The sequence below is a fragment of the Lampetra fluviatilis genome, chromosome 1 (genome assembly GCF_964198595.1).
Source record: "Lampetra fluviatilis chromosome 1, kcLamFluv1.1, whole genome shotgun sequence".
Lineage (NCBI taxonomy): Eukaryota > Metazoa > Chordata > Hyperoartia > Petromyzontiformes > Petromyzontidae > Lampetra > Lampetra fluviatilis.
Genome location: NC_136275.1, coordinates 2598045 through 2655523, shown reverse-complemented (window position 1 = coordinate 2655523; position 57479 = coordinate 2598045). Strand labels below are relative to the sequence as shown.

General features: G+C 45.0%; 4 protein-coding genes across 6 annotated transcripts; 2 read left to right on the top strand and 2 right to left on the bottom strand.

Annotated features, from left to right (window-relative positions):
- Positions 1-1203: 1203 nt before the first annotated feature.
- LOC144951224 (FAST kinase domain-containing protein 4-like) lies at positions 1204-12746 on the bottom strand. Its single transcript, XM_078881403.1, has 12 exons — positions 12651-12746; positions 10561-11123; positions 10140-10307; positions 9654-9842; positions 9121-9292; positions 8190-8347; positions 6624-6734; positions 5809-5953; positions 4595-4888; positions 3694-3805; positions 3479-3593; positions 1204-2578 (listed from the first exon to the last, which is right to left on the bottom strand). Exons 2-12 carry the CDS (start codon positions 11053-11055, stop codon positions 2477-2479), a joined length of 2061 nt encoding a protein of 686 aa, XP_078737529.1. The 5' UTR covers positions 11056-11123; positions 12651-12746; the 3' UTR covers positions 1204-2476.
- A 52-nt stretch (positions 12747-12798) lies between these two features.
- On the top strand, positions 12799-23287 carry LOC144950988 (nascent polypeptide-associated complex subunit alpha-like). Of its 3 annotated transcripts, XM_078881226.1 has the most exons (9): positions 12901-13070; positions 14140-14229; positions 17848-20280; positions 20783-20874; positions 21144-21221; positions 21795-21941; positions 22258-22389; positions 22691-22813; positions 23183-23287. In XM_078881226.1, the coding sequence occupies exons 1-9, from the start codon at positions 13031-13033 to the stop codon at positions 23195-23197; spliced, it is 3150 nt and encodes a 1049-aa protein (XP_078737352.1). In that variant the 5' UTR covers positions 12901-13030; the 3' UTR covers positions 23198-23287. The 3 variants fall into 3 exon arrangements, with proteins under 3 accessions (XP_078737424.1, XP_078737352.1, XP_078737395.1); XM_078881298.1 differs by lacking the exons at positions 12901-13070; positions 17848-20280 and adding an exon at positions 12799-12894; XM_078881269.1 differs by lacking the exon at positions 17848-20280.
- A 4654-nt stretch (positions 23288-27941) lies between these two features.
- Positions 27942-34597, top strand: LOC144950901 (prostaglandin E synthase 3-like). Its single transcript, XM_078881107.1, has 7 exons — positions 27942-28118; positions 31318-31431; positions 32062-32128; positions 32253-32351; positions 33185-33274; positions 33483-33510; positions 34180-34597. Exons 1-7 carry the CDS (start codon positions 28030-28032, stop codon positions 34182-34184), a joined length of 492 nt encoding a protein of 163 aa, XP_078737233.1. The 5' UTR covers positions 27942-28029; the 3' UTR covers positions 34185-34597.
- A 4354-nt stretch (positions 34598-38951) lies between these two features.
- Positions 38952-47072, bottom strand: VAT1 (vesicle amine transport 1). Its single transcript, XM_078880994.1, has 6 exons — positions 46272-47072; positions 44422-44629; positions 42279-42449; positions 42067-42156; positions 40875-41116; positions 38952-40212 (listed from the first exon to the last, which is right to left on the bottom strand). Exons 1-6 carry the CDS (start codon positions 46749-46751, stop codon positions 39928-39930), a joined length of 1476 nt encoding a protein of 491 aa, XP_078737120.1. The 5' UTR covers positions 46752-47072; the 3' UTR covers positions 38952-39927.
- Between the last annotated feature and the right edge of the window lie 10407 nt (positions 47073-57479).

The following is a 57479-nucleotide window of genomic DNA, read 5'->3' as shown; positions in this document are numbered from 1 at the left end:
TAATTATACTTTCTCTAATTTTGGAAGATTTAAAGCAAAGGGTGATGAAACTACCGCCCGAGCACCGGTTATGCAAGCGGGTGACAGGGGAGAGAGGGTGAAGTCGCAGGGGGGCATGTTGGGGGGGCACAGATTGTCAGCCGATTGCCAGAATGTCATTGAAATTGACAAATGAGAATGTAAATCATATTCTTAGGTTTTTTCGGTAAAGTCACGTAGGTAAAACATCAAAATTAATGAAAATAAAATAAAAACAAAAATCACGTTTCGGAGGCATCAAGTGATGCAGCTAATTCGGCTGTGACGGTCCCACCTGATGACGGAGACTTGTGTTGCCTCCGAAACGTCGTGATATTTGTTTTTATTTTATTTTCATTAATTTAGATGTTTTACCTACGTGACTTTACCGAAAAAACCTAAGAATATGATTCCTTGCAGTCACGAAAGCTTCAAATCTAGAAAGAATGTAAATCGCCAACACTTCCCGTCCTCAGTCACTAACATTACAAAGAATGTCACCCATGCTATTCCATGATTATATCCAGAAGACATTATTACTGGGAGGAACCTCCTGGTTACACCAGCTCACAGGGGATTATTCTGTCCGTCCGTCGTGCAGGGAGGGGCTGGGTGGGGAGGGTGAGGCTGGGTGGGGGGTAGGAGGGGTGGGGCTGGGTGGGGAGGGGCTGGCCACCCCGTGGTGCCCTGATAAAACTCAACGTTTAACCTGCTCACGCCGGCTTGTGCCCGCCCTCACAGTCGGGCATATTTGCGGAATACACCACGCCGCCGTTGACCCTGGCCATTGACCGAGCAACCCAACGTTCCTACCAGCTCCCTCTACAGGAATGTGTTTATAAGGTCGCACTCATTCCAAACAAAGTGCTTGCCACAAATTAATCACAATACATTTGCTGGTCTCGCAAAGGTGCAAACTCCGGTCATCCTCGCAGCGGCGGCTTTTGGCTGGCCATCGAACAAAGACGGTCACCACATCGCGCGCTTTCAGATGCGCTTCCCCAGCCGTCTGGAACGCTCTTCCTTCTGGTATGAGGAAGCCACTGGAGCTATGCACTTTTAAATCTTGATTGAAAACGAATTTCTTAACTTTGTGTTTTAGTTTGTTGTCCTTCCCCCGCACCTTCAATTAGCATGGTTGGCTACGTACGGTTCAAAGTTCAACATACATACATAGACAGCAATAGATAAAATAGATAGTTGAAATAACATAAGCACACCATACACAATTGACTAAAAACAAATACATGTTTATTTTATATTTCTTGATATTTTTCTTTTCCCACAGAGGTTATATGTGCACAATATTTCCTTACGGGATAAATGCAGTTGTACATATATATACTACACAGCATTCCCAAAGCAGAACTGACCAGGAGCAATGTACAATCCTCACAACCAGACCTGGCTGACATCCACAGCAGAAATTTATATCAATCACTGATTTACTTGCCATGCAAGCGTTGTGTATAATTTGCACCTGATACCCATGATCCTTAAAAAAAATGCAATGACGTAAAAATGATAAATTGAGCTCCATTAGCCATGTAAAGCCTAATTGACTGGAACATTTTAGACGTGGCAAATCAGTATCACTTTAATCGGGGAGGAGGGGAGGGGGGGCATAGAGGAGGATAACACTGAGTGAACTTGTCGTTAGGAGCGGAGAACATTTTAAACGTAATGAACAAAAGGCTAAAATTGTGCACATAAACGCGGAGATGCATTCTCAGAATTGCACCGAGACACAGGAACAGGAGCACGTGGATTCAGCAGAGGAATTGCCTCGACCGCCGAGAAGTGGCATCAGGCAAGACACACTGCTGGAGAAGACTTGCGATGGAATGGCAGCAATGAGCTCAAATTATGTTGGGAGTGAGATGAATTGTGGTTAAGGCAGAACCATGAGGTTATGGCGGCAACATGTGGTGGCCTTCATTCAGCAGTGGATAGACCTTGACCAAAGATGATGGCGATTGTGCCACACGTCTTGTTTAAATACCCGCGTTGACAAAACCAGTATACATGAACACAAATCTGAAAGGCTTTAGCCTAGTTAAGTTGGTTTCACTCATGCACAACAGCATCTTCTACCAAGGGCAACTTGTGTTATCATCGAAGCATTAGCATCCAATTCAAGGCAAAGTGCGTGCCCTTGTCTGGTTCGCTACATGACTTCTCCCAGTCGCCCTCATCGACCACTTCGCCTACCTTAGATGGAGGGGGGGGGCTGAAACTGCAAATATGCTCGGCATATTTAAGCTCTTAAAGAGGACTCTAAATTCTCCACTCCTATATCCCCGACAGGACCACTCAAGACGAGAGAATGTGGTTGGTCGTGTGCCTTTTTTCTTTACCCGATGCAAAACTAAAATAAGAACCAATAATAATTTACCCATCATCCAGCAGATCTAAAACCAAAAACAAACTCAAACTGTATTCTCAGTGCAGCACTTCTTTATTTGGCCATGTCCTCGGCAATCGCTTTGCTGATCTTATCCTTGAGATAGGAAACTTTCACCCGGTCCGAGTTGAGCTCCAACCATTCAAAGTATGGGATCTGTAACAACCACAGCACGCGTAACATCGGACATGAAAATAAGATAAGCAAGATGTGGGGTAATTTTCGGCTAGTTCAATTTTTTATACTCTATTCTGTAAAAAATCTTTCGTAAAAAATAAAATGTGCATCCCAGCAAATCACTGCTCACACCACTGCCTTTACAGAACAGCCTCCAAGGAGCTTTAGAGAGCCTCTCTACTCTAGATGGATATTTTGGCTGACACTTCAACGCTGGCAAGACGCCTTCAAAACTTGCCCATGGCTTCAACTGCCGCGCCAGGAGATCGAATCAGACCAGCATCCTCTAGATTGCAAGTTCGACGTGCTGACCATGACGGCATAGCTCCGGATCAGCGATCAGTCAGGGATGGTTCGTGAGCGTTGAGGTTGATCCAGTACGGATTATGCACTGCCCAGGGCAAAGCAGTGAATCGACCTTTTGGCCCCCTGGGGCTAAGCTTCACAAAAGGGCCAAACAACACGGGACAGATGTGGTGTCTGACAATTGCACGTTAACACCATAGGAACCTCATTTGCCAGTAAAAAATATGATAATTGTTTTTTTACCCTTCTATCTGGCATGTTTTTTTTTGCATTATGACTGCAGGTATTGTGGTCTATGCAAACAAAACATGACTCCTTGTAAAAAAGGTGTCAGTTTCGTTGCCAGATAGAAGGGTAAAAAAACAATTATCATATTTTTTACTGGCAAATGAGGTTCCAATGGTGTAAATGCTTACCCCGAGCTCTCATACTCTGATGGTGCATTTTCTCTGAGTTGTGCGCCTTTTGGCATCATCTAATCCAACCCATGTGAGACTAGGCTCCTTGTAAAAAAAGGTGTCAGTTTTGTTGCCAGATAGAAGGGTAAAAAACCAATCATCAATCGCACGTTACCTCGACCAGGAGGAAGCCAGCAGATGAAATGTGGCGTCGAGCCATTTGAAACTTCCCCAGGACGTTCTTGCTGCTCAAGAGGAAGCTGGGATACTCCAAAGCAAGGAACGCCAGCCTGCCAACGACAAGAGCATTACAAGAAGATCACATATGAATGTAAAATGCCCTTCAGGTGAACAAAGTGAAACTCCGTCTGAATGCACGTGCAGCTTTACCTGCGTGCCCCCGCTGGCAATGGTTTGGTGCCACTTGCGGCGGGAAGGTGGGGAGCTTCATATTCAATCGCTGGGAGTGATTTGCAGTCCTTGTCAATCAGTGTCTCGGCATCTGTGGACATAAACAAAACAAAGTGAAGCTCCTTGCTTGCTAATCAACATGCTTATAAGAGTAATCCTACGCAAACAGGCGGCGAACATTTCAACCGAATTATTCCCAGCAGGGCTTAATTTTCCGGGTCTGTCCGGGTCAACGAACCCAGAAATATTACTGCGCCCGGCACACGCCATCCAGTATTCCGCTCGTTGTGACTCTTTGCTACCAGTTACGTGCCACTCACTCAAATCTAAAAGCGACCTGAAAAATGTCTAATGAGAAATGAAGCCCTGTTCCTGTGTATTATTTTAATTATGTTTGTTTGCAGAGAAAAGCCTCAAGGAGTCTCAATATTCGTTTTTAGGAGGGTCGTGGTAAGTTTTTGCAACGGGGAGCGACGATTGCCATGCGTTTGCCAGCCAAGTAACTTCGAAGCAGGAGCACCAGAGCCAGAGCCAATCCCTTGGGTTTGGGCGAATCAGGGCGACTGCCCAGGGCCCCAAACTTTTGTGGGCCCTACGCTTTAACTTCCGGTTTAGTCTAAAGGCGTCGGGGAGGAGGGCCCACACAGTGTGATTTGCCCCAGGACCCGCACCCCTCTATGGACGGCCCTGACCACAGCCTACTCTTCGTCCAATGACGTCGCAGGATATCAACAGTTAACACGCCCACAGCATTACCCAGAGCGGCCTGCCGGATTTTAACCGCAAACACTAACAGGCGGGCGAACGGGCCAAGGCTGGGCCGCGTCGGCCGCGACTAGCGCGAGTGCAAAAGGACAGCAGCAGCGCTGCGTTCACGTACCCAGCGTCCAGCCATAGATCGTTTCTACGCCCACACGCATATGGCCCTGGCTCGCGTCTGCGCCAATATGCGTCGCCAGGGACCGGGCAATGTCCGATTGCATGGTGATCTCCTGCTGCTTGCTCTTGGTGGGGTGTGACACTGATGCACTGCTGACAGGTGGCACCGTCAACTTGTGGAGCAGTTCATTTGAGGGCAGGAAGGGTCCTGGGTAGTCAGGAAACTCCAGGTTGGCTGTGCTGTTAATATGCAGGAGCTTCTGGATATAGCTTTGGGAATAAACCGATGGCTGTTCTGAAAAAAGATAAAAATCACAGGCCGTTATGGCCATCAGGGTCATTATAATGTGCAATTCAGATCATCTCTCAATGCGCAATATTTGAAATACATTTCCATATACTTTGATTTTCCACTTTATGACATTTTAATAATACATTCAGTCCGAATGTATTGGTGGCACTTAAAACAAGACAGAACAAAATCAAGAGATTATAAAGATCTGACAATCATGAAATAAAAACACACAGGAACGATTTTATAAGGATATGAGACATATATACACATAGTATGGGATTAGTCAAATGCCTTTTCAACTTCATAAACCCGACTCATTTAACTCTCACCTATTTTATTTGGTCTAGTAAAATGTTATTGCCGTTGTTTTTGGATCATCGCTTTCAGAGCAGCTTTAATTACAGATTATCATCAGCTACGGTCAATCCACTGCTGGCTTTGAACCTCTCAGGGAATGCAATTTTGAACAATTGCAATCTTGTTGCTGTTGACAAAGAACCAGAGGTCGCAATCGGGTACCCGATACCCGGCTACCCGTACCCGGCTGGGTTCGGGTACCCGTTTGCGACCCTGGTGCGGCCGGGTACGGGTAGGCCGTGAGTCACTGGTGAGTAACCGTTTGTCACTCATTTTCCAACGTATTGTCTCTTCTCACAATTCAAGTTCCTAGAATCAACCCACCCGCGCCTGCAACATGGCTTCATCCCAGAGGTCGCAATCGGGTACCCGATACCCGTACCCTACCCGATACCCGGCTACCCGTACCCGGCCGGGTATCGGCTAGGGTACGGGTACCCGTTTGCGACCCTAGTGCGGCCGGGTACGGCTACGGGTAAGGAATCAAAACCCGTTTGCGACCTCTGCAAAGAACAGGCCATGGCAACAGCACCCTGGTGTTCCCTGCTGGTTTAGCGCCTCACCTGTCACTTTGGTGTAGAAGTCCTGTTGGAGGACCCGCGACAGGAGCACCGGCGTCGCTTGGCCGAGGATGCAGAGAGACCAGACCATGTCGATAAGCGCGTAAGTGTCGAGATGTTCCGCAGTCTCCGCCAGGCTTGAGTGCACCTGACAGATCGAGGTATCGCACGCAGAGCATTCAGCACGGTTGGCTACGGACCGTGCGAAAGAAATTCAACATGCGTATGTAGCGACTAACTCGGAGGCGATAAGACTTGGAGGCACTTCTTTATTAACGAGCACCATCTGGGGTCAACACTCTTAATCATAATTAGTCCGTCTATTGCCGGCGACGCTCCTCAGTCAGGGCAGTCGGTAGGCTGCCTGACTGGTGGCGCCCCGAGATGGTGAAGACGAAGACGATGACGACAAGGAGGATGGTGAAGACGACGAGAAGAACGGTGACGAAGACTTCAGCAACACGACGGGGGATCCCACTCCAACAACAGCCCCGAGGTCACCTACAGGGGCCCCTCTTATACTGTCAGCGTGGCCTCGCTCCGCCCCTGGCCACGCCCCCGGCCACGCCCCCTTTCTGGAACCTACCGGCGGGTTCCTGGTGTGCCCCTTCTGTGACCTTTCCCCTAGATCCCCCTCTGGTGTATCACGTGGCCTTCTGACGTCAGGGCTGCCATATGCCGCAGATCCCCCTTTCCTGCCAGTAGCCCGCGCTATGCTACTACACTATGCCACAATACATACATACATACCTGGCTCAAATGTGCAATGCAAAGCGGTAGTCAGGCTATTGTCATGTGCACTGAAGGCCACTTTGTACCTGCACAAAGAAAGGATCGGCTTCTGGCGCCGTGTAGTTCAGACGGGCGAACGATTGAACGATGCTGAAGAGCTGTACCGACGAGAAACTGCCAGAGTTTTTTTTGATGTTCTGCATGGAAGGTACAATAAGGAGGAACTGGTTAATGATTACTTAGCAGCTGCATCCCTCAAGTGATAAGCAGCATAATAAATCCCAGCCACTGTGCATGCGAAGCAGTTAAGTTTATGAAGGCAGGGTGCTTTTCAGCACATGTAAAAATCGCACGTTTTAGTTATTTTGTTTAACCAGGTGAGAACTCAAGAGAGCAGAATAGGTCTCATTCGCAAGACAATTACAGGAATGAATAATGAAGCAACATTACTGCACAACTCTACTGGACTCTGAAAACATTAAAAACGTCACAAAGAGTGAATAGTTTCACAAACAAACTCTTTGGTTCTTTCGGTAAAGTCACGTAGGTAGAAAAAAATAAGGAATCACGACGTGATATTTATTTTTTTATTATTAATATATCACGACATGATGTTATTTTTTTATTTTATTTTTCTACCAACGTGACTTTACCGAAAGAACCAAAGAGTATGGATTCCTGCAGCCACGAAAGCTTCAAATCAGTTTAACAAACAGTTTAACACATAGGCTTTCGCGACCAATATCACCCATACGTTTTTTTGGGTTAGATCGTGTAAATATATGTGTAAATGTTGTGGCTTGGCTCTCAAACACACCAGTGTGTTGTACTAGTGACGAATTGGCCACGTTCTGTTTACGTGACAACCCTTACTAGTTGGCTGTGTCGGGTGGTGGCGGATTTTAACGACACATTTATATATTTAAGTTTCACAAACGTTCGTGGCGTATATTTGTAATGCAACTAAAATGTAGGGACATTCTGTGAGCACAAAAGGTACATACGTCCTGGCACAAGACCTTCATGGGACTGATCCTCCTGTAACATCTGAGATTGAATCTTTTACCTTAATTAATCTATAACATTGGTGGATCTGCTTCGTTGAATTTGTTAACGAAGCAGGTCCAGCAATATATGTATAATGTCCAAGATGCGAAAGCAATACATAAGTAAAACAACACACTTAGATTATTTATCCACTTCAAAAACAAACGATCAAATGCCAGTACGGCAGCTGGTCTATCTCGCACAATTTACGTAAAATACACTGCTACGTTTCTTCTATAAAATGTTATTCTACTTGGTTCTTTCGGTAAAGTCACGTAGAAGGGAAATAATAAAATAATAAAAATAAAACATAATAAAATACAATTCTCACGACGTTTCAGCCACAAGGAAAGCAGCCATCCTCAGGTGAAGAACAGGTCTGTCGGAAAGACAGCGTCTGTCGAAACGTCGTGAGAATTGTATTTTATTGGGCTTTATTTATTTATTTTATTATTTCCCTTCTACGTGACTTTACCGAAAGAACCAAGAAGATTAATCCCTGCAGTCACGAAAGCTTTCAATCGAAATGTTATTCTAATGCAGTAACGCAAAAATGTTATTGGCAAGTAGTTGCACGGGAGGATTTGCAAAGCTCATTTTGGTACCTGTGCAAATGCCTCGAAGAGCGGTATGTGCAGCCACTTGAGGTAGCTCAAGGATTTGACGACTCTTGCTATGTCAGATGGGCTCAGCTTCGGCACGTGAGGTAGCAGGTCACCTGACAGCCGCTGTAACACCTGGGTCTGAACGAAGTTTACCTTGGCTGGAAGGACAGACGAGGTATTATTCAGAGGGATAACAAATGCACAGAAGATAACTTTGCATTTACAAAGCACTACGTTTTTTTTTGTTTCTGTGTCTCACAAGCGCCCTCATGCGGTACACATTTTCACACGTTACGTGTGATGTAACATTATGTTCTGGCCACTCAATGACTTAAAACTCCTCTTAAGAGTATCTTTTAAGCCTCAAAAATGAAGACAAAAAGAGTTGTCATTAAAAACTACTTGCCCAATGCCAATATTATATCCAATATAACATTATATGCAAGGCGCACACATTTAAGAAGAGGTGCTTGGATGGTTTGGGGAAAATATGAAAAGCACGAACAGAATAAATCTCTAGGATGCCAAACAACATGCGGTACAACCCAGGAAGACATCGGAGAGCTACACAGCAGGACCGCAAACACCTACACACGGACGGGTCTGAAGCATTCAATAGGCAATGGGAGTGAGGGGAGAAGAGGCTGCAGGAAGTGGGGGAGAAAATAACAAATGAAGTAGATGATGAAGAATCCACTGCAACATTTTTATAGTTATAATACTTACAGAAGGGAGGAACAGCGGTGCGCTGCACTATGAACCCGGTGACTTAATTTAGATTCCTGACCACAGCTAACACCAGTGGTAGGAAAAATCAAACCAGTGTGAAGTATGGTCAAACAATACTTATAACTGACACGGCATCAGGAGGAATATATCCAGCAGCAGACCAACAAGGGCTTTTAATGTTGGAGCAATAGACAAATCTTACCAAAGGCATGGATCACGTCGAGGATGACACTGCACTCGTGGTTAACTCGCCGCCGGGTGAAGTGATACGACAGCGCACGGAACAGTGACACCGAACGGCGAGACCGAGAAGCAAATGCCAAAGCCACTTTGCTCCCCTCCAAAGGAGTCATTTTCTCTGCAAACTCCAACGCCTACAACACACAGGAATATCCGGTAAAGCAAATCTGTGACACATCAATTCTCACGAAAAAAATATAAGTTCTTCCATTTTTTTTTTAAATGTCAAATTTCCAGGAACACAAACACGGGTTTGCATGGCTGTGTTGTACAGCTCTCTCGTGTTTTGGGTTGTACTGTGTTGTTCAGCATGACGTCCGACGCTTCGCCGCACGTGCTGAGGAACCGAACAGAGTTCACTTCAGTTCCCCGAAGAGCTCCCAGCACGCCGAGCGAGGCGTCGGACACCGCTGAACAACACGCTAAACATGCTGTTCAGCCTGAAAACAAATCGGATGGCTACAGTAACACAAACCATTTCAGCAAAGGCCTCACCTTCTCTTCGAGCTTTTCCATGAAAACGGGCGAAATACTGCCGATGCGTGTAACGAGCAGGGTGACCGTCCGTGCGTCGGGGATCTCGGTCCAGCGAAGCTCGATGTGCTTCACCGAATCTGTCCACAGCGCCTTCCGAGCTTCTGAATCTGCGTTCCTCGAGTATATTACTGCTGCCGTGCAAAGTTGCTGCATCCCACCAAACAGAAAAAAACATCCATTCGACATGAACAAGGATATGATTTCCTCGTGCAATTTATCGGAACTAATGCTGATTATTGTGAAGCCACTGGAGCAATGTACTTTTAAATATAGATTGAATACGAATTTCTTGAGAACCACTTTTAGTTTGTTGTCTTTCTGATTAGCACTTAGCAGTTGGCTAGGTATGGTGCGAAAGAAGTTCAACATACATACATAATGCATTGAAATACAGCAATACTTGGTGCAATATATTGCGCAAGAAAACGCCTCAGAAACTCTTACCTTAAAATTTAAACGACGCAATCGGAAGTGCAGCTCCGTCTCTAAAGAGCGGATAATCTGTTCGGTTTTGCCTTTTCTTTCGGAGCCAGTTTCCTTTTTTTCACTGTTCAAAAGAAGTTGCAGACTGCGCAGCATACCCAGCAGCAAGCTGTTCCCGACGGAGGATATCTGTCGATAAAAAATTAACATCTTAAAAAGTTGTCCAAATATAAACAAATTGTTGGAAATTATTTTCAACGAAATAACCAATGTGCAAACGAAAAATAAATTCTTGAGAAAATGTACATTCATTTTACTGACCCATGTATCAAACACAACCAGGAAGTGTATGTTTTACTTTCAAGACACAAGCCAAATTTTTCAAATTGTCTAAAGCCATACAACAAAACCTTTATGGAATGAAATGGCAAGAAAAATGTACCTGGCTTTCAGCAGCTTTAAGAAGATACTGGAGGCGAGGGTCACTAGTGACTTGCTCTTTCAGGATCCGATCTCTTCCAACAGCTAGGCCTAGCTGTGACACAGCCTCCGCCGCTTGCCATGGAATTAGGTCCTTGGTGTTGGCCAGCGCAAGAAGTTGCTCCACCGTACGAGGCGCTTGCCTCTTGCTTTCTTGACGTTTCGAAGGATCCTCCTCCTCCTCCAACTGCTCTCCAACATCATCCTGAGCCGCTTCCTTCTTCCCCAAAGAATCTTCATTCTGTGGCTCACCAATGGCAACAGTTGTGTGTGCCCATTTGTACGCTCTGATGTTCCCACAGGACGTGTTGCTTTGACCAACTGCTTCAATTCTCTTAAGGTTTCTGAGCACCGAGCTGTGATGTCGTTGGACCCGAAGGAGGGCTAAGGAGGCTCTCATGGGATTCAAACCCTGGACCGATATTCTGGCAGCTTGGTTCATTAGGCACAGAGACATTGCAGAGGCACAGGATCGATTATTTGGTATCTTATTGGTTGTGGTAAAGCCTCCTGCAATGCTCAAATCTGTTGGAGAAATGGCAAAAATAGGGTGGGAGGCACATGGCTTGCAAATCAAACGCACTCCTGTCATTATATCTCAATTTATTCCAGTGACAGGTCATTGAATTCAGTCCAGTATAAACCAGCTATAGCTATATGATTTTACATGGTTACAACAAGGCTAACAAACACAATGTTGCCATGAACTTAGAAGAAAAAAAAGATAACATTTTAAGGCTGTGCAGCATCTCACTGTCGTTTGCATTATAACATTTTTAGTACAGTAATTGAACATTACTATTACTGAGACAAACCCTTACAAATGCATCAAATTTGAGCTTAAGATTGTTTCTTTGAATAAGGTCAACAACCATACTGTATTGTGGCAATATGTTTTGGAACAGCCTGCATTTAAATTGTATTTCCAACCAGATAGTGAATTGAAACGCAGGGGAATTTCATCACTACCAAATGCAACCTGACCACAACACGAACGAATTCACAATTAGACTTAGTTCCTGTGGTGGCGTCATGTAACGTGTACTAGTTAGAAATGCGATTTGTGCCTACATCTCGCAATAAAATGGTAATATTTAGAATCATCTAGAAATATGTATGCTCTCCAGACTGAACCAAATATCGGTGCAAAGCATGTTTAGGTCACTTCGCTTCTAATGAGAGAACCTACCAATCTGGAACTACGGGGGGCAGGGGGGCAGAGGGCGCCACAACAAACCAGGGCAACTCACGCGGACACAGAGGACATCACGAGTAAGCGTGGGAGAGCCATTACGGAGCCCAGCTGAACCCATGTAAAGCCCATGTAAGCTGTCTTTTCTTGGATTTTCTGTTTGCACATAGTCACTTTAAGATGTTTTCTTGTTCATGTTTTTGTTTTTTTGTTTGTTGCGGTTGCATCCGATTCAAGAGCCGAATGGCTCACAGGGCTATACCTTAATACATGAAACTTGAAATGAAACTTGAAACAAGAGGGACATTGTTGGAGTCACGGAAAGTCGCGCGCATGACGCCGTGGGGGGGAGCCACAGCCACCCAAAGACATCAAATTGTCGACCACAAGAACCCCAGGGGAGAGGACCACGACTCTAGAGGAAGCTACGAAAAATACACGGGGAGCAACGTAGACTCGGGGCGAGTCACGATGACAACGCGGAAAGGCATAGAGACTAATACGAGAGAGGGGTGGGGGGGGAGCCGTGGGAAATAGCGACAGCATGAGGAACCCCACGTAGACAGAGAACCCCACGGCTCCCACAGTGGAGGCCTTAGGGGGGGGGGGTGGGGGGCTCCGTGCGCTGGGGTCCTCGGCACGACTCCAGGACACGTGCTGCTGCCAAGGCACCTCTCCGCGACACCGGCGGTCTCACCCACGTGCCCGCAAACCTCGGGGCTTGCGCCCGCGCTGCCGGTAGCGAGTTCCCAATTGCGGCGCCGTTAGAGAGCCGAGCGGAGCGGACGGAGCAGACAAGGCAAGGCGGGAGGGGGTTTGTGGCAAAGCGAGCCGAGTGGCGTTCTCTTTGCTCCCCGTACCTGCAAGTGACCCCTGGCGCAGACGATACACGCCGCCATGCTTGCTCCGGCGGAGGTGACGTCACGTCGCCACGCCCCGCCCCCTTCTTGCCGCGCCGCCCCGCCCCCTTCTCAACTCCCGCCCCCTTCTCAACCCCCCCCCGCCCCCTTCTCGCCCCCCCCCGCCCCCACCTCTCGTACGACCCGGAAACGGAAGTTGCGCTCTTTTCTGCCGGTGAAGGCAAGGGACTTGGTCCGCTCCGCGGTGAGTTGGCGATCCCCGCGACTTGAGACGCAATCCGTCGCCATCCGCTCCCATCGGCGCCCGTCACGGTCTCGGCGGTGGTTGTGACTTTCGGCGCGGTTCACCGAAGCGCCCCGCAGGACCGGCACGTTCGGTCATGGCGGATTCCGCGGCGGTGCTGGGGACAGTTGTGCAGGGTGGGTCGCGGCCGCCTGCGTTGGGCCTCATCGATGCTGCCTTCTTCCCTCGTGCCACTGCCCTCCCCTCCCTCCCTCGTGTTCAGCTGTCGCGGTCGCTCCCCCGTATACTTTGGCCCAGGTGGCCTGGACAATTAGAGGATGATTTGTGAGGCTGGGCTGTGTTGTGCCAATATGTTCATTGAGAAGGTGGTGGTGAAGTTGTGGTGAGTGATGGTGAATGGTCGTGGGCGTTGGAAGTTGTTGAAAGGTGGTTATGAAATCGGTGAAGGTGACGAATGTGGAGGGAGATTGGAGGAGGTTGGTGGGCAATGATGGAACGTGACGATTGCAGTGTTTGGGATGTGGTTGACACAACATGAAGACGATGGCGTGCGTGGTAGCGGAGAGGAGAGATATGGTGGGCGTTTGTGCGCTCACGGCACGGAATAATCCTCGACAGGAGCGATGAGAGAGTCCTTTTATCTTGTGTGGGACGCGTAGCTACAGTCCCATCTGGGCATGAGATACAATGTAACCTTGAGCAGCCGCGCTCCTGTAATATGCGCCTGTAATGCAACACCCCCCGCGTCTCATCGCCAAGTTGAAGGAACCGCGCGGGTTTCCCGTTAATGGGGCGTGTGGGATTACTTAATTCGGTTCACCCGCAGTTGCCGTAATTATATACGGGGACAGCGGCGAGGAAATGATGCCACCGGCACTTGATGCATTGCGCAAAGAAATTTAATGCAAACGCCGTGAAAGAAATTTGACGCGGTGCTTAAAAGTAACTCGAATACCGTTTTTATCTCTTCCCAAGAGCTACTTTCTGTTTGTTTCTTAAGTCAATGATGTGGCAGTTTTACGAATGCCTAACTTTTTTTTTGTTACATATCTTATTCACATTCCATGGCGGGGCTAAATATATCCTTGAAAACGGAGCCGGGAGAAAACGAGTTGAAACGTATTTGCATTCGACAGCTGAGACGAGGGGAAAAAAGTGCTTATCTTTGTGCAGCTGTGAGAGAGTTCTTGGGGTGTAATTAGTTGCCCAGATGAATGCTGAGTAACGTCTGTGTTTTATTTCCAGAAATGCCTGGCGAAACGACAGAAGCTGCACTTGCTGCGGAACAGCAGCCGCAGCAAACTAAGCAAATGCAAGAAGTTCAGGTTGAATCGGGTGAGTGTACGGTTAAATTGGACCACATTTGTGATTTTTCAAAATAAAAAAAAACTTTGTCTTAAATCGAATTAACTTGCAGTGCTTCAGTTGGATCGTCGTCTGTACTCGAGTTTGACGCAGATAATAAAAATTGCTTACACTCCCATGTTTTTGTTTGAATATTCCAAACTTAAGAAGCATTTAAAGTTGCTGGTGAAGAATGGTTTACCTATCATTAAACTGCCCTTCTCTGTGTGTATTCGCTTTTGGTATACAGCTACTTTAACAGTGGAAAGTTTGAATTGAAGCGTTAAAGTTAAAATGCCCATATATTTTGCATTTCAAAAGGCAATGAATGGCCTTGTACTAACCTCTTCTCTCTTTTTGTTCAAATTTGTTTTACAAACCCAATTCTCCCTGTTTTGTTGTTTATTTGCTGCATGCTGTAGCCCATACTTCTGGCTTAGAAAGGCCACTTTATAGTTTAGTTGCAGGCATGCAACCCCCTTCATCATCCAGTGCCCCTCAATCCCCCCCATCTTTCCTCGCCCTTTCTGATGCCGACCATTTTGTTCCCGTGGCCCAGCTTAGGCACAATTCAGACTCGCCCGACACTGACGCGGGCGACATTGCATGCGAATGTTCATCTGTTGAGTCTTTAGATTGGCGTGACCCTCTCACAGGTCACGCTTCTCGAGCAGCGGGTGAAATTAAATGTGTTGAATCACTTGATGGCAACTGTCCAAGTTTAACACCAACTCGCACAACTGCATCACAAAAAGTTCCATTCTACCAGGGGGGTTGTGTTCATGCAATGGGTTTAGAGGACGGTTGCGCACCTCATTTTTGCCAGGAACATCATCACATCTCATGTTGTACTGAAGAATGCCCCATGCAGCATGAAGAAATGTCAGACTTTGCCACCATGGAACGTGAAGAATACGATGTAAATGAGTCTGCATCATCAGAATCTTGTAATTCGTACTGTTTAGGCGACGAGGCTGATGTTCACAGTGCTGCATTCCAAGAGATTCCTTTTGATTATATACAGTCAGAGTTGGAAACTCCTGTGGCTTCAGATATAGAATTTCCCCAGGTAAGTGATGGAGAAAAGGATGAATTTTTCAGCATTGCTTCTTCGTTTTCCATAATGTCTGAAGACAGTGATACAGAGCAACATTCTATAGCCCTTGCAGAGATGAAGTTGGAAGTTTGTGATTTTGAAAATGAACTTTACTTCACTGCACCTTCATCGCCAATAATGTCACCAAGACCCCGATCAAAGAGGCCATTGAAGGCTATAAAGAGAGCATTTGGATCTCGACAGTTGTCCAGCTCTGAAGTTTTGTTCAATGCCGAAGATAGAAGTGGAGCGCAAACTCCAGATTCAGTTGTACGTAAAGCAAAACGTCAGTATGTGACGAGCCATCAGCCATTCGATTATGATTGTAACTGTTGTGACGTAACAACTGCTTCAAGAAGCACCCAGCTTTCATGTAAAAAAGATCCCGGAATGCCTTTGGTACAGCGTTTTGCTGTAGATCAACATGAGGGTGTTGATACTCTGCCTTGCACTTCTGTTTGTGATAAATGTGAAATTTTCAGTGGTAGTAAAATGCAGATAATTCCTTTATGTAATGCTTATTTCATGCCTGAGGCAGCTGCAATAAATACCATACATGTTCAAGCTGGTCATGTTGATGCTGCTAGTAACGCTGTATATCATTGTGTGCCATCAAGCAACACCGACTGTTCTGTTGACTCCTCTGGAGTCTTTTTGGATAGACCTTTAGTAAATCGCTCGGTCAAAACGTCTTTGGAAGACGAATCCGTCTTTACCTGCACTTTTTCCCATCTTGAAAAGCCTGCATATTCTGTGACTGTTGGAGCTGATGAAAATGACGAAATTTTGTTATCGGAAGATCATTCATTTGAAGAAAAAGAGAGTCTCGATTTTCCTTCCGACTCTGAAGCTGAAACGCAAGAATGTTGCATCTCTAGTCATTTAACCGACCATATGTATTGTTCTACAGGAGAAGACATTGCAATTGGGGAAAAATATGAGGCCAAAAATATTTTAAGTTCTGCAGACACTTGTTTGCCAGTGAGTTTGGTAGATGCTTTGGCCAGCGAAGCATCTTTAAACCAAGTTGCTCAATCAGGTGTTCTTGTGCCTGATGCAATTGAATCTGATCATCACATCTCCAACGTCTTTAGCAATGATCACACATGTTTGTATGAAGTGATTTCTCCAAAACCACGTTTGTCTTCGTCGCTTGAGGAATTGCCATTTGATGACAAAAGTATGGATGCCGAGGTTGACATATTGGATAACATAGAATATAATCAGGAAATATCAGGAAATGAAGTTCCTCTAGCCATTGAAGACAACTTTGCAGAATGTGATTTTCAGTCATGTAATGTAGCAAAAAAGGATGTATGCAACACAGATGACAGCGTCTTAGATTGCTCTGAATTTCTTGTAAAGGCTGTAGTGGATGATATTAAAAATAACAACGTGGCAGACCAAGTCAATCCAACTACAGACCCATGGCATTACTCGCCATCTGTGAACAATTTAATGACCACGCCTCCGGCAGAAATCTATGAAACTGTAACCTTTGATAAAAATCAATCATCACTTAAACATTCTGTGCTAAGGGATGCAAGATGTTCACAAGAAGAGAAAAAGAATACCAATGATGCGTGCAATATTAAAATGTTTAGCAAAAGTGAAATACTTGAATGTTCAGCTGTGCATGGACTGTCTGAAGAATTAAATAAACCTGGTTATCAATCATTTCAAACAGTGATAAGTGGGAAGGAACAACCTGAAACATGCAGTGCTGTTGATGCTAAACTTGGGCAGGTGCTTTTGAAGCTTAAGCCTGATGCACTTAGTAAAACTACTGCAGAGACTGCTACCACATCAAATAGCACTATGCAAAATGAAAGCTTTCACCAAGATAACATTTTACTTGAGCATGATACATGCCTAACTTTGTCGGATTCAGATCTTGAAATTGGCACCGTTCAGAAAAAGGATCGTGAAAATACGCATTTGGAATTTGATTGTTCATTTGGAGGCCACATTGGGATGGTGTGCCCGTTATTGCCCGAGTCCAAAATAAAGGCAGCAACCGAAGAACGAAATTCATCGCATGAGCAGGCACCAGTTGCCCTTGTCCTCTCCACCCCGTGTAGGGATCAAACACAAAGGGCCATGGAGAGCATAACTGTAGAAAGTGGATCTGCTTTTAGCTTGAGTAAAGCTGATCATGTTAAGCAAGCTTCTTTTCCTATTCTTGACCCTGTTGCCTTCCCTGAACCCACAATGCTGACCAAGCCAATTGTGGCTGAGGATACTTCTGAGACAGGATTCTCCAAATCAGTGGGAGGTTTTCCCACGCATACCTCGTCCACTCTTGAGCGTGTCTGTCCAAAGGCTAATACAGGTACATTGAGTAGTGGTAATCAAAAGTGTCAATCATTGCTAGTGAGACTTATTAGAATGTGGTCGTAATGTTTCATGTTATTTATTCTCATAAATGTTACGTATTTCTTACACATGTTGACTTCATTGTATGTTTGAAAGTACTTTTAACTCAAACACGTACCTTTTGTTTACTTTTACAGCTGCTACTCTGCCAGATCCTCTGCAGGCTTGCCCTTCCCCTTCTCAAGAATCCTTTCCTGTGTCAATCGCAGCAATTTCATCTGCTGCTGTCAATGAGCCTTCTCTTACTTCTCAGTCTTATTTAGATATGATTCAGCCTCCTGTTTCTCAATCTGCAGCTAATGTACCTAACTCAGAGGCCAGTCCTCAGTCACTTGCCCCTGATTTTACAGATAGCAAATGTAAAGGAATTGCTGCACAGCATCAGCCAATACTGGCTTCTCCAGAAGCCAACACTAAATCAGCAGCAGCGTATTCTGCCCTTGAGTCACCCATTACATCTGCTGTTTCTGTTGAGGTCAATCAGATACCTATTCCCCAGCCCAAACTAGAAACTCCCGATGCCCTATCTAAAACTGGTGATGTAAAACAGGCCCCTGAAGCTCAGGCTAAACCAGCTAAAGCATTGGTTCTGGCGAAACCAGCATCCCCCGAGGCTAAACCAGCTTCCCCTGAGGTCCAGGCTAAGCCAGCTTCCCCTGAGGTCCAGGCTAAGCCAGCTGCCCCTGAGGTCCAGGCTAAGCCAGCTGCCCCTGAGGTCCAGGCCAAACCAGCTATTCCCGAGGTCCAGGCTAAGCCAGATTCCCCCGAGGTCCAGGCTAAGCCAGCTTCCCCTGAGGTCCAGGCTAAGCCAGCTTCCCCTGAGGTCCAGGCTAAACCAGCTTCCCCTGAGGTCCAGGCTAAGCCAGCTGCCCCTGAGGTCCAGGCTAAGCCAGCTGCCCCTGAGGTCCAGGCTAAGCCAGCTGCCCCTGAGGTCCAGGCTAAGCCAGCTGCCCCTGAGGTCCAGGCTAAACCAGCTGCCCCTGAGGTCCAGGCTAAGCCAGCTTCCCCTAAGGTCCAGGCTAAGCCAGCTTCCCCCGAGGTCCAGGCCAAACCAGCTTCCCCTGAGGTCCAGGCTAAACCAGCTGCCCCTGAGACTTCGGCTAAGCCAGCTTCCCCTGAGGTCCAGGCCAAACCAGCTTCCCCTGAGGTCCAGGCTAAACCATCTGCCCCCGAGGTCCAGACTAAACCAGCTTCCCCTGAGGTCCAGGCTATGCCAGCTGCCCCTGAGGTCCAGACTAAACCAGCTTCCCCTGAGGTCCAGGCTAAGCCAGCTGCCCCCGAGGTCCAGACTAAACCAGCTTCCCCTGAGGTCCAGGCCAAACCAGCTGCCCCCGAGGTCCAGGCCAAACCAGCTTCCCCTGAGGTCCAGGCTAAACCAGCTGCCCCCGAGGTCCAGACTAAACCAGCTTCCCCTGAGGTCCAGGCTAAGCCAGCTTCCCCTGAGGTCCAGGCTAAACCAGCTTCCCCTGAGGTCCAGGCTAAGCCAGCTGCCCCTGAGGTCCAGGCCAAACCAGCTTCCCCTGAGGTCCAGGCTAAACCAGCTGCCCCCGAGGTCCAGGCTAAACCAGCTTCCCCTGAGGTCCAGACTAAACCAGCTGCCCCTGAGACTTCGGCTAAGCCAGCTTCCCCTGAGGTCCAGGCTAAACCAGCTTCCCCTGAGGTCCAGGCTAAACCAGCTTCCCCTGAGGTCCAGGCTAAGCCAGCTGCCCCTGAGGTCCAGGCTAAACCAGCTGCCCCCGAGGTCCAGGCTAAGCCAGCTTCCCCTGAGGTCCAGGCTAAGCCAGCTTCCCCTGAGGTCCAGGCCAAACCAGCTACCCCCAAGGTTCAGGCCAAACCAGCTACCCCCAAGGTTCAGGCCAAACCAGCTTCCCCCGAGGTTCAGACCAAACCAGCTACCCCCGAGGTCCAGGCCAAACCAGCTTCCCCTGAGGTCCAGGCCAAACCAGCTGATAATGAGGCTAAATCCACTCAAGAAGTGGCCGAGGCTAAACCAACTGACCCAAAAGCCAAGGTTAAATCAACTGCTCCCAAGGCCCAGGCTAAAGTAGCAGCCCCTGAGGTTCACGAAAAATCAGCTGTTCATGAGTTAACTGCCCCAGTTGCCCAGTCTATACAATCTGCACATGAACCACTTCCACCAGTTGAACCGCAACAAAAAGCAGCTGCTAAAGTCCAGTCTAAGAAAATTGACTCAGAGACTCAGTCTAAGAAAGACCAACCTAAGCCTCCTGCTCAAAATGCTAAACATAAGGCATCCGAAGCCAAGTCTAAGCCTGACCCGAGCCTGGCTACACCAGAGCTCCATGCTAAAGGCACCAAATCTAAAGCTGAGGCCAAAGTACAAGTTCCAAAGTCTCCTAAAGGAAAACCTGAAAAAGCATCAGCTACCAACCTTTCCTCTCCTGCTGCCCCTGTGGTACCTTCAACCGTTGAAGATGAACTGTCCCCCCTCATTCCAGTCAAGGACAACGGCCCAGACCATACAATATTAGAAACCCCTGTAGTTCTGGATGGTGGGCCCACCCTGAAGCCAGCTGTAGTGAAGCAACCCGTCATTATCAAAGACAAGGGTACTTGTACTACTGCTGTTTTGGTGCACTTGGCGTGTAATTGCTTGCAGAGTGCAAATTCATAACGTTTGAATGAATTTCATTACTAATGTGTGTTTTTTTATGGATTCTTTGTTAACATATTAGAACATGCCCATGTGCTTTTCAAGCCAAACATGTTCATAATACATCTATTCCTTTTTTCTTTTTCGAGCACTGTAACTGGGCTGCTGGCTGAAAGACATTGTGCATGATTTTGGTGTGGAAGGCAAATGGTTCTTTATCACCACATGGCTTGTTTTTTTGTCTACATAGCCGACATAGATGTAGCAACGTTTGCTTTCCCTCTGTTTTAGTTGCTTAGAGAGTTGATATAGATTGTTAACATGCACATCGAGTTATTAATATTTCCATTTTGTGTGGTTTTTATTCACTTGCACTAATACTTAATTCCACTGTTTGGCTTTGAGTCCATTTGGTATCCTGTCATCTTCCTAACCTCTGGTACAATGTTTCCCTAAAGGCTCTGGGACAGACTCGGACAGCGATGACTCCATTCCTGAACTGGAAGAAAGAACGGACAAAACCTTGCAGTCAGAGTCGCAGCAGGCTCAGGTTAGTGATTGTTTGCAAAGGGATACAACTTTTTTTATGTCGAGATTGTTTATTTGTAACTTATGTAAAAAAAAAAATAAGCTCTGAATTATTGCCAAGGTTGTGGATTATTGTAAAAACATGTTGATAATGTATAACTGAAGTTTTTATGACTTGTTCATCACGCAGATAATTTTCACATGAGCTACAGCTAATAGTCATGAATAGTCAAAATGAAGTAATGCGCTTTTCAACTGGAAAGGCAATAAACACTCTTTTGTGATGTGTAGCTTGCAGCTGCTGCAGAGCTCAATGAAGAGATGGTCAGCAAAGCCAAGCAGAGCCGCAGCGAGAAGAAAGCTCGCAAGGTAAGAACAGCTTTGCAGTGTAACATTGGAGACACCGATTCATAAAAAAAAAAGGCTTTCAACAAAGAAGCGTCACATTACAAAGGAACTGCAAATGACAATGGTGGATAAACACATAATAAGCACTAATAGGATTTTCCCCTTTTTTCTGGCAACAAAACTGACACCTTTTGCAAGGAATCATGTTTACATTAACCACAATACTTGCAGTCAAAGGCAAACAAAAAACAATACTCTGATAATTTATGCATTGTCCTTGAAACTGATTGGCCCACACCAGAGACAGCTTTCTTTAGAGCCTAGTCTCATATGGTGTTCGACCAGATGACGCCAAAAGGCGCACAGTTCAAAGACAACGCACTATCAGAGTAATGAGAGCTCGGGGTGAGCAGCTACATAATAATCAATTAACACTTGTAAGTATTACACTGTTGTGAGACAACCGAGGGATTGGTAAATATGATTTTTGCTTTTTGTATTGTGATTGGAATGTTTTTTTGGTCGACATTTACAAATAAATGGCAATTGTCAGTGATTGCGACGATGGTGCTGCTTTCTCTTCGATAACGGCAGGCCATGTCCAAGCTGGGTCTGCGGCAAGTAGCGGGAGTGACCCGCGTCACCATCCGGAAGTCCAAGAACATCCTTTTTGTCATCACCAAGCCCGATGTCTTCAAGAGCCCGGCTTCAGACACGTACATTGTCTTCGGAGAGGCCAAGGTGATAAAACATTTTAATCGCGTGTTTTTTTTTTTTTTACATGTAAAAATCATTATTGTGAAATAGTTAACATTCTATCATATGCATGTGTCTGCTTATTATATTTGCAGTGATTTATAAACGCGTGTTTTTTATAGAGAACATAAACTATCATTGCCTTACATGCAAATCTGCAGGCATTGTTCACCAAATAATGTTTTTTTTGTTCGCCTTGTTCTAAAATGCTAACGCCTTGTCCTCGCTGTTGGTATTTGTGCGTTTGAATAAGCTGCCACTTGCCAACACTGACCTTGAACGCTGCGCCCCCTGCGTACAGATTGAAGACTTGTCACAGCAGGCGCAGATGGCAGCTGCTGAGAAGTTCAAGGTGCCAGGGGAGGCAGCACCAGGTGTGCAGGAGAGGGTGCAGCCAGCACCAGTGCAGGAAGAGAGTGAAGAGGAAGATGAGGTATGTTTGTTCCTCAAACTACGTACACGTCTGCAATGCAAATACAAAATTTAGTTTATATTTTACACTGACGATTGCCGTAAAAGTGACATCTTCATTAAAATTCTTACATTTTTCTTGTGGCTTGGCTCTCACAACACACCGGTGTGCTGTACTAGGAACGATTGGCATGTTCTGTTTACATGACAAACTCATTCCTTACTAATTGGCTGTGTCGGGCGGTGGCTGGTTTAACGACACGTATATTTACGCGATCTAACCCTTAAAAAACCTGTATTATGGATGTTTGTGCTGGCTGCAGGTTGACGAGGGAGGGGTGGAGGCCAAGGACATTGAGCTTGTGATGTCCCAGGCCAATGTTTCTCGCTCCAAGGCTGTGCGCGCGCTCAAAAACAACAGCAACGACATAGTCAATGCCATCATGGTATGTTAATGCAGTGGCCTAAAGTGCATTGCTCCACTTTTATCGCTGTTATCGTGAAATAAAGCTCACGTTGTCCAATGTTCAGTTTGAAAATAAGACAATTAAATTACAAAGCAGTGAAGAATGTATTTTTTTATTAGGTTGAAATTTTACATTTATGTAACACCTTCAGTGGCCATGGCAATTGTCAAATTTCCCCCAGAAAGCTTTCTTAGAGTTAAACAATAACTTAGTAATTTTTATAGCCCAAATAAACAAGGTGAAGTTGATGACACAATGTTCTCAAAAATATGACTGCATTTGATAAGACACGGTTTAAAAACTTTATTTCTACATTGTTTCAATATCCAAATGTGTTTTGTTTTGCAGGAGCTGACAATGTAGTTGCTGCCAAGAAGACAACAGTAGAGTAATGCCAGGAAAGGTTTGGCGCCGTTTGCATTGAGCTGTATCTAAATAAAATTATCACATTTATTTACATTGTGCGACTCGTTTTATGTACATCACTTCTGTGTTTCAACTTGAATAAAATGGGACACCAGCTAAACAATGAAAAGTCATTTTTTGTTGACATTTTCAAGGTGTCCCATGTCATGTTTTATCCAGTTCATTTACACTATATTATAGGTGAGTGAGGGTTTTTGGAAACAATGCGATGACATGGATTGTAAATGGGAAATTGAACCAAATCTGAAAAGTTAAGAAATGTGGAGAGGTGATTGGTTTGAACGACACCAAGCAAACGCGGATCGGAGTACGTATGAAGGAGTGATTGACTTCAAATGGATCTAGCTTGGGCAGGACCACCTACAAGGCACGATTGATGGTCAAGATTGAGAAATGGACAAATTAACTATAAGATGACCACTGGTGAGATCGGCTAGATTGATCACGACACTGAGGAAATAACTGATGAGTTTACATGGGCTGCTAACAGTTTCATAATGTACACTTTTATTGCATAGAAAACCATTACAAAGGTTTACAAAGCAATTTGCAAATGTGTTGGGTTGATACACTGATGTACATTTTTACACTATTTTCATAAATTCGGTCATTACTGGCCACATGTGAAAAACTGGTAGTCGGAGTTGAGTTCCAACCTTTTCCGCAGACCAAACCTAGACATTTCTCAGCCTCGGATATATCAAAACTGCCACATTTTAATAAAGTTAATACCACGATCTCGGTACAAATCCATTTCTCGCCAAAACAAGACATGGGGACCTCCTTTGCCAGTACCAAAAAATGAGAATGTTTCCCCTTTTTTCTGGCAACGAAACAGGTGTTGAGATGTTAAACACCAAACTGAAACCTTTTACAAGGAATCATGCAGACATGAAAAAAGTAAAACCTATTCTCAACAAGACTGAATTACAAACAACGAATAGGTGGCATCCCTACCGTTGATATATTGTATTTCCATGAACTGGAATTTAGCTCTGCCAATTATCACAATTGTGCATAAATGTTGACTTAAAATTCTAAACATTTCATCTTAACACGTCGGCTTTCGCGACCAATATCCATAGAGGTTTTTGGGTTATATCGCGTAAATATATAAATGTCTCGGTAAAACCCGCTACAACCCGACACAGCCAACTAGTAAGGGTTGTCACGTAAACAGAGCATGCCAATTTGTCACGAATACAGTACACCTGTGTGTTGGAGAGCCAAGCCACAACATTTACAATCAGTACGACGTTTCGCCAGTAATTACAACTATCTTCACCAGGCGACAGCCAGATTTGTCTTCATCGTTGGATACATTCCTGTTGGGTGCACAGCTTTGCGCAATAACAACGGTAATTGCTGTATTTCAAATGCAAGGCCATTGGTGGCTAACGGAACTTGGTGGCTTTATGATTAGATATGCCTGAACGTAAATGTACGATTTAATGTGATGATAAAGTACTCGTGCTAGTATTCGTGGTGCCTGTGGTGTAATATACAGTGCCAGACCCACCACGCAGCACACTTGTTTATTTTCGTACCAGTGGCGAGTGATAGAATTACCAGCGTGGTGAAGTATGCTCGCCCCCACTCCCACCATTTCCCGCCAGCCTGGGCAGGCTTTCATCCGGTAGTGGGTTAACAAAGGGTGCTCAAGTACGCTACTATATTATTGTAAATAAAACTTAATCATGGCTCCCTGTTTTCAGATTTTAGTTGATAGTTGCTCATTCTCTGCTGTCCCTGTCGCCTGGAATCATTTCCTTCAGCCGTCCGTGCTGTCGACTCCCCACCCGAAGTTCAAGTACCTGCTACACACCCTGCATGACCGTCTCGCATATCAAACACATTCCTGCGGAGGGAGCTGGTAGGAACGTTGGGTTGCTCGGTCAATGGCCAGGGTCAACGGTGGCGTGGTGTATTCCGCAAATATGCCCGACTGTGAGGGCGGGCACAAGCCGGCGTGAGTAGGTTAAACGTTGAGTTTTATAAGGGCACCACGGGGTGACCAGCCCCTCCCCACCCAGCCCCACCCCTCCCACCCCCCACCCTCCCCACCCAGCCGCACCCCTCCCACCCAGCCCCTCCCCAACCTCCCTTCCCCACCCAGCCCCACCCAGCCCCTCCCTCCCCACCCAGCCCCTCCCTGCACGACGGACAGAATAATCCCCTGTGGGCTGGTGTAACCAGAGGTTCCTACCAGTAAAATACGTCCAATATGTATGTACAGAGTCCTGCAATTCGGTCGCATTTAGTCACTATGCATTCTATTCTTGCGTATGCTGGGCAGGAGCACTAAGTTCAGGAGCTAGATGGAAGCCAATGTCGATGTCTGCTCGCTACGACGTGACGGCTCCAGGGGATGAGTCGTGTCGTTCCCCCGTGGGAGGAAAAAAAAGAGCTTGATAGCTCATCGGATTCCTCCAGTATAAAATAAATATTCTGATTCTATTTACCACGGTCCACGACGTGGGTTGCATTTCGCGGTTTGTTCGTGGCCACTTCCCCCAAATAAAGGTTGGGTTTTTTGGGGCCCTTTTTATCCTGTGTTAAACAACCGTTATACAAGTCCATGTTAATTTTTTTTAAACTATCTATGGCTTGCAATCGTCATTTAATTATCTAATCATAATGGATACCAATATGGTGATATAGGCCAAATGGGGAATTCTGTTTGTGGCAATGTCAGTCAATGTGGCGTGCCATTGTAGGTCTGTACAACGGACAATTATAATTGTCTAAGATAAGCAGAGAGAGAGAGAGAGAAAAAACAATGTTAAAGGGTCACAAGACATCTGGAACCAACCTGTACATTCACGTACAATCCAGTACAGAGTATTGTATGTTTTGAAAAAAAATCATAATAGGTTTTACACTTGTTGGCAAAAAAACAGGTGTTATATAAACCTTTTGCAAGGAATCATGTCTGCATTACCCACACGTACTTGTGGTGAACAATTATGTAGCTGCTCGCCTTTTGGCGTTCTCTGCTCTGCCAGTGATGAGAAGAGCCTGGGCCCTCAAGAAGAAGGCTGCTGCCTCTGGTGGAGCCCGATCAGTTTCAAAGACGATGCCATATATAATGATTATTATCAGAGCACGTTTTTGTTTGCATGCACACCACACGTACGCGTGGTTAATGCAGCACTTTAATTATTGCAAGAGGTGTTTGAACATTTTAACACCCCCTGTTTTAATGGCAGAAAGATTAAGACCTATTTTAGTTTTTTTCCCCATACTTTTGATACTGGCTAAAAAAGGTCCCATTTTATTGTACGGTTATTGGCGATGATGATGTTCAAGTTAGTTTAACACGCTGGCTTTCGCAACCAATATTATCCATAATACAGGTTTTTTTGTTTGGGTTAAATCGCGTAAATATATACATGTGTCTCGATTTAAAGATTTCGTGACTGCAGGGATTCATATTCTTGGTTCTTTCGGTTATTTCCCTTCTACGTGACTTTACTGAAAGAACCAAAAATATATAAATGCGTCGTTAAACCTGCCACCACCCGACACAACCAATTGGTAAGGTTTGTCAATGGATACCCATAATATGTATATGCATTATATAATATGTATTATAAATATGCATTATATAAATATGCATGCATTACCCCCCCTACCCACTTCGCGCACAAAGAGCGCACACACATCACATCTACCCTTCTGTTTAAGGAACGAAACAGGTGGACTTCTCCACAAATCTGTCTGTCGCCTGATGAAGCTGGTTGTAATTACTAGCGAAACGTTTGCAAATGTTGTGGCTTGGCTATCCAACACACCGGTGGTGCTGTATCCAGTAAAGAATATGCACGTTCTGTTTACGTGACAAACTACTCACTAATTGTCTGTGTCGTGTGGTGGCGGGTTTAACGACACAACATTTATACATTTACCCACTTCATTATGGCTCCATTGGAACCTCATTTGCCAGTAAAAAATATGATAATTGTTTTTTTACCCTTCTATCTGGCAACAAAACTGACACCTTTTTTTACAAGGAGTCATGTTTGCATAGACCACAATACCTGCAGTCATAATGCAAACAAAAAACATAACTCTGATAATGTGCACTGTCCTTGAAGTTGATTGGTCCACACCCGAGACAGCTTTCCTTAGAGCCTAGTCTCACATAGGCTGCACCAGATGAAGGGTAAAAAAACAATTATCATATTTTTTACTGGCAAATGAGGTTCCAATGGTGTAAATGCTTAGCCCGAGCTCTCATACTGTGATGGTGCATTGTCTTTGAGTTGTGCGCCTTTTGGCGTCATCTGGTCCAACCCACGTGAGACTAGGCTCTAAGGAAAGCTGTCTCGGGTGTGGACCAATCAACTTCAAGGACAGTGCATACATTATCAGAGTTATGTTTTTTTGTTTGCATTATGACTGCAGGTATTGTGGTTTATGCAAACATGACTCCTTGTAAAAAAAAGGTGTCAGTTTTGTTGCCAGATAGAAGGATAAAAAAACAATTATTCATTATGGCTGTTAAAGTTGTTGATTTTCCAAGCCAGCAGGAGTCGCTGTCTCCCCCCTTCCCCCCCTCCCCCCCACCGATGTTGCGGCTGTCTAGCACCAGCAGGGGCCGCTCTCCATCGAAGTCTCTGGAAATTCTCTGCCCCCCCCCTTTCTCACCGCCTCTCCCCTCCAATCACCACCCCCCTCCCCAACTCTCCACCCGCACCCGCCCTTCGTCTCGAAGCCCCAAGCACAAACCGCGGCCCTCCTCGTCCACCGAACGAACACCGGCGTCAATGGCAGCAACCACCACCACCATCACGCCCGCTCGCTCGGAGGTGATCGGCGAAGCCATGGATTGCGAGGGAGACGATCGATCGGACAGGTAATGGGCGAGCAGAGACTCGGGGCGTCCTCTCGGTGGGCCCCGTTCGTCGCTGTTGTCGTGTGTTCGTGTGTTTGTTTGTGTGCTAGATCTGGCGCTGTTGGCTGGGTCATGTGGCCCGCATGGCCCAGCCACCGCGTGCATCGACAGCTTTTGTTCGGCCGGATCGAGTGGGGCTAGAGAAGAGATGGAGTGATGTGGTACAAGAGGCACGGGCTAGAGAGGAGATGGAGTGATGTGGTACAGGAGGCACGGGCTAGAGAGGAGATGGAGTGACGTGGTACAGGAGGCACGGGCTAGAGAAGATATGGAGTGATGTGGTGCAGGAGGACGTGGAGCTGAGTGGACTTGCCGATGACTGGTACCAGCGGTGTCAAGATCGGCCTCAGTGGAGGAGGCTCGTGAAGGACGCTACTGGGCAGCTGGAGGCAGTCGCCCTCCAACAACAACGGAGGGCGGAGGAGAGACACTCACAACAACGAGCGGAGCGCCGGGTGGCTAAAGCGCAGCAAGGTGGCACAGTAGGGGCCACAGGTGGTGCATCGGCCACTCGTCTCGGTCAGTCGACCCGTAGCACCTGCTGGGTCTGCCCCGTGACCTCCCTGCCAGCGGGCGTTCGACACTTCACGTGATAGCCTCAACGTGCACCTAGCCTGGCACAAGCGCCGTGGGGACGTCACCGCCGCTTAGTGACGAATGACGGCTGTTGTTGTTGTTGCTGCTGCTGTCAGGTGCTGTTAGTCCGCGTTGTGTGTTGTGTTTACTGCCAGTGCTGGGTCCGTACTGTGTGTGGTCGTGGTCGTTACCTGGCCATAACCCATTGTCCCTCGCAAACGTGAACACGCCGACTGTGTGCGCCGTCCACACTTCGCCAGGTGGCCCCGAGGTGCACCTAGCCTGGCACAGGCCGGCGTGGTGAACTGCGGCTGCTGTGTGGAAGAGGGGGAGCGGTGGCGCAGTGGTTAGCGCACCCTGCTTTGAACCCGGCCACCGAACCCGAGTTGGATTCTCGCTCGCGATCAACTTTCGATAGCGAAATCCAGTTATCTGATAACCAGTAACCTTACTCTAGGTCGACTCGACCTTCAAATTAGTACCTGGTGCGATGCGTAAATATCACTCGGGGGGAGACAAAGGCGGCCGGGCGTGGTGCTGGCCACCCACAGACTCACACGCGTACCGTGCCGGTCTTCATAGGTGCACGCGAACAGCACTTGCCCCAACAATCTGGTAAAAGGCCAAATGGGGAATTGTGTTTGTGTGGAAAAATGTAGGTCAATGTTGCAGTCGTGTCATCGTAGGGCTGTAGTGTCGATGTAGGTCAGTATTGGGTACAATTATACTTGTCCATGTGATAAGTAGAAATTCTGAGAGATGAACCAGTACTGTGTGGTGTGTAGTACTGGCTTATTGCCTTCATAATCATGTACTGTATGCAGTATTTTAACTTGCCGTAATTTATTGGCAGATATTCTACTCCATATTGTGTTGTAATTCTGCAGATTGGTAGTCATTCTGCAGTGAATAGTTTTAATAGATACAGTAGTACATGGACTGTGTGATGTACTAATGGCGGTGGCTCTGTGAATGAACTTGTATGAAACACCATAATTCTAATTGTACCAGCCATAGTATAAATGCATTTAAATATCGCATTGGCAAGTTGACACAAACATGGCTAATCGTGTTAGATTTTTTTAATTGTTGATGAACAAATCTTGCAAAAAAGAAAGCTTGAAGCAAAACGTGATATCGCCAAGATCTGGAAGTTTCTTTCTGGTAATGTATCAATGTAGCGACGATATTGCCTTTCACGATATGACAATTACTATAATTTCAGTTTCCCCTTCATATTCTACTTGTATTTCATTTCACATTTACACTCTGAGTTTGTGCTATGGTATCGTAGCTAGTAGTCGTAGTGGTGGTACTTATAATTACAAATGTGCATTGATGTAAAAACCTAATTCGACTGCAGCACGCCACTCAAAATAAACCCGCTAGCACATAAGTCCTTGGTAATCGTTACGGCTTTACAATCCACAACGCCAATCGCCAGCTTGCATGCTGTCTGAAAATGTTGACGTCGTAAAACCACCGTGCTGTCAATGTATCCAGAAAACGTTTCATTACCATGGGCCTTAAACCGTTTATCATCCCAGTAAACATGTAACGTGCCAACGTTGGGCCAACGTTGGGCTAACGATGACCCAACGGTTCCAACCACATACCAACATTGGCATGTTTACCGTAATAGTATCGCCATGTTGCGGCAACCCTCGTGGTAATGTGTAATGACAGGGTTACACCTGCTGACATGACAAAGTGACACCTGCTGGCCTGGGAAGGATTTCACGGGTACAGCCACAGAGGTAACAGCCAATCAGGGAAGGAGGCGTATCTGGGGCAAAGGTAACAGGAGGGGTTAGCCGAGATGCTCCGGGAACCTGCTGGAAGGTTCCACGAGAGGGTGTGGCCGGAGGCGGGGCTTAGCCACGCCTGGGGGGATATAAGGGGGAGCGGACTCGGGGCTCGTGTGGGTTTTGTATCCTGGCGTGTCGCTGTTCACCGACATCTCTCTCCATCGTCCGGCCACGTGGAAGATCTCCTGCGTGGATTCCATCGCCGTCCTCGTCACGCCGTCAGCCAGCGGCGGAGACGAGTGAAGGCGAGGAGACCCCGCTGAGTGATCGGTTGTGCGTGTGTAGCCAGTAGAGGTGTTATTGCCTAGAGTTATATTCAGTGAGAGGAAGAAACAGTGTTGGCCTGTGTTGTGCCCAGTGTGACGAAGAAGACGTACCCTCTTTACGACGTGTCGTGGAAGTTGCTCATTACATATGTACAGGGACTCCATTACTTAAGAACATTCGACTCACAGAATTTCACAAACCTGAACAAACCTGTTCATGTCTGTGAATGTATGTCCACTTGGCTGTTTGGACCGAGTCGTAAGTTCAACCGCCGCGCGATAGATGGCGGTGGTAGCATCTACATCTGCGGAACATGAAGAACCAGTGGAATCTACAGGAGATTATACAACTTTTAAAGCCATTCCCCGTGTTTAGTGTACATGCCGTACACGCTTGGAATAGACAGGAGTAAGCTTGGACTTACAAACAGACCTCTGGTACCTAATTCGTTCGTAAGTAGAGGAGTCCCTGTACGTGGTGTATATATATAACCTGGGTGTGTGCTGCAGCATCCCCATACAGACCAAGTGGTACGATCGACGTGACTGTGTGGTGCTGGAGTTCTGTGTGGCTGACAGCAACCGCGTGAATATCAACTACGAAGAGGACAAAATCACATTCAGGTACGCGGTGAGAAGCCAGGCTCCCGCTCTTGCATTACAGCGCAGCCCACCATCTAGAATGAATCACTTTACAGATCATTTCATGTTTTCGTCTGGTAAAACCTAATTTTTACACATTTGATACGTGGGGAATTTGACCACGTAGGGAACTTTGGATGCACCGAATTCCCTTTAATGAGTGGAGTGGTGGCAAAGTGCAGTGCACTGTGAATTTGGAGATCAGATTTTGATTAACAGGCATTGGGTAACAATGAGTGGTATCAAACAAAGAACTTTAATAACATTTGCCTATGTATGCATCTTGATTTACAGATGTGAAAATGTGTATTCTATTACTGCCAGAGGACCAGGCACTGGCAGTGTTGCAAAAGAAGTGTTAATTATTAAAGTGCATTTATATATATTATTCATTCAATAAATACATTTCAAATATATACAGAGTTGCCCACATAGTTTTTGTAAATAAAAATACGGTGCAGTTTGTATTGGCCCTATGTTGGATATACCTTACTGTAAAATATAAATAGCATGAAGGTAATATAGTAATTGACAAAATACATTTGTTATTGACTTAATAGTATGGAGGCAGGAAGTGAATATACTCATGTTTTAACTGCTGATATTTTCCAGCTGTCTTGGGAGCGATTGCAGAAGTTTCCTGAATGTAATTGAGCTGTACGACAAAATTACGATTTCGGTAAGTGTAAACATCGGATGACTGCGACCTAGTATTTTCTTGATTAATTGTATGAATTTATTGGGCTAAACACCCAAGAATGGTGTCCAATCTGCTGAAATGTCTCATTGTGCCATTGCGACAGAAATCGAGTCACAAAAGAACTGATCGGACAGTGGTATGCATCCTTACAAAAAAGAGTTCTGGAAAGTCCTGGCCAAGACTGACCAAAGATAAGGCTAAGGTATGGTTCCGCATGTGAGAATGCACACGAGCAGGGGAATGTAAACAACACTAAGGTTTTGTTTATCCTACAAGTAGGCATGACAGTCTGACGGTCTTGTCATGCCTGCAGTATAATAATCTGCCTAATACTTGCTGCGCGAATGGATTATTTCTGCGGTACGTTTATTTTAAGATAAGATAAACACACAGGTCATAACAAGGTTTACTTAAACTTCTACACATGCAGGTTTATCTTACCAAAAGCCACGTGGAAATGCGTTCTCACTTTTTACACACTGGTTCACGACCTCTAATGGATATAAGCACCACCTTACGTTTTATTGAGTGAATAGGCGCTTGTGTATGTCATCAAAATACTGCCAATGAAGTACAAAGTAAAACAAAGTGAAAAGGGTGTTACCGCAAATGGTGAAAGACACGTAGGTGGTTACACTTGGTAGATTTCTGCTTTGAAAATGTATTTAACGATGTATTTTTAAATCCTTTATATTAAGTTCACTTGCTTGCTTGCTTAGATCCGTGCTAATCTTTCGTTTTTTAACCCACTTCCCGTGATCCAATCGAGCTGACATTTTCCACACAGACTCGTGCGTGACAATTAATGTTTGTGAAAAAATTTTTCAAAAATTTTACACTTTTTAGGACAAAAATATTAGATTTAATTACCAATTGCTTAATGCTGCCATGCAATCATCTGACCCATAGGTGGCAGCCATCTCAAGCCAGAGGACGAGAGGACTCTAGCCGCCACGCATATAAAGGATTTATAGTGAAAAACTTTGTTTTTACGGGTTTACTTGTTACTTTCTGTATGTCCTTGTGGATGTCCAGTTGAGTTGGCTGAGCGTGGACTTTGGCAACTGGAAAGACTGGGAGGATGACTCGGGAGATGACCTGGCAAAATTCAATGACATGTCTGATGTAATTTCTGCACCAACACTTCACTCATCCTCGCCTCAAATGTGCACACCATCTTAGAATCATTGCTCTTCTGTGCAGCTACACATCTTATCGTAAGAATTCTCAGAAAATGGCAAAGTATACAAAAAATATCGATTTCAAAACACGTTATTATTCTCACTGGTATATGAAATATGTGTTAATTCGATCTGTCACCTCTGTTTTCTAGGGGGAGTTTCCCGACAGTGATGACGAAGGCAAGTGATTTTAGAATTTTCACAAGAGTTGCATTTTGCTATGTTGTTACTTATAAAGCATTGTACACATACATAACCGTGACTGGAGCTTTAATGATAATAATAATGGCAATGTAGCACTTTTATTTTAAATATATCATTGGTAAACAGGATAAAACAACAAACGGCCTCAAATGAAAAGTGGGGTAATGTAGTGTTTAGCTCCGAGGAGATGGAGTACATAACGGTGGCATAGTTGATGATTACAACACCCTGTGGTACAAATATAGTGTGTGTTTGAATAGTTAATTTACAAACTTTTAAATATAGATTAAAACTAATAATGGCAGAAAAAATTAGTTGATGTAATTGGCATGCTAAAGGTCATGTTGCTGGGTTGTTAATTTATCAACCGATGAACTAAAATTCCAGAATACACAAAACATGGTCCTAAAAGTTTTGCCATTGCAGTATTTACCAATGTCTGGTTTTCTAACAGGTGTATAATACATTTCATGGTCGTTATTTTTCCTGTTTGATGTTCTCTTACTTTCATAAAAAACGAGCCTTTTGCCCATCATTATATCTGCTAAATATTTGTCAAATGCTTATCAGGGTCAATGTCTACACAGTCAGCAGAAATACTTGCAAGCATGCTCTGAAGTTTGAAATGTCCTGTTTTCTCTTCAGATTGAAAACTTTGAGAATACTGCATGCTTCCTGCAGCGACTCGTCTGTGCTTCGAGGGTTCACGTTCACGAAAGATTTCATACAAATACCCTTCCCATAGTACCTATTATTCAGAATCAAAGAAAAACATTGTAGACACTTAAACAATGTACACTATTTGATATAAGCCACTATTAATTCACAGCATATTCTATGCTGTTTATAATCGCACATATTTCAGTAAAAGACTCTACGCTTCAACCAAGTATAACAAATAACCCTGCAAAACTATATCGAGCGCCATCAATTTAAACCGAAAACAATAGTGTAGTCCTTTAAGAGGCCACCAATTAAAATAGTTCATATTCTTAGGTTTTTTCGGTAAAGTCACGTAGGTAAAACATCAAAATTAATGAAAATAAAATAAAACAAAAAATCACGACGTTTCGGAGGCAACACAAGTCTCCGTCATCAGGTGGGACCGTCACAGCCGAATTAGCCTTGATGCAGCTAATTCGGCTGTGACGGTCCCACCTGATGACGGAGACTTGTGTTGCCTCCGAAACGTCGTGATTTTTTTATTTTATTTTCATTAATTTTGATGTTTTACCTACGTGACTTTACCGAAAAAACCTAAGAATATGATTCCTTGCAGTCACGAAAGCTTCAAATCTGGAATAAAATAGTTCATTGAGGAAACTTGCAGTACTACCGGATGCTTAGATAACTTGAATATGCGCTGCAATCAACAGAGATGATCAAGGTGCAAAAGAAGTTCAACATACGTATTCACTGCTTTAGGGGCAACATATACACCTCTTCCGCCCTAAGGTAGCAACAGGTGGGAAAAAAAGAGGGTAAACACTGGCCAGTATTGTTGAAAAGAGGATATGGGTATACATTTTTTTAGTGCACTGGTTGAGCACTCTTCCCAGAAGCTACTTGGAGCCATCACCAGGGTCACAAATTGATCATTATTTTTCTTAACACGCTACACAGTTGAATGCAATCAGCTGGATTTCCGACTACATTCCTAAAAGCCAGTGTTTTTAGAATTGGCTGCGGTTATACATACACACACATATGCAAAATGTTTGCAGGATGTTGCGGGTTATAAAACTTTACGTTCACTTTTTGAGCTTCCAGTCCATTACAAAATAATCCGTCGGTCGGTCTAACGTCTCAAGCAAATGCGGCAACCTTTCCGACATTGTGCTCATCATTCTCAGAGGGGTACCACCTCCTGGACCAGGTGCACATCTCTACACCTCGCCCATTATCCATCAGTCATTCTTGAAGGGCATCATGAGTAAAATTGCAGTCTGCGGTGGCTTTTCAGTCCAAGGCAACCTGGCAAATCCCGAGACGCCACATTAGGCATCCTTTGCATTCGATATGCATTTCCTCGGTTTTTATAGACATGAGTCATCGGTCAAACGTCAATACCCACGCTCAAGAGAAGTATTAAAGGGCTGACCAGTTAGGCAGTTACAGGTGTCTGGCCTGCCAGCTGGTCTGCCAGTTAAAACATGCATGGGTATTGATGTATTTCCCAACCATTTACATTCTATAGTGTACAGTACTGTTGTAATTATTCATGTTACTGTTAATGTTGTACACCCTCAGAATTCAGTTTACTCAAGACCTTAGTTTTACCATTGTTAAAGTATAGTTTGAGTTCTCACCAGATTACACTAACACAATCTTTGTGCCTGGGTAGTGTTATTTTTGAACGGTTTTATTCAATGGTTTTATTTAACTCGAATCCTGTTTGTCGTGGTCATATCTTGTCATCAAAATTTAGTCTACTCCCTGTTCAATCAATTCGAAATTTTGCACACGTACTCAGGTCCGGTGACAACGCATGCCCGTATCAAAATCAGCATTAATTTGTAATGGCTCGAATTATGGGGCACACAACTTATTGGGAGGCAACACACTTTATTGTTAACTTAACGTAACACTTCACATAGGGTGGTGACCACCGACCTATTCTCGCTAACACACACCATCACTCGCTAACACTGATTCTCGCATACAACTCGCGTGACCAAGCCAGGAGGGCTACTTGCTGGTCACGCTGACTTGAGGCTTGACTCTTCTTCACGAGGAGTCTTCTTTCTTGACACGAGCAGCCTCGAACACTGTGAGGAGGCCCCTTATATGCGCCTCGGTGGGTCCGAGCCACACCCTGGCCACGCCCACCTTCGAGAACTCTCGAGAAGCTCCTCGGCTGTCCACGTGGCCCCCAAGGTGGCCCCTGGCCCCCACCTTGATCCGGTCACGTGTTCAGCCAGGTTCACTTCGAGTGCCACGCCCTCAACCCAGTGGCCCTCACCCACGGCCTGCAGATCCCCTGAACCGGCCCTGACGTCATTCCCGCCCCCAGACGGGATGACGTCATGTGTGTAGACCGGCGTGGTAGTGACGCTAACCCGCATAGTGACGTCACGTGTGTGTACACTGACGCTAAAAGTCACTACAAATTCATCAATTGGCTTCTTTCAAGCAATTACAATGTTAGTATGGACGGCTTATTAATTATATATTTTTGTGTAGGTCACGGTCCCTAAACTGTGGAATCGGCTCGCACAAAGCAGGCGTCGTGTGTCTCAGGTGCCATTGATGTACTTCTCGACCGCGAGTTAAACGAAATTGTTAATAAAACCGTTTAAAAAAACTTTTTTTTTAAAAGGAGTTTATTTTAATTGCTTATGCCTAAAAAGTATAGAAAATGGCCATTCCCCACAAACTTTGCTTTTGTGACAAGGACTCTGAGAGAGGAATGACACATGCACACATTCTCATTGAAAATAGGTAAATTTCTAAATATCACTGTCCTGGTCACAAAAGCAAAGTTTGTGGGAAATAGCCATTTTCTATACTTTTGAGGCATAAGCAATTAGGAAAAACACTACCCAGGGACAAAAAAAAATTGTTACACGGTGTTATCTAGGCCTGTATCACCAAGCTGTTTAGCGACAATGTTTAATGTTGCATTTTTGAATAAAAGGAAAACTGAAGTCCTGTGGTTACTTTCTTAGAGTGGAAATACCCATTTTAGCAGTGTAAGGTAATGATAAACTGTTTCCATCCTCTCTACCTTCCTGCTGGCTGGGTATCGTACTGGATGAATGCCTCTAGAAATGGTACTGCACAGCCTGAACTACCAAAATGAAACAAATCTTACACCATTGGAACCTCATTTGGCAGTAAAAAATATGATAATTGGTTTTTTACCCTTTTATCTGGCAACAAAACCGACACCTTTTTTACAAGGAGTCATGTTTGCATTGACCACAATACCTGCAGTCATAATGCAAACAAAAAGCATAACTCTGATAATGTATGCACTTTCCTTGAAGTTCAAACAACTTCAAGGATATCAGTTATGGTTTTTGTTTGGCAAATTGCCCTTTGTCGCAAGAATGAGCCACCAAAAAAGATTTCCAATACCCATAATGAACTTCCAATACCTAAAGGGTTTATTTAAAAAAAAACACTTAACAGGGAGCACTATTTTCTCACTCCCTTGAGTTAATAACACTTATTCACTAGAGGTTGTTTGGGTTAGATCGTGGAAGTGCCGTTAAAACCCGCTACCACCCGACAGCCAACTAGTAAGGGTTGTCACAACAGAACGTGCCAATTCGTCACGAGCACAGCACACCGGTGTGTTGGAGAGCCAAGCCACAACATTTACAATCCGTGACGAATTGGCATGTGACAAACCTTAGTTGGCCGTCTGGTTTTAAAACACATTTACGTGATCAAACCCAACAAACTATTATGGACATTGGTCAAAAGCCTACGTGTTAAAACAGACTTATTCACTATAGTATTCCTCCAATACTTCCCCATTGGCCGTCCGAAATTATGCAACTTACATGACTAGACATTGCATATAAACACGATACTGTAGCCATTGCACTTTTGGAATGGCAAACACGATGCAATGTTATACGCTGGTTGTAGTCCAAAGCTTCTTACGACATTAAATGCTTAACATGAAGCATCTTAAAACCATGGCGCAACACGAGACAAAGTGGAGCAGCAATAAGGGCCAAGCCCAGCTTGTTCAATGCTGTGGTTTTGCCACATTTTAGTCCTTGCATTCAGGCACCTGTTAAGGTGCGACTGGAACCTTCAGCGTGGCTTGACAACGTATGCCCACCTCTTCATATATGGGCAATGCAGTTTGTACACGAAGTATTTTAGCAACTCGATTCAAGTTCATTTATTAGGTATAGCCCTGTGAGCCATTCGGCTCTTGAATCATTCCCGTCACTTACATAAGCACCATTGGATGTACATTACAATTTGCATTAGTCCAAACCAGAATGCAGGCTTTAGTTTTTAAGATTGAAAAAAAGGTACTGTTTACCCAAGTTACTGGGTTGGCAAAGTGCATTTGGCATTGTCAAAGTCTGCTTGAGGCTAAGCAGTGTTAGATATGCAAGGCAAAAAAAAACGCATTTAAAATGGGAAAGCCAAGCTAGTTTCTCATCCATATGTATTGAAGTCCCATTTTATATTCGAGGGTTAGAAATTGCATTCTCACATGCCAGTTTGAGCAGATACGGTTCAAGTTTATGGGCATCTTGCCATTGCGTTAACCTCGCCCACCATGCAGAGCTATTGTATCGACAGCTTTAAAAGGACGCCTTATTTTCAACGCATATTGGATTAGTCTAGTGCTCTGGGTCATGGAGCCACCTTAAGGGGGCTATACCATTTCACGAATGTGCTGGCTGAAGTTACCCGCGAGAATTACACCACAAGCAGCTTAATTTCATGAAACTTTATTTGTAACCACAATAACGAATTATTGGGAATGCACATGGTCACGTCAGATACCAAAAACCACGGGAAACATCACTATGCAAACACACAAGGCAATTTATTAAGTGCAACACAAAGACTAAGGCAATTAAATGCACATCACTGGTCCTGGTCAGTAAGGCAAAGATGTATTAGATGTAAGATTGCAATACTGGTCTAGAATATCCAATTCCTCGTTTGGCACATGCATAGACCCCCCCACCCCTCTCCAAAAAATAAGCACAATTTAGGTAGGAATGCTCAGGCTCTTTTTTACATTAAAGATGTCACATTTTCACCACGACTTCATTTAGATCCTTTACGCGGGATATGTTAAGAGAGTACAAAATCCAAGGCAATCCAAATGTTAAGAAAAGCCAGTTTTTGCACCATTACTGGCAAAGGCTACCTGGGCGACAAACGTGTCTCTACGGGGCAGCAGAGAAATGCACCACCAGGCAAAAAGGTGGGGGGGGGGGGGTTTCCTCTACCTCCAAGTCTCAGCACCAAGGGAATTTCACATTGTTAGATTGGTGCACTTTAAGGTCGTGGGCTGCTAATGCCACATTTGAGATGAAGTGCATCATAAAGCTTCAATACAATATTTTGGTTGAAATTGATATTTTTAGAAACAGGTTCAGGATTACAAGTGCAATGTATTATATAAAACATGTCTGCATCTTGGGGGGTTAAACACATCCTATAAACATGAAATGCATCAACAACAACTAGTCTTACATCTACAGGTCAAGGAGAAAGCAAGCCATTGAGCAAATACTGTAAACAATCCCAAACACTACTCCTATGCCTTTTTCACAAACACTGGTAGTCTGACAACCTGCATTTTTCACAGAGGCATAAATTTGGTCCACATCAGGGACAAATGAAGGGGGGCATGGGGGAGTGCGAGAGGAAAAAACCAACCCACTCTGCACATGATGCAGCGCCTTATTTATCCTCAAGCTCTTCTTCCTTCTTAGATTCAGCCTCCTTTGCATCATCTTTCTTGGCCCCTTCCTTTTTGGTATCATTCTTCTTGGATCCATCTTTCTTAGAATCATCTTTCTTGGACCCTTCCTTCTTGGACCCATCCTTCTTGGACCCTTCTTTCTTGGAGCCATCTTTCTTGGGCTCTTCCTTCTCAGGCTCCTCCTCTGGTTCATCCTTCTCTGGCACCAAAATAACTTTCCCAATGTTCTTGCGCTCATGCATTTGCCTCATCGCATCACCCACCTGCAGGGAAGCAGTTGCATGCAGGGTTATGCATAAAGTAGGTTTCAAAAGGGAAACTGAAGGTTGTTACGGTGCCAACTAACCCACTAGTTGAATAAATTTGGAGTTTAACTCGAGTACCGTCAAAATGCATGGAATAAAACTCACATTTTAAAAGGTTTCAGAAAATAAAAGAAATCCCCAGCAAAAGGATTTTTGGTCAATTACTTGGGCACTTTAAAAAAATTGCAGTTACCTCTACAATGGCTGGAATGACAAAGCACTATCCTTTACCTACAATCAGTAAGCCACGTTAGATAAAAGGCGGTTCAACTATTAGCTATTGAAACATTGAGGGGTCAGATATCAAGCTGCTTCACAATTGGACACGTTTCCTGTTGGCTAAGAATTGTTTCAAGCAAGATTCGATGTCAATTACCTTGCAGCCACAAGATAAGTTGGAGACTTTAGGTGTCGGACATTCCCACGCAAAGTTATACAAAAATGGCATCATAGCAGCCATGTTGCATTCGGATTGTTTTTCTGGTAGCCAATTGGAATGTAACGATTCATGACCTAGCAAACTGATATGCCCCTCATTGTTTTTTTGCCCAAATACAAGCCACGTTTTTTGCACCATGTAGCCGTACGCAACTGCGTAGCGGATCCAAAATAAATCTGACCTTCTCAAAAGCCCAAGTAGAGTCGATGCGTGGTTTGATGTGACCCTGGCGGTAAAGGTCAAGAAGACTGTTCACCACCGAGCGCACCAATTCCACTTCCTCATCCAGGTAGCCCAGGTGGTAACCGCTCACTGCACGGTTTGAGCGCAGTAATTGCATCGCGCTGACGTTGAAGGAGCGTAGCCAGTTCTTGGCCAGAGAAAAGACGCTTGTCTTTTCGCCAGTAGAAAAATTTGCTGCACCTGGGGATTGGGTGGTTAAGGGAATGTTAAGCATCTTTAAAACAGTTGCGAAATTAAAGTTGTAACAAGCCTGCACAGCTGCAATAAGCTTTGCATGCACACCAATAAAGTGTTTCAAGTTGAACAATGACAAAAGCACATTGCAACAACCCACGTAAAATTGGGAAGGTGGACAAAACAGCAGGAACATTACCACTGGGTGCAAGTCTTACTTTGGAAAGTGTGTGTTGTTTCCGGTATAGGCAAGCAAATACCACAGGACTAGGAAGCCACTTGACAAGTTGGAAAAGGCCAAAAACGAATATACCAATTTTCAAACTGATTAAATAGTGGTATAAACACTTAAGAATATTTTAGCTAGCTACTAGAAGTGTAACTAGTTTATTATCCTGCAAGCAAAGCTATAAAATTGGGTTTAATAAAAACGCACGTCAGTAAAAGCAAAGTTGGTGAGTAAATATTGCAATAAAAATGTATTCAGGTTAAATAGGTTATCAAATAGCATGTCACTTGCTACATTCCAACGTTACAATATCAAAACTGGGATGTTTTTAATCCGTTGGGGGTGACCGAATTGTAAATTATTATTGCTTAACCAAACCAGTTTGAAAACAAGTGGTGGAATAATTTCAGGAAGGCCATTAAATAACCCAAACATAAAAACTTTGCTCCATGAGCCAGAGGAGGAAGCAAGGCCGGAATTGCCGGGGTGGCATCCAGACCAAAAAAAGTTGGAGCGGCCATTTGGCAAGCTTGTCAGTTCAACCTCACGCTTCCTGTTTGTGCATGGTCTGGGCCCCATAGGAAGGCAACGAGTGGAACGTTTGTTGAATGGTTATTCAACTCACAGCCAATGCATTTTAGGCAAGCCAAAGTTCTGCTAAAGGCAGCACTCAATGGTTAACTTCAAAAACACTACCAAGCCACACATTCCAGTGAGGATTCCTTACCATAAATCACCATCTTGCCCATAGGCTTCAGCAGGTTATAATTCTTGGCATTGTCACTTCCTCCCAGCGGATCCAGTACAATATCAACGCCTTTAAAAAAGGATGTCAAAATTAGGCGTCATGAACATGCTCAAGTTGTCAACACCGATAAAAAATAAACTGCACTGGCGCACAAGGCAAATTTGGGAAGGACCATGATGAAGTTAGCTTACCTTTTGGTGAAATTTTGCGAACTTCAACAACATAGTCGAGGGAGCGATAATCAATCGGGTGCGTGACACCCTGCTCTCTGATAATGTCGTGCTTGCAAGCTGAAGCGGTTCCAAAGAGTGTCACGTTGGGAACAGTCTTGCAAAGCTGGGTGGCTGCAATGCCAACACCACCTACCATGGAGATAAAAGGCAGAGGTTGAGATGAAGTGCCATTTCAAAAAGGAAAACCTTACATGCAAGGGAGTTATAGCAATATATTCTACATCTAAAAATAATCTCAAGTGTTGCAATTGGATGCACCAGTTTCAAAGGTTAGGCTTTGAACTTGTGCATACTTTGCTTAAACACAAAGGCCATTAGAAGTTAAATATAATGCAGACTAATGAGAACTGGACTTTTAATGCATTCTTTAAATTAAAATACCAATGTTATAAAATGGCAAACGCTTGTTAACTAGCTTTGGTCCACCAGGAAAAAAAAAACTCAAGATGTAAAGGAGTTCCTAGCCTCTCATGTTGAAGAGTAAACAACCTTCATGACCAAAACAGCATGGGGAAGTTTTCATAAAGCAGTTTGTTTTATTATAAAAGCTGTGTAAAGGACCCATTTCGAAAAGCAAGAAATATTGATAAGTCAAATTGCAATCTTAATTTTAGAACTTTCGTGACTGCAGGAATTATTATTTGTTTCTTTCGGTTAAGTCACGTCTAAAGATAACCTCCTCCAACCCTCCTCCCTCTCTCTGCCTCCGCCCCCCCCTCTGTCTATTTAAGGCCACCACACAGAGACGATCACCCCTCTGTTACCTGTGTTGCTCTCGCTATGTATCTTGGTGATATCTGTCTGCTAATATGTCTGTCTATAGTTTTCTGGTTAGATTTTATGTCGCTATTTCATTATACCTGATGATGATTGCTTGTGTTGCAATCGAAACGTCGTATTCTATTATTTAATTTAATATTTTATCTTTAGACGTGACTTAACCGAAAGAAACAAATAATAAGTCAAATTGCACCACAGGGCTTTAAACTCAAAACTGCACAGGTCACCGAATTAATATTAAGGCAAGGAAGCCAATAATTTCAGAAATGCTTAAAATTATGGTCCCATATCAGGGCCATTACTTGTAGCCACAAATTAGGGCCAACCTAAACGATAAAAACACTTGTTACATCAATGCAGCTCATTAAGTCACCACTTGAAACATTTGGCTTCAGTAAAAAACCGCAGCTCAAATATGCCAACTGGATTTCGTTTCAGTTAATCCATGTAACAATGAAAGGATTGAAAGATTAGGATCTTCACACCACAGGTAGAGATTAGCATTAGATACATAATTTATAAACCTGACGGCATATGTAAATCAGTGTTATACTTTAGGGCAATGAAGTACAAATTTGGGAATAGACTACAAATGAATAAATTTCGATTTAAAGCTTTCGTGACTGCAGGGATTCATCTTTTTGGTTCTTTCGGTAAAGTCACGTAGAAGGGAAGTAATAAAATAATAAAAATAAGAAGAGCGCCTATTAAGGCGCTCTTCCACCTCCAACCCAGCTTATATATAAACTCCTAGCTTGGTAGTGTCGCATTCTTCACCTGAAGACGGCCGCTTGCGTTGTAGCCGAAACGTCGTGAGAATTATTTTATTATGTTTTATTTTTATTATTTTATTACTTCCCTTCACCGAAAGAACCAAGAAAACAAATGAATAATTTTAAAAGAATCATGGGGAAGCCAGCATCCATTACATGCGCACTTACCATTTAAAATGCATCCAAATGGATGTCCATTATCCAGTACTAAATGCTATTTTCCACGTTTGTTTGACCACAACAGCAATTGTCAGGCTCTATACACTTAAATGCAACGTTGCTTTTTGTAAGATGTGCAATTAGACCAGCAGAGATGTAAAGGTGAAAACGCATATGGCTTTTATCTACTATGCGTTTTATGGGAACAGTAACCACCGTGCTAAAGGCACGCTCCACTGGCCCAACAGCACTTCAAAAACCCCACAACCTCAGCCAAGATAATCCAAAATTGCATCTGCATTTGAAGCCTTTGCACCATGGAGTCAATCGTTCAGTTTAGCACACGACCAGTCCATTCAAAAAAGCAGTTCACCACTATTGTACAATACCTGCAGCCATGTGGAGGAGTACACTCTTGCCCTCTCTCAAGTTGGCAAAATCAAAGAGCATCATGTATGCTGTTATGTAGTTGACAGGAATTGCTGCTCCCTCTTCAAAGCTCATTTCATCTGGCATGATAAAGGTCTTGGTAGCTGCCACACAAACAAGGCTCTGCCATAGCCCACCACGGTTCACCACCAACACACGGTCTCCCACCTGTAAAAAAACAGGTTAAAAGTGGCACGTGAAAATTTAACAAAACTGCACATAATCACCTTTAACAAATAAGTACACCTAGCCTAAAATGGCAACCGCAATAAGGCATTGCACCCAGCTGTACACAATGCACACCGCATGGATGTATTTTCTGGACTCGCATCTTGGCAATGTTCAACATTGCATGTCGATTTATAAAAAAAAAGGGCCCTTTAAAAAAAAGTGACGTTGAGGGAACTTTGCGTTTCAATCCCCCCCCCTAATAGGGTTGCTGCAAGCTTGCAAATATTAGCATCAAGTTCCTGATAAAAACAAATTCACCACCAATTACACAGCATTAAACATCACCGTTTAAAAAAAATAAAATTCTAAAACAATCTAGTCACGACATTAAAACGGTAATAGAATAGTAACCCCATCCCCCCCTAAATAAACCTAGGGTTGGATGTATGGCACTTTAAAAATATGAAGCATGGACAATATTATCAAAGCACCACCACACGGCAGACAATGGGAGAAGAGGCCGTGCTGCAACAGAGCACATGAGCAGCCCACACCCCCCAGCGTGCCACGCCCGAGTAGCCCCCCTCCCCCCCATCACGCATTCTCTGCACGACGCATACATTTTTTTTTTAAACCCATTTTTTGTAACGGTCATTTTTTTTCAAATGCATATTGGGTCAATGTTGTTGCGAATACAAAGATACGTGTGCTAAATTAACTGAAAATGTTACGGCTAAAAAAAAGCATTTAGATTTTTCGACAATTTTTTATTAACTGGGGGTTTTCGGCAGACGAGCCAGAGACATTCTGCAGCCACGCCATGCCTTTAAGCGGGCCTCAGACGTGAGGACATGGATTTAAAATAAAAAGTCCTGGATTAAAATAGGTATATTTAAAATATGGTCGTGCAAAGGCACGCGTACATTGTGCGATGCTATTAAAACACGCAATTCCGAAGCTCAATCTTCAAATGCAATTATGAAATGCATTGCAATAGGCCGCTTAATTTCTGAAAGCCTCGATAAAAAATTAAGTCTAGCCGACCGTTAGGAATGATTCCCTGGCAAAAAAAAGCCCTTACCTGGTGATAAAGGCCTGGGTGCTGTAACAAAAATGGACTGACCACCCCATTTAAAATGCAACTGGTGGCGGTGTAGGACAGTCTCAGGGGTTACATCTCGATTGGTATACAGTATAGCTTCGTTTCGGCAATTGAAGGCATTATGGAACGGCTGGTGGTCACGTTTAGCCAGACTTGCTAGTTCGTATGCAAAATGCAAGGGCAAATTAGGTAGACATGCCACAATGAAAACGATGGATATCTATCTAATTACGCAGAGACACCCATTATACCGCCAGTAAAATCGCATCCATTTCCTCGGCCCTGACCATACGGACAAAGTTGACCAATTACCAGCATCAAGCCATGGCCCTCCACCAAGGTTCACCCTGCCCCTAATCTTAAAAAAAAACACATACAAGAGGCCTCCCCCTGCGTTGCACGTCCCACTGCGGTACGCAAAAAAAAAAATCGGTCCAATAAATCCGCCACACCTTTACCCACAACGACAATCCCACCACGAAGCTACTACAGGGCCCACATCCACACCACAAAAACCACCACACAAACACAACTCACGTTTCGGTCTTCGACCCCTTCGCCCACGGCGTCGATCTCCCCAGCGCACTCCATGCCAAGCACGACTGGCGGCTTCTTGGGAAGGCAGTCGTAGAGGCCCTGGCGAGCCATGAGCTCGGCGAAGTTGAGGCCACACGCGTGGACCCGAATTCTCACCTCCCCGGCCGCGGGCACCATGGCCCCCGTGCGCCGCTCCACCCTCAGCTTGTCGTAGCCGCCGAAACCCGTCAGCACCACGGCTTTGTACTGCTCCCCGGGCTGCGCATCTTCCTTGGTGGGAGTCGGCTCTTCCTTGCTGGGGGGCTGCTGCTGCTCGTCTTCTTTGCCGGGAGTCTCTTCTTGTTGAGTTTCGACCTTTTGCTCCGAAGCTTCTGGCTGTGGCTGCTGCTGTGGCTGCTGCCCCCCCGCCTCGGATTGATCACCACCAGGGGCCGTCGCCTCTTCGGCCACGGCGGGCTGATCGCCGCCTTCTGCGCTCATTATCACCGCTGCTGCTGCTGCCGCTGCCCGAAGAGAGGAATATAATCTGGGTGATTGCACAGGAGAAGCCCGCGAGTATAAAGACGTCTCCCTCCAAATGGAAGCGTGGGTTTTGGTTGTCGTTCAAAAAGTCTGGAGAGGTCCCTCGACAGTAACCGTCTGTCTGCGTGGGTTCTCTGGAGCAGCCGGAAGATTCCTCGGCGAGGAAGAAGGGAGAGCGAGCCGCGGAGAGAAACCTGAACGATCCCAGTCAGAAGCTGAGTCGAGTCGCTCTTTGCCGGTGGGCGGAGCCGCTTTTATCCGCGGGGGAAGCGGCTTGGCCCCGCCCCCATCCGGCTTGCACGCCCCGCCCCCCGCCACCCTCCCCCCCACCACCCTCCCTCCCCCCACGGCCGTAAATTACAATTCGCCTTTGGCCGGTTGACGATCACAATTACACTTCGCAATCGCCCCTCGCCGTAATGCACGTGGCCACGCACAACTTGTTACGCAATACACCGGTGACGATGATTGTCGAGGGGAGGGGGGAGGGGGGTGGGGGGGGGGGTGGAGACCGCGCCCTCGACGCCCACTCCCATTGGCTGCTGCGGCCTCGGCGCTAATTGAGCTGCGCGGTCGCCGTGGCAACGCGCGCTGCAGCATCAGCAGCAAGCTAATTAGCCGCAGCAGCAGCAATGCAAGTGGAAGGAACGAGATGAAGAGGGAGGAAGATGTGATGCGATGGGAAAGAGAGATGGTGCAAGTGCAGGGGCAGCGTGGGAGAAGAAGGTTGCCAAGGGCTGAGTGCGACAAACCGCGTGGAAGCAGCAGCAGTAGCATATAATTAGCGCAGAGACGGGCGGGGTGGGTCTTGTCAGCTGATTAGCAAGGGCGGTGGGGAGGGGGGGCAGGTGTCGGCCTAAGGTGTGTGGGGTGAAAAAATAATAATAAAATAATAATAATAATTCAGGTATTTCCATTTATTATTATTTTATTTTTATAATTTTTTTACCCACGTGACTTTACCGAAAAAATCTTAAGAGTATGAATGCTTGCAGTCACGAAAGCTTCAAATCTTGAAAAAAAAAGTGTGCGTGGTGATTAGTAACGCGGAATGGGGCACCATTGTTAGCAAGCAACGCCACTCAATTATCCCCCACCCCACCCCACCCCCTGCGATTACAATCGATGTCACGCATCCATAACGAATCGATTACGGATCCCGATTACGTGCGTCTCGTTCGTATTGCCAGTTTGTACGGTATTCTGTGTATGTTGGACTTATATTCTTGGTTCTTTCGGTAAAGTCACGTAGAAGGGAAACAATAAAATAATAAAAAAAAGTGTAAAACAATAAAATTATCGCGTGATTTAATTGATTTATTTTCATTTTATTTTTAGTATGTTTTACCTACGTGACTTTACCGAGAACACCTAAGAGTATGAATCCCTGCAGTCACGAAAGCTTCAAATCAAAATTTATGTTGGACTTCTTTCGCGCCGTACGTAGACAACCGTGCTAATCGGAGGTACAGTACTGCCTTGCTTTGTACTGTCTGTTGACTATCTCATCCATACTTGGTGTGCACTGTCCTGCCTGTGCTGTCTCTCTCTTTGTATTGCCCGTCTCGTTTATGCTGTTTAGTTTGGACTGTGTATCTCGCCTGTTATGTCTAACGTGTATTAGGGGCCGTCCATAAATGACGTCACGCGATTTTGAACGATTTTAGACCCCCCCCCCCTATCGTCACACGGCGTCACAAAAAGTCAGACCCCCCCTCAAATATGACGTCACAAAGCTCTGCCCCCCCCCCCCCCCCAAAAAAACATGCTTCAAATCGCTTTAAACTATTGTCATTGTAGTGCGTATTTAATGTGGCGCTGCACTCTGATGTTGTAGGAGAAAACATTTATTAAAAAGTCTATTTAATTAAGTAGAACGTGTTGTCTATATTTATTTAAAGTTGCGCTTTTTTATGTGACGTCACATTTCTCAAACTCCCTCCCCCCTCGTCACACATCGTCACAAATGTCTGACCCCCCCACCCCCCTAGGTGCGTGACGTCATTTATGGACTGCCCCTTATTCCTCTCTGTGCTGTCTCGTTTGCTGTACTGTCGACACCACGTGGCCTGTCCCGGTTGGGTCGTGCGCTTTCCCCTCTTTACGACTGTGCCTCGTTTGTTGCATTTCCATTCTTGTGACTCGTCGCATTTGCACCGTCTCGTTTGTGTTGTCTCGTTGGACATTCCCGTCATTCTCTCGTTTACTCTGCTCCGTTTACACTGGAGTCCCCCACGCTCCGTCACGAATAAATTTTGCACAGGTCGAAGATGATCAATCCCTTCGTGCACGTGTTTAATCAGTGCTCGCAATTCCGCATGGATGTTTAATTGGTATCCATTGCAGGTGTAATAGTTCGGCTGCGGCTCTAAAATTGCACATTCCCATAACTGGGCTGTCGTAATCGCGTGTGTGGTGATTTAATCGTGTCACAGAGACACGTTGAGTTCAAGTTTGCACGGAAAATCTGCACAAATAATGTCGGGTTGCCCAGGTCTTGGCACTGTTGAGAACCGAACAAGGGATGCAGACACCCCTAACCTCGTGATCTGGAGAGAGAGAAAAAAATCCATTCCACCCACTCAACAACAACAACACTCGCCGCTTCAGTGTGCATTGCACATCAACAACGCCTTCAAATGTTTTTCCTCCACCCCCACAATGACGCATTGACAGTACAGCAAGTATAGGTTCGCTGAACCGCACGTACTCGGAATAATGAATCGTCGCAAATCATCCGTAAGCAAGACCTTTGGTGGGGCTCGGGGAGAAAAAAAAATAAAGAAAGTGCTGTGATGAACACTGTACGTAACTCGATTGTTGCAATGTCACTTGTGTGTGGGCGTCAGGCCAAATGTTCGCCTCGTTCGCTCTCGCCGAGCACTTGAGACGCCCCTGCGCTGGGCAATGGAAATCTGTTGAAGTGCAGTGAGTGGTGATCTTGCAGTATTGGCTCACTGTAGCGCACACTGAAATGCTACATCTGGTCAATTTTGCTGTACGGAGTTGAGACGTGGACACTAACAACAACATCAACAAAAAGGCTCGAAGCTTTCGAGATGTGGCTGTATCGAAGAATGCTGAAAATCCCATGGACAGCCAAAACCACCAATACACAAGTTCTGCAAGATATGGGCACTGACAGGCAACTGCTGAAGACCACCATTAGCAGGAAGTGTTACTACCTAGGCCACATTGCCCGAAACGACCACAAATACCAGCTATTAAAGCAAATCCTGGAAGGAAAAATCGAAGGGAAAAAACGACCAGGACGGCCAAAAACGACATGGCTCAGTAACATCAAAACATGGCCACAATTAACAACAGCAGCACAAACTCTACACGCCGTGCTAGACCGGGACCAATATCATCGTGAAGTCGCACACGCCGTTAGGCAGCGCTCAAGAAGAAGAGTGCAAGCCCCCCGAAGCGGATAACTTCATTTGCTGGGGTTTAAAATGAGCGGCCTCCCAAAGTTGTAACCTCCCCCTTGTAAAGAACGAAGCGGGAGGATACGCACACAAACATCCTCGCTATGTGATGATGATGATGACGACGACGATGATGATGGTGTTGTCTTGCTTGATGGACCGATTCGATTCTAGATTTGAAGCTTTCGTGACTGCAAGGAATCATCTTCTTAGGTTTTTTCGGTAAAGTCACGTAGAAAGTAAAATAAAATAAAAACAAAAATCACGACGTTTCGGAGGCAACACAAGTCTCCGTCATCAGGTGGGACCGTCACAGCCAGATTAGCTGATACAGCTAATCTGGCTGTGACGGTACAGCTAATCTGGCTGTGACGGTCCCACCTGATGACGGAGACTTGTGTTGCCTCCGAAACGTCGTGATTTTTGTTTTTATTTTATTTTACTTTCTACGTGACTTTACCGAAAAAACCTAAGAAGAGGACCAATTCGACTTGCTGCACAGGCAACTTAGTCCTGCTAGGTGGCGCTATAAACTCTACGAGCCAGATACACTGACAAAAAACTGAAAGGATCCATGAGTTGTCATGGAGACGAAGGGCAAACAGCACATTAAGCCACCCCAAAAGCGAATCCCACCTTTAACCCTGTAACCATATAACTCGAATATCCAACCGGTACTCGTCCCACCCCTTAAATACACTAACCCCATGTTGACATTCTTTCTCAACCTTAACAATCTGACAACAAACTGCACAGTCACCAGGACTGTACCAGCTATCGCACGTGACAGTCGGTTTTTTCTATTGGCTTCAAACCAGGCCACTCTTGCAAATGAGACCATCCTGATCTCGATATAAAGCTTTCGTGACTGCAGGGATTCATATTCTTGGTTCTTTTGGTAAAGCCACGTAGAAGGGAAATAATAATAAAATAATAAAAATATTAAACAATACAATTCTCACGACGATTCGACTGCAACACAAGCAATCGTCATCAGGTGTGAAAACCACAGCAAGAAAATGTGTTTCCCTTCTACGTGACTTTACCGAAAGAACCAAGAATATACATCCTGGTCTTGTTGAGTTCGGAGCTGGTTAAAAGAAAATAAACGCCCCCTAAATTGACTTGTCTCAACAGGCCTACGTGTTACAGCGATTTAAAAAAAAAGATCCACTGCTGGATGAGGACCTACCCCGCTCCGTGTGGGTCATATTTGACCATACTTCACCACCTCCCTTTAGGCACGGCTGGCTACGTACGGTCGCGAAAGAAGTCCCAACATACACAAACAATGTCACACAAACCACGCCCGGGCGGTGCCGACCCCTGTACCCCCTTTAACCTCTTGCCTCCGTCTATAACAGGGTAGCCTATTCTTAGGTTTTTCGGTAAAGTCACGTAGGTAAAACATTAAAATTAATAAAGTAAAATAAAATAAAAATCATGATTTTTATTTTAAAATAAAATAAAAAAATCATGATTTAAAATAAAATAAAAAATCATGATTTTTTATTTTATTTTACTTTTATTAATTTTAATGTTTTACCTACGTGACTTTACCGAAAAAACCTAATAATATGAATCCTTGCAGTCACGAAAGCTTCAAATCTAGAACAGGGTAGCCGTAGTAACCTGGGAGTAAAAGTCCGTGGGGAAAACGATGCACACAAACAAGGCCTCGTGGAGGCCACGCGTCCCCATCACTGGCTTCCTGGGATCCCGGCAGGAGGAAGGAAACGATGACAATGTGGCACCAATGGCATTCTGTCGCGGATAACGTGAGAAGTTTCCCAGCCCACACCGAAGTCTGCCTCTGAACTGGAGGCGTATGGTGGTGTGGGTGGGTGTGTGGGACGACCCGTGTCAGTGACTTGCCACGGGTTGGCTTACGCACGGTGCGACAAATACATTTCAACGTACGCACAGAGATTACACACGTAGAGAGTGGGGGGGGTGCTGTTGAGGTGTCATCATTTACAGCACTGGACTTGCAATTCAGATCCCGCCAATTCGGTTGAAACAATGGGCACGTTTTATTTAAACAAAAAAAAACCCCATCCCAGCCTTGCGTCTACTCGGCAAAGATGAATGCGATCGCCACAATTCGTCGTTTAGTCGGTCGCGAATTGTGGGGTAAAATGCGGCCACTCCCACCTCTCGCAAAACGTCTGACCAGTGCGGAAGAGTAGACCAAACACCCCGCATAGAGAGGGTGACTCTCTAAATCGCTCTCTAGCAGGAGGCCCTCGTGTCAGCAAACTGGTGATGAAGAAAGCGATTCTAGATTTGAAGCTTCAGTGACTGCAAGGATTCACACTCTTAGGTTTTTTCGGTAAAGTCACGTAGGTAAAAAATTTAATTAAAATTAATAAAAGTAATAATAGAAATAAAATAAAATAATAAATCACGACGTTTCGGAGGCAACACAAGTCTCCGTCATCAAGGTGGGGACCGTCACAGCTAGATTTACTGTATCAAGTGAGGCAAAAAATTCCAAGATGCAAGTTCTTAAATACAAGTTAAGGGGGGTAGGAGGGGGGAGGAGCTTATTTGAGTGTGGTAGCCAATGAATGGAACGTATTGGGGGGGGGGCGGGGCTAAAAAGAACAACAGGTGCACATGCTGAAGGTGCACATGCTAAAGGACACATGCTAAAGGTGCACATGCTGAAGGTGCACATGCTAAAGGTGCACATGCTGAAGGTGCACATGCTGAAGGTGCACATGCTAAAAGTGCACATGCTAAAGGTGCACATGCTAAAGGTGCACATGCTAAAAGTGCACATGCTAAAGGTGCACATGCTAAAGGTGCACATGCTGAAGGTGCACATGCTGAAGGTGCACATGCTGAAGGTGCACATGCTAAAAGTGCACATGCTAAAGGTGCACATGCTAAAAGTGCACATGCTAAAGGTGCACATGCTAAAGGTGCACATGCTAAAGGACACATGCTAAAGGTGCACATGCTGAAGGTGCACATGCTAAAGGACACATGCTAGAAGAGAACGACACTGCGCATGTTGTTTAACCCAGTGTTGGTGACAACCCAAATACAAAAACAAGAGAGTACTGTTAAACGCTGGGGATGTTAACACTCGGTGAAGTAGAATAGTACCTGTCAAATAAGATGGTCCAAAAATGTGTAGTTAAATGTTTTTTGCATGGTTAATAACATCTTTCCAATGATTACTCAGTTTGTACCCATCATCACGGTTGAAGAGGAAGAAAGCGATATTGCTTATAACCCAACATGCTAATCTAAATTGATTTCCTTTAACATGCCACGCTATTTATTACCTTCACACTATAATACCCCATTGACACTACTTCGGCTATACCTTTGTTCTCAAAAACTTAGATAAACTCTTGCTGGTAACAACTTCTCTTCACAAGGCAGCAGACATCGCGGCTATCGCGATTTTCACCTGAAGACGGGCGCTTGTGTTGCGTTCGAAACGTCGTGATTTATTTTGTTCTGTTTCTACCCGCGTGACTTTACCGAAGGAACCAAACAGTATGGGATTCCTACAGTCACGAAAGCTTCAAATCAAGAATGATGTTAAATTTCGATTTAAAGCTTTCGTGACTGCAGGGATTCATCTTCTTGGTTCTTTCGGTAAAGTCACGTAGAAGGGAAGTAATAAAATAATAAAAAATAAAACATAATAAAATAATTCTCACGACGGCTGCTTGCGTTGTGGCCGAAACGTCGTGAGAATTATTTTATTATGTTTTATTTTTATTATTTTATTACTTCCCTTCTACGTGACTTTACCGAAAGAACCAAGAAGAAGAATGATGTTGACAGAGTTCGCTCCCCTCTGCAAACGCCAGAGGGAGCGCTGACCATGCTCACGAGAGGGGGCCCAGTTCGTTTGCTCCAGAAGTGGAGAATTGCTTTTCCTTCTAGATTTGAAGCTTTCGTGACTGCAAGGATTCATATTCTTAGTTTTTTTCGGTAAAGTCACGTAGGAAAAAAAATAAAATTAATAAAAGTAACGTAAAAAATAAAATAAAAATCACGACGTTTCGGAGGCAACACAAGCTTCCGTCTTCAGGTGGAACCGTCACAGCACGATAGCTGTATCAAGTGAGAGAAATTCCAAGAACACAGTATTTGTATATATACTGGTTGAGGGTGGGAGGAGCCAAGGTAGGCCCTGAATATTATTTTTGTGAGGTTCGGTGCGGCTGAAGCACGCTGCTAGGAATGAGCCTTTGTTGTGTAAACTAGTTGCGGATGATGTAAAGGTGCATGTAAAAGGGACTGAGCCTTTCTGTTATGTAGAGATGATGCGGCTGAAATCGCTGCCAGGAAATGGGTCTTTGTTGTGTAGAATGGTTGACTGAGCCTATTATTATGTAGAGGTGGTGTGGCTTAAATCGCTGGCTTTCGCGACCAATATCATCCATAATAAAGGTTTTTGGGTTAGATCGCGTAAATATATAAATGTGTCGTTACTCAGATTGTAAATGTTCTGGCTTGGCTCTCCAACACACCGATGTTGCTGTACTAGTGACGAATTGGCCACGTTCTGTTTACGTGACAAACCTTACTAGTTGGCTGTGTCGGGTGGTGGCGGGTTTTAACGACACATTTATACATTTACGTGATCTAACCCAAAAACCTCTATTATGAATCGTTTTTCCTCTAGTCCAATGTTCATAATTGCCAAACAACCGCCACCATCACCACCACCACCACCCCCACAGTTGATGGGACATAATGAGTGTAATCACGAATTAAAGTTTTGCTTCGTGTTGACGTTTACAACGTCAAGCGAGCCAAGTTATTGTTCGATTCGTGTTGACGTAACCGCTTATGGAATGTACAATGACAAAATAAAATAGAAATGTTATTTCTAGACATCTCACAGTAATAGATTCGTTGTGGACTCCTGTCACAATGTTCTTGTTTTTGCTGTGCGTCTCAGTAGCTTAAAGACAGCTGCACATTAGACGTAGCTACTGAGTTTAACTTGAACGTATCTCTAAATGGTCGCATTGCTTGCAGCGCACATGTGAAATGTTAATAGTGGCCTTTAGATTACAAACCAAATCATATCAAGGCGTATAAGCAGCCGGCTCCTATTGTTCCGGTTTTTTTTAAGGATCGTCCTTTTTTTAAGTAGCTGGTCTTTGGAAAAATCTGTACGTCTTCCCACGATATTAGTATGCATACTGCGTCAGTTGCATACTAATAATACGCAGCATCCTTCTTACCACATGTTCCAATCTATTTGCTTTTCGGAGGTGGAAACCCTGATTCTTGTCCGCATGTCTGTTGAACTTCTTTCGCACCCTACGTAGCCGACCGTGCTAATCGGAGGTGCGGTGCGAGACCAACACACCACTGAACACAGTTCTGTGTAGAAGCTTAGGGAGGATATATTTGGCGCTATCGCCCCCACGACCTGTACCCTCTAAAGGTGTAGTCGCACTGCAGATGGCTTTGCGATATTGCACGGCCCTGTTTCATAACCCCAGGATATTTCCTAAAAGATTGTAAGGTAATTGCACTGAACCGTACAATGTCATTGTATATATATGTACACTGCAGATAGATTATATCATCTGGAGGCTGAATGAGCACTTGTAGAGCACGGAATGCCAAGAACATTGACTCGTGCATAAGTAATTATTTCTTCATGTTACTGCAGTGTAATGTAGTCCGCGTGGCGCTGCGGTGAGGTTGACCCGCCATCGGAAGTTTGACCGTTCAAATCCCAGTCCGCGGAGGTAGACTCAAGTGTATCATCCATTAGAGTTGTGCACTGGGAATGTGTATTTTTTGCAATGACTCAGGGGAGTCAATTTCGTTCACTGCGACCTGCTCGACATTTGTAGAAAATGGCTTTAGAGCTCATCGGATTCCTTCAGTATAAATAAATATTCTGATACTGCATTATCCAAATTACATGACGCACTGCCCCGCTCTGCCCCCCCCCCCCCCCCCCATTTTTTTGTTACTTAAAAGTTGGGATAGATACATCTTATCATGAGAATACGGTATCTCTTTTGACTGCCAATCCAGTGCTAACATTCCAAATGTCTACGACGCAGGGGCAGAAGGTATCTCGATCGGTCGACCCCCGTTGACTTCCCTTTGAAATGCCACTAATGTATCGACCCCCCAAATGGAGGATACACTCAATCGACACCTGACCGGAATTTGAACTCTTCACCTTCCAATCCGCGAGCCAGCAACTCTGACCGCAGCGCCACCCGCACTCACACTCCCATCAATGACAAAAAGGGGTCATGGTTGGGCAGAGTTAGAGCTGCGTTGGTGGTGGAGTGCAGTAGTGGTGAGTCCCCCACACACACACACGTGTGTACGCTCGTTCCTTCGCAAGTGCGCTCAGCAGTCCCCTTGGACTAGCGTCGCGAAAGGGATTTCTCACAGCCGTGTGAATTCTGTTTTATTTTCTCTGCGTTTATTTAAATCCGTGGCGCGACTGCATGGAACGCAATGGATTAGGATCGCCATGGCTGTAAGCGGACACGGCAGCGGCGACATTTATCCTTGTGCACACAAGCACTCCGTGTAATAGACATGCCATCTAAGCCTGTGTGGGATCACAGGTTTCCGAACGAGGAGTTTAGTGCGTGAGTTCTCTCACACAAACCGCGTGGAGAGGGTGCCACACACACACACATGGGGTTATATAAATTATAGAACAGCGATCAGCAGCAGCCATGATCACTCTACTGCTGGATGAAGTGATTCCCAAGCAGTTGCCATCTCTCACTATCCGGGGATGCATCACGCCACCCGGCTACTGCGCACACGATCTCAGGCCTCTCGGACGCGTCCAATTCCATTGCACTCCGTCACTATTCGTGACCATCGGCCAGCAATCCCTTCCCCTAGCGAAGTGACCCGCCCAGCAAGCCCACTTTTCTCGACGCTGAGAGTTACTGCTTATCTTTAAATTGCATGGCATCACCTCTCTCCATTCAGGTTTAACGTGTGACCGTTGTGCTGTTTAAGTAGGATTAGATCGTGACTCACGTCGACCATTAAACCCCATTGTATTGTTTAGCTAGGCGCTTAATAAACAACTGCAGAGGAGCATGTTAAGACACGCCAGCCATCGGCGAGTGTAAGACCTTCATACGTAGCTTCGACACCGCTCCTGTGTGTTCGCTTCCCGAGTTTGTTTATACGCGTTAGCTGACAGTTCAATAAGCCTTGCGCGACACGAGACGGAAGCGTGTGTGGGGGTGGGGGTGTGTTTAATAGCAAAGTCGAT

Bases quoted from the DNA above. Each gene is read 5' to 3' on its own strand.
- LOC144951224 (XM_078881403.1), bottom strand. From the start codon at position 11,055: ATGTCTCTGTGCCTAATGAACCAAGCTGCCAGAATATCGGTCCAGGGT. The intron at 6,735-8,189 runs GTACCAAAATGA...CCTTCCATGCAG, and splicing joins TCTTCGAGGCATTTGCACAG to AACATCAAAAAAAACTCTGG. The intron at 4,889-5,808 runs GTGAGGCGCTAA...ATCTTTTTTCAG, and splicing joins CTTCTACACCAAAGTGACAG to AACAGCCATCGGTTTATTCC.
- LOC144950988 (XM_078881226.1), top strand. From the start codon at position 13,031: ATGGCGGATTCCGCGGCGGTGCTGGGGACAGTTGTGCAGG. The intron at 14,230-17,847 runs GTGAGTGTACGG...TTACTTTTACAG, and splicing joins AGAAGTTCAGGTTGAATCGG to CTGCTACTCTGCCAGATCCT. The intron at 22,390-22,690 runs GTATGTTTGTTC...TGCTGGCTGCAG, and splicing joins AGAGTGAAGAGGAAGATGAG to GTTGACGAGGGAGGGGTGGA.
- LOC144950901 (XM_078881107.1), top strand. From the start codon at position 28,030: ATGGCAGCAACCACCACCACCATCACGCCCGCTCGCTCGGAGGTGATC. The intron at 32,129-32,252 runs GTAAGTGTAAAC...CCATTGCGACAG, and splicing joins ACGACAAAATTACGATTTCG to AAATCGAGTCACAAAAGAAC. The intron at 33,275-33,482 runs GTAATTTCTGCA...TCTGTTTTCTAG, and splicing joins AATTCAATGACATGTCTGAT to GGGGAGTTTCCCGACAGTGA.
- VAT1 (XM_078880994.1), bottom strand. From the start codon at position 46,751: ATGAGCGCAGAAGGCGGCGATCAGCCCGCCGTGGCCGAAGAGGCGACG. The intron at 44,630-46,271 runs GTGAGTTGTGTT...GTTTTTTTACAG, and splicing joins AAGGGGTCGAAGACCGAAAC to GTGGGAGACCGTGTGTTGGT. The intron at 42,450-44,421 runs GTATTGTACAAT...TCTCCATGGTAG, and splicing joins ACTCCTCCACATGGCTGCAG to GTGGTGTTGGCATTGCAGCC.